The sequence below is a fragment of the Elephas maximus genome, chromosome 13 (assembly GCF_024166365.1).
Source record: "Elephas maximus indicus isolate mEleMax1 chromosome 13, mEleMax1 primary haplotype, whole genome shotgun sequence".
In the NCBI taxonomy this organism is placed as follows: Eukaryota; Metazoa; Chordata; class Mammalia; order Proboscidea; family Elephantidae; genus Elephas; species Elephas maximus.
This window is the reverse complement of record NC_064831.1, coordinates 64,519,335-64,586,637: the sequence shown is the minus strand read 5'-3', so window position 1 is coordinate 64,586,637 and position 67,303 is coordinate 64,519,335. Positions and strand designations below refer to the sequence as shown.

The 67,303-nt window shown below is 50.8% G+C and overlaps 2 protein-coding genes across 4 annotated transcripts; both read left to right on the top strand.

The window, feature by feature from the left end:
• Positions 1-13,950: 13,950 nt before the first annotated feature.
• On the top strand, positions 13,951-27,175 carry UBL7 (ubiquitin like 7). Of its 2 annotated transcripts, none has more exons than XM_049906164.1 (11): positions 13,951-14,038; positions 15,397-15,609; positions 16,737-16,856; positions 20,678-20,760; positions 21,528-21,612; positions 22,188-22,245; positions 23,008-23,141; positions 23,398-23,447; positions 23,707-23,874; positions 24,461-24,583; positions 26,921-27,175. In XM_049906164.1, the coding sequence occupies exons 1-11, from the start codon at positions 13,999-14,001 to the stop codon at positions 27,056-27,058; spliced, it is 1,212 nt and encodes a 403-aa protein (XP_049762121.1). In that variant the 5' UTR covers positions 13,951-13,998; the 3' UTR covers positions 27,059-27,175. The 2 variants fall into 2 exon arrangements, with proteins under 2 accessions (XP_049762121.1, XP_049762123.1); XM_049906166.1 differs by having other exon boundaries at positions 14,025-14,087.
• Positions 27,176-39,790: 12,615 nt separating this feature from the next.
• SEMA7A (semaphorin 7A (John Milton Hagen blood group)) lies at positions 39,791-63,835 on the top strand. Of its 2 annotated transcripts, XM_049906092.1 has the most exons (14): positions 39,791-40,008; positions 54,166-54,317; positions 54,806-54,847; positions 55,473-55,565; positions 55,758-55,842; positions 55,998-56,108; positions 56,746-56,885; positions 57,540-57,724; positions 58,703-58,811; positions 58,904-59,102; positions 61,802-61,929; positions 62,137-62,291; positions 62,501-62,568; positions 62,816-63,835. In XM_049906092.1, exons 1-14 carry the CDS (start codon positions 39,837-39,839, stop codon positions 63,181-63,183), a joined length of 2,007 nt encoding a protein of 668 aa, XP_049762049.1. In that variant the 5' UTR covers positions 39,791-39,836; the 3' UTR covers positions 63,184-63,835. The 2 variants fall into 2 exon arrangements, with proteins under 2 accessions (XP_049762049.1, XP_049762050.1); XM_049906093.1 differs by lacking the exon at positions 54,806-54,847.
• Positions 63,836-67,303: the final 3,468 nt, after the last annotated feature.

Below are 67,303 nucleotides of genomic sequence, written 5' to 3'. Positions count from 1 at the left end.
AATTGACTGGACAGCAACGGGTTTGGTTTGGGGTTTTTAAGCTAAATATACATGCTAAACTTCTAAGAGAAGAGAAATAGAATTGCAACTTCAATGTCAATGGGAAGAAAAGAGCATAAAGAAAATTTGATGAAGCCAATAGAAGAAAAAGAAGCAAAGCAAAGACATGATGAAAAGAAAGCACAAAACTTCCCCATTCCTGAAGAATAATGGCAGATCCTAAAACCTGATACAAGCCTCTAAGAACCATACAGATCAACAATGAAAGCAAATTAAATCACCCCAGCCCTCACCCTCCCATAGCTCCTGATATAATGCCTTGCACATAACAGTCACTTAAACATTCATGACATAAATTTTCAGACATAAAGGCTGTGATTTCTTCTTTGTGCATTTTTATTTCAGACTCCAGGAGAAGAAAGAGGCCCATATAAATAGCAAGACACATCTTTATATTTTACAGTCATTTCAGTGAGCTCACCTTCTCCATTCTTAGAATAGTCTCCAGCCAAGTGAAGAGTTGGCGAAGTTCCAGCACAGTGCTCCATGGGTGAAATCATTCCAAAAAAAAATTTTTTTTCTTTAATAGTACTTTAAGTGAAAGTTTACAGAGCAAAATTGTTTCTCATTAAATAATTAATACACATATTGTTTTGTGACATTGGTTGCCAACCCCGCTATGTGTAACACTTTCCACTTATAGACCTCGGGTTCCCCATTTCCATTTGTCCAGCTTTCCTGTTCCCTCCTGGCTTCTTGTCCCTGCCCCTGGGCTGGTGGGCCCATTTAGTTTCGTATACATGGTTGAACTATATGTGTTATTGTTTGTTTTATAGGCCTGTCTAATCTTTGGCTAAAGGGTGAACCTCAGGAGTGACTTTAGTACTGAGATAAAAGGGTGTGGGGGGCCATACTCTTGAGGTTTCTCCAGTCTCCGTCAGACCAGTAAATCTGGTCTTTTTTTGTGTGTGTGAGTTTGAATATTGTTCTACATTTTTCTCCAGTTCTGTCTGGGACCCTCTGTTGTGATCCCTGTCAGCTGTCGATGACCATCTAGTTGTGCTAGACTCAGTCTTGTGGAGACTATGGGATTTGTGGCCCATTAGTCCTTTGGACTAATCTTTCCCTTGTGTCTTTGATTTCATTCAAATTTTTGATGTGCTCCTTTTGATGTGAAAGGCAAATCCCACCCAGGCATGGAATTGTGGGATGGAAAGTGCCTCAACATTCAGTAGGAAAGTGAGGTGAACTATAGCTACATCAGAACAAAGCAGTTAAGACCTGTGGCCTAATTACCTTTGACCAGCAGTCATTTTTTATAGGAATTCTGATGATACCAGGAAAAAAGTAAGAGTTACTTTTCTGGGATATATCTGGCTGGGAACTTAGGAACAGGATGAAACATTAAGCCAAATTTTATCATTAACCCCAGGAACAACATCCATAGTGAGGCAAATACCATGATTTTAAAATTAGACTTGTGGGCAGAAGGTTATAGGTGAACTGACAGTCGGCCATTTCTAAGGCTGGTTCTGGGCCATTCCTTGCCTCCCTTGGTCCTTATTCAAGCCTGGTCTCATTGATTCTGTCCCCTTCATGGTACCAGTCCAATATATTCCTTTTCTGCTTGAGTTAACCAGAGTTAGTTTCTGTTGTTTGTAACTAAGAACACTGAATAGTAGAATGGTTTTCTCTTTGCTTGTCATTATTTTAAGACAAATTAAAATTTTTAAATAATTCATTTTTTCAAACCTATTATATAGGCATGTATTAAAGAAAGATAATAGCCTTGTTGAAAATGGTATGGAGAATAGATACTCTCATACATTGCTGATGAGTGTTTTTCTTGGAATACTATTTAAAGATCGAAAGTTTGGAGAGAAGGATTCTGGGAAGACGGTGGCAGTGGAATAGTTTTTTACTCTCTCTGAATCCCACTTAAAAACAGATCAAACAACTAGTTAGCAAAACCAAACACCCATGGGCAATGTTTATAACAAAACTAGATGACAAGGTTTCCCCATGACCTCTAAAGTACAAGGGGGTGAGGACAAACTACTGGCAACCATAAGACTTACATGATATCAGCATCTGAGCAGGAAGAAGCAGAGGGAAGTAATGAGCATGTCCAACAGACCTGAGAATAGGAATGCCTCTAAATAATCAGGTATTCACTGGAAAGCTTGGTGACTAATCTATCAAAGTTCTATCAATTCTAGACACCGGAGTTGAAACTTACCTCTGGTTTAAATTTGATGGGTCAATTTTAAGTCCCTTTTAACTCATTGTTTCCCCTCCATTCCTTTTTTTCACTTACAGTTTATCTGTTGAAGAGCCTTGGTCAAAAATTCTGTAAAACTTTTCTCAATAATTATGTTTGTGATACTATTAGTATTGTTATTCTAAGGCTGTTGTTTGAGTAATGTGGATGAAAGGATAAAGTAAATGAGTAATTATGGGATATTCAGATTGTATTGTCTCCTATGTTCTTGAGAATTAGGATTCTTCATGTAGAAGAAAGGAAATAAAGATGTAATTTGGAAAAGGTTACATTAAAAACCCTTCAGTCCTGAATCGAAGTATAAATTCATAAGATGTAACCTCTATTTCTATATCTACTAATATAGATATGCCTGTATCTATAGCTCTGTTCACTCAAAAGGCTTACAAACAATGACCAACCTGGTAGCAATAAGCGTCCCTTGTACCTAGATTGGAAACCCTGGTGGTATAGTGCTTCAGGTTTTAGTGCCTAATTTATGGTCTTAAAATACAATTCCCCACTAAAACACATATGAGCTTTCTGAAGAAATGGCTAATTCTTGTGTCTGGAGCAGGAAATATACAAGATAAGACTAGACTCTAGTCATACTAGATAGCAAGGCAATTATCAACAACTTTTAGGGTCATTATCGAAAAGATTCAGTTGAGCTTCATAGAAGATAATAATTAGAATTGATCAAGCCAAATTAAATATCATTAAATCCATGAGTTCATAATGATATTGAAAAAAAAGAGCTATAAACAGAAACCTGTACATCAGTGTTCATTGCAGCACTTTTCCTAACAGCCAAAAGGTGGAAAGAACTGAAATGTCCATCAACAGATGAATGAATAAGCAAACTGTGTGATATATACACATGAACTAATAATTTCTTTTATAAGGATCAGCACAAAGCTGGTTGCTATGAGGTGGAGGTTAAAGACTCCCAAATGTTTAACTCTTCCAAGCTGCTGTACCACTCCATAATTTCTAACATCAATTACTCCCTCTCGCCTCAGCACTCTCCCTCCTGTCTTTGGGTTCTCTAATTCCCTGCAACATCTCACAGAATTCATGAACCCATATAAAGGAAACGGCTCACGTGGTTGTGGAGGCTGGCAAGTAGACTTCTCCCTGGCCCTCAGTCTCTGCTCAAAGGCACTCATCTTTCTCACTCCGTGGGCTGGGAAGCCCACTGCGCTGTCTTCTGTGGGTTACTCCATCTTTGGTGGTGGTGGGCTTTTCCTCTTGCTCTGGAATTGGCTCTCTTTTAAGGCAAAACTGACCAATCCCCTTGGTAGGCCACAATTATCCTATCACACAGTCATCTGGGTCGGAGTTACAAGACCATGGCTAGAAAGGCCACACACAAAAGTAATTAATGCACCGCAACACACAGCAGAATACTACTTAGCCATAAAGAGAAATGAAGTCCTAATGCATGCCACAACACGGATGAACACTGAAAACATCATGCTGAGCGAAATAAGTTAGTTGCAAAGGAACAAATATTGTATGATCTCACTTATATGAAATAAAGAAATATATAGAAACCAAAAATTATTAGTGGTTACCAGGGGTGGGAGGGAGAGGGAAAGGGGGAGTTTTTGCTCAGGAGACGTTGAAGTTAATTGTGGTGGAATGATTTGGAAAAGGGTAGTGAGAATGGTTGTATAATTTGAAGAATGTAATCAGTGTCACTGAGTTATACATATAGAAATTGTTGAGATGGTATATGTTTTGTTATGTATATTTCACCACAAAAAAAAATTTTTTTAAAGGGGGGACAACAACCTAATTAGTTACCTGTGGAGAATGATAGATGGGGAGCTAATTTAGCATCTTGAGAATTGATAAATAAAAGGAAGGAATAATGCATTTAACCTGTCTTTATAAGCTGCATTTAAAAAAACAACCAGATATTAATTGCCTTCTGATGAAAGAAGATACCACCACTTAGAGTTTAGCTAATGAGATTGAACATGAGTCTGATCAAGCATCTGCATTCAGCTGCCAATTAGCAGTAAATACAAGGGACAGAGGAATACATTGAACTGCACCAAGCAGTCAGCAAAATCCAGGTTGTGGGAAACCACAGGTCAAATGACCCAGGTTCTTCAACAGATAAATTATAAGGAAAAGAAAGGGATGGAGGGGAAACAGTGAGTTAAAAGAGACTTAAAATTTAATGCATCAAATTGAGATGATAGTAAGTTTAAACTCTGGTGTCTAGAGATGCACTCAGGAAATAAAGATATAAAGAAATTCCAGAAGTAATTACTTGGTAATACCTATCAAAAGTCTTTAAATGTTTAAACATGTTAACTTCTTGGAATATAGCCTAAGAAAATAATCAGAGATGCAAACAAAGATTTATATACAGGCATGTCAATTATAGCATTTTGCATAATAGCGAACTGAAAACAACATAGCTATCTAATCCATAGAGGATTGGTTATATTATAGCATACCCATAAGATGAGATATTATTCAGTCATTAAAAATCAAGTTCTCCGAGTCGATGGTACTGGGGTGGGAGAGGGGGTGGTTCTCACAACCGTTGGGGACCCATATTAATCAGTGGCACTGGGATAGGAGGAAGTTCTTGACTAGGGCTAGCTGGTGTGGGTTAAGGGCACTGAGGTCAAGGACACAGCTGTTGTGGTTGAGAGATTGGCTACATCCCAGAAGATTGATTAAATAAAAATAAACTTATTAAGGAAAATGGAAGCCAGATTTCTTGCTGTTGAGAAGGAAGGTAAGATTATAGAGAAGGGGAAGTCTAGAAAAAAAAAGTGGCATTGGATTAGATTGTAGGTATTGGTGTGAATGCGTTTATTAATAGAAATATATGAGTGTGTGTGTGTGTAAACATTCATGTTTTCTACCTTTAACTCTATCCACCGAGAGGGACTGGAAATAATGACATCCGAGTAGTAACAAGCACACCTAGCATCCAGATTTTGATTCTAAATACTATTTTCCACTAAAAGGAACCAAGGACCTTTGGAGAAATGACTGATATAACCGACATTGTGGAAATCTCCCACTTATGAGAACAGCAGAGGGGTGATTCTGTCTCCACCTAACTGGATCAGTTGATGAAATTTGAGTGGGATCTGTAGACTAGACGGTAGTAATGTTTTAATAAGGAGCCTTGGTGGTGCAATGAGTAAGCACCTGGCTGCTAACCGAAAGGTCGGCTGTTTGAACCCACTACCTGCTCCATGGGAGAAAAGACCTGATGATCTGCTCCCATAAAGAATGTTGTTGTTAGGTACTGTCAAGTCAGTTCCGACTCGTAGTGACCCTATGTACCACAGGACGAAACACTGCCCAGTCCTGTGCCATCCTCACAATCGTTATGCTTGAGCCCATTGTTGCAGCCACTGTGTCAATCCATCGCATTGAGGGTTTTCCTTTTTTTCACTGACCCTCTACTTTGCCAAGCATGATGTCCTTCTCCCGGGACTGATCTCCTGATAATATGTCCAAAGTAGGTGAGATGAAGTCTTGCTATCCTTGCTTCTAAGGAGCATTCTGGTTGTACTTCTTCTAAGACAGATTTGTTCATTCTTTTGGCAGTCCATGGTATAGTCAATATTCTTCGCCAATACCACAATTCAAAGGTGTCAATTCTTCTTCAGTCTTCCTTAGTCATCGTCCAGCTTTCCCATGCATATGAGGTGATTGAAAACACCATGGCTTGGGTCAGGCGCACCTTAGTCTCCAAGGTGACATTTTTTATTTTCAACACTTTAAAGAGGTCTTTTGCAGATGATTTGCTCAATGCAGTGCTCTTTTGATTTCTTGACTGCTGCTTCCATGGGTGTTGATTGTGGATCCAAGTAAAATCCTTAACAACCTCAATCATTTCTCCGTTTATTGTGACGTTGCTTACTGGTCCAGCTGTGAGGATTTTTGTTTTCTTTATGTTGAGGTGTAATCCATACTGAAGGCTGTGGTCCTTGATCTTCATCAGTAAATGCTTCGAGGTCTCTTCACTTTCAGCAAGCAAGATTGTGTTAACAGCATAACACAGCAGGTTGTTAATGAGTCTTCTGCCCATCTTGTTGCCCCGTTCTTCATAGAGTGTAGCTTCTCAGCATACAGTTTGAATAGGTATGGTGAAAAGATACAAAGGATACAACACTGGTGCACATCTTTTCTAACTTTAAACCATGCAGTATGCCCTTGTTCTGCTCAAATGACTGTTTCTTGATCTACGTACAGGTTCTTCATGAGCACAATTAAGTGTTCTGGAATTCCCATTCTTCACAATATTATCCATAATTTGTTATGATCCATAAAGAATACAGCCTAGGAAACCCTGTGGGACAGTTCTCTGTCATATAGGGTTGCTATGAGCTGGAATTGGCTTGAAGGCACATATCAACAAACACTGGTTTAATAACAATGTCTTGATTCTGATGGGTTGTACTGTAGCTATGTAGGAGAGCATGTCCTTATTTTTAGGAAATACCCACTGAAATACTTAAGAGTAATGGGGCGTCGTGTCTGCAATTTACTCTTAAATAGCTCAGAAAAAAAAGAAAAGACAGTATGTGAATACAAAGAGTGAGAAGGAAAGAATGATAAGAAAAATATTGTAAAATGTTAACAATTGGGGACTCTGGGTAAGATAGGCGGGAGTTATTTTGTACTTCTGTGCAACTTTACTGTAAACTTGAAATTATTTCAAAATAAAAAGTAAAAATACCATGTTTGCAAAGAGTTTAAGCACATGGGAAAATATTCCAGCTAAGTGAAAAATGAGATGACTAAACAAATTGTGCAGTGTAATCTAAATTTTGTTGAATATGTTTGTTTTATTCAATAAAATTGTATTTTTAGAAGCATATGAGTAAAAATATCAACACCTACTGTAAAGCTACAGTAATTGAGAAGTGGGGTATTGGCATAAGGATAAAAAAATAAATAAATCATCAAATTGACAGCAGCAACTTCAAAGAGTGGATAGGAAACTTAGGGCGCAGTGAGTTTGTGTCCATGGAAGAGGAATGTCTTAGTTATCTAGTGCTGGTATAACAGAAGTAGCACAAGTGGATGGCTTTAACAAACAGAAATTTATTTTCTCACAGTCTAGGGAGCTAGAAGTCTGAATTCAGACTGCCAGCTCCAGGGGCAGTTTCTCTCTCTGCTGGTTTCTATTTTTTATATCTCAAAAGAGATTACGACACAACCTAACCTTGTAGATTTGAGTCCTGCATCATTAACAAAACTGCCTCTAATCCTGCCTTATTAACATCATAGAGGTTAAGATTGACAACATATAGGAAAATCACATCAGAGGAAAAAATGGTAGACAGATAACACGGTACTGGGAATCATGGCCTAGCCAAGTTGACACACATTTTGGGGGGACACAATTCAATCCATAACAAGGAACAGTTCAGAAAAGGAGGGTGAGAATGGTTGTACAATTTGAAGAATGTAGTCAGTGTCACTGAATTGTACATGTACAAATTGTTGAATTGGTGTATGTTCTGCTGTGTATAGTCTCAACAACAACAACAAAATTGTTATTAAAAAAAAAAAGTAGATCAGTAGGACAGAATAGAGAGTCCAGAAAATGACTCATACATACATAATACCTGATTTTATGACAAAGCTGTTGCTGAAATTCAGTGGGTATAAGGTTTTTGTTTTTTTTTTTTAATAAGTACTGCTGGATCAATTGGATATCCATATAGAAAAACGAACCTTGATCCCAACCTCGTATTATCATACACAAAAATTATTTTGAAATTAATCATAGATCTAAAAGAGAAAGACAAAAGCGGTAAACCTTGCAGAAGAAAACATAGGAAAATATCTTCATTATTAGGGTTGGCAGAGATTTCTCAAATATGACACAAAAAGCACTAAACATCAAAACAAAATTTCATAATTGGATTTCATTAAAATTAAAAAATTCTGTCTTCAAAAGATGCCATTAACAGGGTGACAAAGCAAGCCACAAACTCGGAGAAGATATTCACGAAGTATGCCTTTTACAAGGCCCTTCATCTGTTGAATTTTTAATTTTGGTGACAATACTCCTGAAAGTTCTTTTCAAATATACCTGTTCTTGTTTCATCATGTCTTATTTGTTCTTAAAAGCTTGATATCTTTAGTGTCTTTAATAAATTTTATCATGCTTTTATCTCCATTTTTTTATGCCCTGGTTGCACAGTGGTTAAGTGATACAGCTGCTAACCAAAAGGTCAACAGTTGAAATCCACCAGCTGCTCCTTGGAAACCCCATAGGGCAGTTCTACTCTGTCCTCTAGGGTCACTATGGGTTAGAATCAACGACGGCAACAGGTTTTTATTATCTGACATTCTTGGCGTTGTGGCTATCTTGTTTGTTCCTCCAATGACTGTCTCTTATAACGGATTATTTCTGTTGTTACTGGGTGGAAACTCCGGGTTCGTGCTTGGCGTGACTCATATTGGCCAGTAAATGAGAGACTGAGGTGGGAGAACAGGAAAGGCACCTTTATTTCGTTGTACAAGGGAAGGAGTCATTCAGAGCTGCTGCCACCAAGACTGCTTGGCAAGGGCAACCAGGCAAGTTACTTTTAAAGGGGTTTACAAGTAGGGAATTCATAGAAATTATGTCAGGAACATTTTTTTGTGTGTGTTTAAGTGACAGTTTACAAATCAAGTCAGTCTCTCATAGAAAAATTGATACACATCTTGCTATATACTCCTAGTTGCTCTCCCCCTAATGAGACAGCACACTCCTTCTTTCCACTCTCTGTTTTCGTGTCCATTCGGCCAGCTTCTGACCCCCTCTGCCCTCTCACTTCCCATCCAGACAGGAGCTGCCCACATAGTCTCATGTGTCTACTCGATCCAAGAAGCTCACTCCTCACCAGTATCATTTTCTATCCCACAGTCCAGTCCAATCCCTATCTGAAGAGCTGGCTTTAGGAATGATTCCTGTCTTGGGCTAACAGAACGTCTGGGGATCATGACCTCCAGGGTCCTTCTAGTCCGAGTCAGACCATTAAGTCTGGTCTTTTTTTTGAGAATTTGGGGTCTGCATCCCACAGCTCTCCTGCTTCATCAGGGATTCTCTGTTGTGTTCCCTGTCAGGTCAGTCATCAATCATAGCCGGGCACCATCTAGTTCTTCTGGTCTCAGACTGATGCAGTCTCTGATTAATGTGGCCCTTTCTGTCTCTTGGGCTCATAATTACCTTGTGTCTTTGGTGTTCTTCATTCTCCTTTGCCTTTGCTCCAGGTGGGCTGAGACCAATTGATGCATCTTAGATGGTTGCTTGCTAGCATTTAAGGTCCCAGACACCACTCACCAAAGTGGGATGCAGAATGTTTTCTTAATAGATTTTATTATGCCAATTGACCTAGATGTACCCTGAAACCATGGTCTCCAGACCCCCACCCCTGCTACTCTGGCCTTCGAAGCGTTCGGTTTATTCAGGAAACTTCTTTACTTTTGGTTTAGTCCAGTTGTCAGCAACATTCTTAATCATACTACGCAAGCACAATGGGGTTTACATAAAAGCAGAATTCAAATGCTGGGGGGAGGAAGCCAACCAATGAAAACGGGGTGTTTAATACAGCACCATGGGGGCTGTCTCACCGTGAGAATTTGCTAATTCTTTGTGTGAAGTCATCTTCAGTTTGACTTTCTTTTTTCCTGTTCAATGGCATGGGGTTTTGTAGAGTTGCTCCGAAGAGGATTTATATTTGCTTTGCCAAGAGCCCCAGGACCAATCTTGGGGGTTTCTGGACATCAGGAATTTTGACCCCAAACTTGTACAAAGCACAAGCCTGGGGTTCAGGTTCTCAGGAAAGACTATTCTTATATACACGAATTTACCTTTTCTCAGGGCCAACTGTTTTCTCTTAGTTCTGATGCATCTTTTTTTTTTTTCAGTCTGCCCTTTCACTTAAAGTACAGTTCTTTTAAGAGATCCAATTTTGTGCAGAGTTGTCAGTTTCAAACTCTGAGGGATCCAGTGTTTTGGGGTTAAAACAAAAATCCCCAAGCAAGGTTTCAGAGGACCACTAATCTCTCTGGGGAGGTGTATATCAGCTCTCAAGCTCATGTTTTCAGTTTCTCCTTCATTTCTAGCACCTAAGGATTTCCCATTTCTCCTGTGACCACAACTATGTGACTTTTTTATAAGTGTATTATTTTATATGGAGTCTCTGGGTGGTGTACATGGTTAGCATCAAAAGGCTGGAGAGTTGAGTCCACCCAGAGGCACCTCGGGAGAAAGGCCTGGTGGTCTGCCTCCAAAAACTCAGCCATTTGGAAACCCTGTGGAGCACAGTTCTACTTTTGGCGCATGTATGGTTGCTCTGAGTCGGAATTGACTCAACAGCAGCTGGCGGCAGTGTTATTTTTACCTAATGTTTGTAGGTGTTTGTAGCAAGGGTCTTTACAGATCATCTTTATTTGCTATCTTGCCAGACCTAGAAATCCCCATATTTTCATAAACAGAAAAAAAAGTTATTAAAAAAAAATACAAGTGCACATTCCTATAATTTGTTTTCCAATAGAGTTACAGGTTAGGTCAAATAATCTCTTGAAGGTTTAATGAATAAAATTATACACCATCTTTTCAGAAAGAGCTGATGAGGGTCAGTGCTTCTAAATGTAGGTTGACTGAAAGGACTGGGCCCTAACACTTCCCTTCGTCTCACTGTATATGTCTGGCCATCCATCTTTGTCTTGTGTCCAGGCTTCTAATTTTCTCCAAGATCTGACTGACCTTCGCTTCAGAGCACAGCTCCTACTTAGTGACTTGGTTCCCTAAGAATCTGTTTGGTCCTAGGTTATCTGTTCATTTGTTTGCTCATCTAATAATTATCATTGCAGTGTTTCTGAACAGGCTTACCTCCACTCCCAGCAAGACAGCCACCTTTGGTAGAAAGTTTTGGCTGGAATTACTCATTCAACACATATTGCTCACCTACTTTGTTCCAGACCCTGGTCAACTGCTGATGATAAAGTGGAGGACAAGGTGGTCTTAGTCCCTTCCCTCATGGAGCTTATAATGAAATCAATCAAAGCCAAGAATTCATAAGCACCTAGTATATTCAGCTCCTTTTTGAGGAATCAAAATGAGGATGGGGTCCCTGCCTTCTCCTGCAGACAGTTATGGCACAGTATTAAGCAAAGTTTAATAAAGCATGAAATTAGACTATATCGTGCAGTTCAGATGTCAGTACCTTAGTTGATAGAAAGGGAAGAAGCCTAGGAAGGCTGGGTAGTTAGAAAGTCTTCCTGAAAGAGGAAATATCTCTAAAGATGGTATCTTAGTTATCTCGTGCTGCTATAACAGAAGTACCACAACTGGATGGCTTTAACAAACAGAAATTTATTCTCTCACAGTCTAGGAGGCTAGGAGTCCAATTTCAGGGTGCCAGCTCCCGGGGAAGGCTTACTCTGTTGGTTCTGGGGGAAGGTCCTTGTCATCAGTCTTCCCCTGGTTTAGGAGCTTCTCAGCCCAGGAACCCTGAGTTCAAAGGACACACTCCACCCCTGGCTCAGCTTTCGTGGTGATAGGAGATCCCTCTCCTCTCTGCTAGCTTCTCTCTTCTATATCTCAAAAGAGATTGACTCAACATGCAACCTAATCCTGTAGATTGAGTACTGTGTCATTAACATAACTGCCTCTAATCCTGCCTCATCAACATCATAGAGGTTAGGATTTCTAACACATAGGAAAATCACATCAGATGATAATGTGGTGGACTGTCACACAATACTGGGAATCATGGTCCAGCCAAGTTGATGCACATTTTAGGGGGACACAATTCAGTCCATAACAGATGGGTAAATTTGAAATACACTAAAAAACCCCAACAAAAACTAGGATGGAAGAAAGCATCCCAGGAGAGGAGACCCCTTGAGGAAGGTCTGTACAGGCAAGGGCTGGGGTAGGAATGGGAGGAGAGGGAGCTTGGGAACAGTCATAAGGAACCTGGACTTCAGCCACCTGAAGATAGCTGGAGTGACAGACTTTGTAAAAACCACTCACATTGCTTATGAAAACAGCAGAGGGTGGTCAACCTCCAATTTAGGCACTCCCAGACCCTGCAGCCTGTTCTCCTCAATCAAGCTAGCCTGCTCAGTTGTTGCCCTGGTCCCAGTCTGAATATTTGGGATGTTCAAGAGTTAAGCATTTCCAGCTACAACTGATGACTGCTCTGACAGGGAACACAACAAAGAACTTCTGAGGGAGCAGGAGAGCAGTGGGATGCAGACCCCAAATTCTCATAAGACCAGACTTAATGGTCTGAGACTAGAAGGACCCCGGTGGTCATGGTCCCCAGACCTTCTGTTGGTCCAGGACAGGAACCATTCCCGAAGCCAACTCTTCAGACATGGATTGGACTGGACAAGGGGTTGGAGAGGGATGCTGGTGAGGAGTGAGCTTCTTGGATCAGGTGGACACTTGAGACTATGTTGGCATCTCCTGCCTGGAGGGGAGATGAGAGGGTAGAGGAGGTTAGAAGCTGGCAAAAATGGCCACGAAAAGAGAGTGGAGGGAGAGAGTGGAGTGTCTCATTAGGGGGAAGAGTAATTGGGAGTGTGTAGCAAGGTGTATATGGGTTTTTGGGTGAGAGACTGACTTGATTTGTAAACTTTCACTTAAAGCACAATAAAAATTAAAAAAAAAAAGTTAAGCGTTTAGCTGTTTGTGCCTTTAGCTGCTGTGATCAACCTCATTACTTTCTTATATTCACCTGCTGTATTATTATTGGAGCCCCGGTGGCACAGTGGTTAAGTGCTCAGCTGCTAACTGTAAGGTTGGGTGTTGATCCCACCAGTTGCTCGCAGTAGAAAGATGTGGTGGTCGGCTTCTGTAAAGGTTACAGCCTTGGAAACCCTATGAGGCATTCCACTCTTGTCTTATAGGGTCGTTATGAGTCGGAATCAACTGACTCAGTGGGTTTTTTATTTTATTATTTTTATTTTCCTTAGCCCTTGATTAATTACCTAAATATAACTAATCAGATGTAGCCCCTCTTCAGTATTTTAGCTAATGCTAACGTCTATGTAAATATTATCTAATTTTAACTGGGCAGAACTTTTTCAGTCATCTAAAATATGCAGTCTATGAAAGAGTTCAGGGGAAATCCCCCTCCACAAACTGATTCTATGAATGACTGTTACATAAACCCTACCATTGCTTGTCAGGTGCATGCCAGGAACCCAATTTGGGTTTCCCCTCGAAGACCGAATTTTAGTTATTTGGGGGAGAGGGGAGAGCTCATCGTTCCACGCCCCATAGGTAAGTTCGCCATCAGAAGTCAGCTGCGAGGAGCACAAAAGAGGCTGATTTCACCCCGAGGGCAGCCGTTCTCACCGTGAGAGCTACGGGGAACCGAGGCGGCGGGCGTTCGGGCGTGTGTCTATAGAGGCCGCTTGGGAAGAGACCCTCCCCGTCTGCGATCAGACCGCGGGCGTTCCCACCAGACAGCGTTGTGACAACCCGGCATAACCGATGGACTTTATATGCTTCTAAAAAGAGCGTGGGAATCACGAAGCCTCCCTCTGGCGACTAGCGCAGCGGGAGAGTAGCAGAAGACAGGTGCCCTCCCAAAAAAGCAAGAACATACCTCGCGCCAGGGATTTCAAATGGACCCCAGACCACTCCCTTCCCGGAAGCGGAAGCTCCAGAACTGGCACCCCTCGCAGTCCGGATAGTTAAAGGGGCGGGGGCCGCAGCGGGAACTGCAACTCCCAGCATGCCGTGCGGAGCTTCCGATTTCCGGCGAGGGAACCAGAGTGAGTGTTTACACCGGCGGCACTGCGGCCGGTTCCTTCCGCGGGACGGGTGAGGGCGCTGGGCCCCGGGCTGTGGGGCCTCGATTTGTATCCTGCAGTTAGAGGGGCCTACGGGAGCGGTGGGGTTGCCAGAGAGCGTGTCCATGCCTCACACCTAGCTAGCTGTGTGTCCTTGGGCCAGTGACTTCATCTTTCTGGGTCTCGGTTTCTTCTCTAAAATGTGAATGATCATTTTTGCCTCAGGGAACAGTTGTGAGGGTTAAATGACATACTGTATCTAAAAAGACCTGTTCCTTCTGTGAGTCTCTTTGAGGTGGACGCTACCCTGAGAATGCCTTGGCGTCTGCTCGGCAGCCTCACAGCCCCTTCCCCACCAGAGGTTTCTTTGGAAGCAGTAATGATGACTTAAACAAGGGCTTGTCCTGCCTTACAAGATTCTTCAACCTTCAGAGTTTCTAATGCATTTTTTGAGCATCCATTATGTGTCAGGCATTGGGACAATAAAGCGAGAAGTTGTAGTGTTTGCCCTCAGAGGTCTCCAAGAATAGTAGGGGAGGCTGAGAAGTAACAGATGTTTGTAGCCCTTTGCCCTGAGGAGGATTGTGGGAACAACAGAGGAAGTAGAGGTAGGAAAGGGAGAGGTGAAGAGGTTGTGTCTGGGTTGGTCTTGGTAGAAGTTTGCTAAGAGGCCAAGAGAGAAAAGGTGTAAAATGATCCGAGAGCATTGTTATGAATGGAAGCTTAATGGAGTGTATTTATGTTTTGGGGGTGGGGACAGGACAGGGCTCTGTCTGGGAGGAAGGTTGGCAGAGGGAGCAGAATGTGAGTGGTTTTGTAAGCCAGGCTATGGAGTTTAGAATTATTCATAGAGGTAGTTTGGAGCCATTGGAGGAGTTCTAAGCAGAAGAGTGACTCAATCAGACTGTGTTTTAAAATGAGGACTAGGACAGCAGCATGGATATTTGATAGAGGAGAAGCAAAAAGTAGGGAACTTGTTACAAACTGTTGTAAAAGTTCAAGCAACACTTGATAGAAAAAAGTCTGAAATAAGGAGGTGTACGAAGGGAGGGGGTTGGATGATCTTGTTTGAACTTGACAACATTCCTGTTAGGTTGCTTAGTGTTTTTAATATCTGCATTAAAGATGAAGAAACTGAGGCCTAGATAGCTGAAATGCCTTGCCCTCTATCACAGGATGCATAAAGAGGACCCCAGATTCAAGTTCTGGCTTTCTGGTGCTGCATCCAGTGCTTTTCTAAGAGTGTTACACTGATTATCTCTCATTCATTTCCTTGATGGGGTGTGGTGGAGTAGGGGTGCGATCTGGCCTTCAACCACTAAAGTTTTGTTCTTTTACAGGGAAAAAGAGAGAGCGTGAAAGAGAGAGAATGTCTCTCTCAGATTGGCACCTGGCGGTGAAGCTGGCTGATCAGCCACTTGCACCAAAGTCCATTCTTCGGTTGCCAGAGACAGAGCTCGGAGAATACTCACTGGGGGGCTATAGTATTTCATTTCTGAAGCAACTCATTGCTGGCAAACTCCAGGAATCTGTTCCAGACCCTGAGCTGATTGGTGAGTCTCTGTGGACGAGGGATGAGCTGCTGCTCTGATCTCTTTTTGGGCAGGAGACATCTGAAATTACAAGAATAAATAAAGATTGTAGAATTTGTTGCCTTTTTTAATGTTAAGACTTCAGGATTATGCATCATATTGAACTACTTTATATAAATTTCTTAAACTATGACAGTATTAAATTCTTTCTCTGAAGGTGCAAAAATTTGGGGTGGTAAGGAAGGAGGGGTTGGTCAGAGAAGGCTCCCTAGTATATGGCATTGAGTGTATGGTCTTAAGGAATGATTAGAAGGCTTTTTGTTTGGTTAGTTGGTTAGAGCGAAGGCAGTAAAAAAGGAAAAGAAGATGGCAAGGGCAGTCCAGGTAGAGGAGCTTGTGGTAATTTTTTTTTTTAATTTGTTGTTGAGAATATGCACAGCAAAACATATTCCAATTCAACCGTTTTTACATGTACAGCTCAGCGACACTGATTACATTCTTCAAGTTGTGCAGTCATTCTCACCCTCTTTTTCTGAGTTGTTCCCTCCCCATTAATACAAACCCACTGTCCTCTAAGGTTCCTATCTAATCTTTCGATTGCTCTTGTTAGTTTGATCCCATGTCGCTAGTTCTTAAAAGAGCATAATGCTCAAGGCAGACATTTTTTACTAGTTAAGCTAAAGTATTGTTTGATTTTAAGAGGACTTCAGGGGATATTTTGGTTTAAGTTTTAAAGATTATTTCAGGGCAGTTATTATTATTTTTTTTTATTTCAGGAGTTAATCCAGCCCTCAATTGTTGTAATTTTTAATAACTAAGCTATCCGACTGGCCAAAAGGGTTTTTTCAGGCATACTGGTACTGGGTTCATCCTTTTTTTGTTGTTGAATTTTTTTCCATTCTTTTAAATTGAGCTGTCTTCACAATTTTAAGCTCTAGGACTTTCCTGTGGACAGATTTTGTATAACTGCATTTTGTGAGTTTGTACTTGTTAACAATTGTTAAAATATATTTATTAAATAAGAGTTCTTTTGAAGCTTATATCATTCTCCACTATCTATCCAATCAAGATAAGCTTCTTTGAGGATAGAAACCAGCTATCTAAATTACTTTGAGGAACAACACATAAACAGGCTGCTTCTTTTTTAGATCTGATCTACTGTGGCCGGAAGCTAAAAGATGACCAAACCCTTGACTTCTATGGCATTCAGCCTGGGTCCACAGTCCATGTTCTGCGTAAGTCCTGGCCCGAGCCTGATCAGAAACCAGGTGAGTGAGAGGCTGGCCCTTTGATGGGCAGAACTTCTCTAATATCTATAAGGGAAGGGCCTGGTGTTCTCAAGTCACGAGCTTGGGTGGCGCAAAGGGGTGACTTACTGAGATGGCTGTAGGAGATATTGTTATTTCTTATTGGATTAGGCTTCATTGGTAAACAGAGGCCAGTTTTGACCTTCCTGCCAGCACCACTTCTCTAATTCCTAAGTTCATCACCCACTATTTTCTGTTGAGATGGGGGAGTGTGCGTGTTTATTTAAAACTCCTTTAGGTTCAGAGCTTATTTCTCAGTGAACTTTGTATCCTGTTGTTGTTACCGTTCTCATTAGAAGGAAGCTGGAAACTTCTTGCACTTCTCTAGTGCTGTAGCTTGTTCTCTTCCTACAATTGCCTCAGGTAGTGATTTGCCCAGTCAGCTCACTCCTAGTGTACTAGTCATTTATTTTCCTGAAGCTTGAGAATATTCAAACAGTGTTAAAGTAGCTCTTAGAGAAAATATACAAAGCCTCTAATGCCTTTTTGATTTGTTAATAAAAGGTGCTACTTGAAATTCATAATTTAAAATTTGCATTTTGTGTTTTAAATTACGTTGCCAAGGATAAAGCTAAGCTATGTAAAAGAGACTAGCTTTATTAAACTGGCACTTTGACATACTTTTTTATGACTGGCTATCAGCTTGAAAATTTACTGTGTTTTTCATTTTAAACAAAAAGGACAAAAACATCTTTTGTATTCTGATGGGATGTGAGAAGGAGAAAAGCAACCCCTGATGCCTGGGGGCTGGCCCCGGTACTATCAGCTAGGTCTTGGTGTACTCCTGTTGGTGATAAACAGTTTTGTAGACCATCAGCATCAGACCGGGTCACATACTCGAGACCATGGTGGATCAGAACAAAAATGAGATTCCTATCATGTCTGAACACAGACAAAAACCTGAACATTGTCCAAACTGCAAGAATGACCAAATACCACTACATCCTAGCTAGTATGAGTGACTGCTGCTGCTTTACTGGTTACAGCTTTAGCCTTGCTCTAGTTTTCCATTCTTCTAGATAGCCGATCATAAAATAACCACTTCCTGATAACACCCAATCCAGAGCAAAATCCTGCTTCCTTAAACTTCCCCCAAAATCACACAGTCAAATCCTATAATAAATCATTTCACCACCCTCATATTGAGACAATATGGTTCCCCATGGTGTGCATTCTCTCTGTCTATTAAAAAAAAAAAAAAAAACCCAAACCCATTGCTGTCAAGTCAATTCTGACTCATAACAACCCTATAGGATAGAGTAGAACTGCCCCATAGGGTTTCTAAGGAGCAGATGGATTTGAATTGCTGATCTTTTGGTTAGCAGCTGTAGCTCTTAACCACGGTGCCGCTGGGGCGGTAAGCTCAACTTGTTCAGCTACAGGTGTGCCCCTGATGGTCTTTGGCTCAAGGGTGTTGACAGAAGGAAAAAAACATTTGTTGCTTCTGCAAGCTAGGTTTTCTTTGGTGTTTCACTTAATCCATATAGTGGCTCTGCAAGGTAGATAAAAGCATTAGTAATTATTTTATAGGCGAAGAGAAAGGGTTAGAGTGGCATTTCTTTAAGGTCACCTACTTAGAAAAAGAATGCCAAAGCTGAGACACGAACCCAAGTCTTCCTGGTCCAAGAGTGTCAGTCCTTCCACTGGGCTGGCTATCTCCCACTCCCCAAGGGTGAAATTACTTCAGAAACATGATTGAGACATCCATTACACTTAGCTGATTATTGGCTTAAGACATTAAGCGTCCCTTTCCCCGCCTTCTGCCTTAGAGATTTATTTTTTTTTTTTTTTTTTTTTTTTTTATAATAACTTTTATTAAGCTTCAAGTGAACGTTTACAAATCCAATCAGTCTGTCACATATAAGTTTGAGATTTATTTTTGATGCAGGTGGACTTTTTATTGGGAGGTGAAAGTGAACATTTAGATCTGAAAAGAAACTGTTTTTGTGAAGATATTTTAGCTCTTTTATCTCTGAGCACTCCGCTTCTAAGAGCAAGTACATTCCCTGCTCTCCCACTGGGTTAGAGCCTCTAGGAGGAGATACTTGTCAGTCCCGCCCTTACCACCTGGACTCCTTTGGTGGTTCTCCACGGCCAGTCGCAATCCCATCAGGATCTTGGCCTGCCGTTGAGCAGGAGTATATACCCTGAGCTCCAGCCACATAAAACAACTCACGGCTCCTTCAAAGCACCATGTTTTTTTTATTCGTACCTGCCTTTGCACTGTTCTCACTTAGCTTGGAATGCCTTCTCCTCCCAGGAAACAGCTGCTGTACCTTAAAGACCCGCTCAAAGTGGCTCCTCTGGGAGGCAGTGCGGTGTCCTATCTCCTCTCCTCAGTGATGGTTCGCTGCCTCTGTATTCTAGTGCCTGTGATCCACACCTCTGCTGAGGCTCTCGCATGGCATTGTGTAGAGTGTGTTTGTTCTGATCTCTTTTTCTTGTATTGTTCTAAGAGTTACTTGATGGCAGACTCTTTCATTCTTTGCATTCCTGTCCCTTGCCTAAAACTAGACAAGGAGTGAACGTCTAGTACATGCTTGTTGAATGAATCCATTAGATAATTTACTTAAGATGAATATTTTTCAAGAGACAACCCTCGTGATTAGGACTATATGTAAGAACACTGCTGAGAAACCCCGGGGCTGCCATTCACCTTGTTTTGGGAGTGGTGTCCCCCAGCTTGGGCAGTACACAATCTATATAGGCACAAGTGGTGGTCCTCGGTGAAAATAACCACACTTTTAAAAGTGTGACCCAGGGAGAACTGTCCATCTCCCACCCTCCCCCGTTACCTACATTTCCTCACCTTTGAAATGGGCTGATGTCAGGTAATCAAGTATAACTACCAGAAAAACCAAACCAACTTGTAGCGACCCTATAGGACAGCGTAGAACTACCCCATAGTGTTTCCCCAGAACGGCCGGTGGATTTGAACTGCTGACCTTTTGGTTAGCAGCCGTAGCTGTTAACCACTGCCCCATCAGAGATCCAAGTATAACTATAACTATAGCAACTGCAAAACTTTCCACATATCTGAATAATAGTCGTCCAGAGACAGAAAAGGAGTTTTGGGCCCCAGGGAAACATTTGCTATCAAGCATGTCATGAAAGTTTGTTAAGAGCCTTGAAAGAACAGCGTGTTTTCTTGGTCCTTCTTGTGTTTTCTTTTGCATTCAAGGTAGTATTCTAGAAGGTTGAAAGAAAATATCAAAGAGAAACAATAACCCATGATGCTGTCGCCCCACCTAAGTGCTCTTCTTCTCCTTGTCCCCTTCCAGCCTTGGACCGTATGCATACTGCCACATTTTACATAGTTATACCAGAGAATGCACGTGCAACTTTGTTCTCTTTCTTTCTCTTAACATATCATGTCAGCGTAGCTCCAGAGGGTTAAGATGGTTTGGAACACTCCTTTAAAATGGCTACATATGAGTCTACTGAGTTGAATAGATCTTCCGCCTGTTCAAATGTAAGAAGCCTAGAATTCCTGCAGTGGGGTATCGATCAGAACATTCTCTTCCATGTGGTGACGTTCTCCTCTGCTGGAACTTGAATTTGGTTGCTTGTTTTATCTATTGAAATTTTTAAAAGGGAGTGTGGTATTCACATCTGTGGCATAATTGAGCTTTTCGGAATGGGCACTCACAAGTACAGTGGGGTGATGAGGAAGGGGAACTCATAGGCCAGGCTGCACCCAGGCACATACTGAAGTGATGTTGCAGGTTGGTGGCAGGGCCAGGGCCTGGGCTGTAGGTCGAACGTAAGTGTCTTGTCCTCAGAACCTGTGGACAAAGTGGCTGCCATGAGGGAGTTCCGGGTGCTGCACACTACCCTGCACAGCAGCTCATCCTACAGAGAGGCGGTGAGTACACCGCGGCCCCCGGCCCTAGACTCCTGCCAGGACTGCAGGAGAGGGTGTGAACACTGGCGAGTGGTGTAGAGTGGGAGCTGGAAGCCCATTGCCATGGCAACCAAGAGTTCCTTGGGGAATCTGTGGGCCTCAGTAGAGCCCTGTCTTCTCCACAGAGGCTCCCTCAGCCAGGTGTTGTTGATTCCCTCTAATGATAATGTTACAACCTGTCCTGTTAGTGGCCTCATGGAAGGAATGTGGTTGCAGCCAAAGGATCCAGCTACTGTTTCTGTGGGCTTTGTTGCTTGCCTCTGGCCAAACTGCCCGCCCGTCGCCCCTTACCTGGATTTATTCTTTAGGGGAAATGGGCTGATGCCTTTGTACAGGAGAGTTGGCAAGTAAAATTAATACAGCTGAGAAACTTCCAGTCTGTATGAGTGTGAAATGGTAGTGGCATGGAGATTGAAAGGGACTTCTGGGGCCTAGGAAAACCTTTGTTAATGGCTTGTAATGAAAGCTTTTATTTTGGAAGTATTAGAACTGTAATTGGGGGAGGAAATCAGAGACTGAAGGTTTACTGTGGTCTTGCTTTTTTTTTTTTTTTATTGTTTCTTTGCCCCCCAGTAAGCCACGCTCTCAGAACAAAAAGAGGTTCACCTGTTTCCTGCAGCAGTTGTTCCATTTTGGTGGCTTGTGTGCATACACTTGAGGAGAGAGTGGGTATTCGCAGAGTGGATCACCCTGGTTGGAATGCTTAGCCCTCCCAATTTCTCCTGCAGGTCTTTAAAATGCTCAGTAATAAGGAATCTCTGGATCAGATCATCGTGGCCACCCCAGGCCTCAGCAGTGACCCCATTGCTCTCGGTAAGTACAAGAGTGAACTTGAGAAAGTAGGAATTGTTGGCAAAAGAGAAACCAGGAGAAGGCAATTACTCTAAAGAAACTCTGACCATTGTTTTTTTTTTTTTTTTTTTTGAAGAAATCGCTGGTCTTGTGAGGAGGAGGAGTGACCAAAATGTGTTAGATATACCCAGCCCTCAAAGAGCTCATTCCCATGTAGAGATCATGGCTTAAATCATAAATGAGGGCAATAGCCCACACCACAGCCGTTAGGGAAGTGTTGCTGCCAGCCTTCATAGGTCAGGCAAGCACCCAGATGTAGGAGCAAGAAGCAGCTGGAGTGTAATTGGTACTCAGTGTGTGTCTTAAATGCAGGGGGGCGGTACTAAGTGGGAAACATCTCCACTGGAACCAGATGGAGCAATAGGATGGAGAGTGCTTGCATTGTGCTGCTTGGTGCTTTGTTTCCTTCTGCCTCTCATGTGGGCTGGCATGTCCTATGTCTTTGTCTAGCCTGTTGCTTTGAGGCCCAAAGCCTCTTCTTCCTTCTGGTTCTGGCCATAAATGCATTCTCTGAGGTGAGCCATGTTCTCTTTTAGGGGTTCTTCAAGACAAGGACCTCTTCTCTGTCTTCGCTGATCCCAACATGCTTGATACGTAAGCATAACCATCTTATTAAGGGGCACCTTATATTTCCTCCCGGAAACCCTGGTGCATAGCGGTTAAGAGCTATGGGTGCTAACCCAAAAGGTCAGCAGTTCGAATCCACCAGGCACTCCCTGGAAACTGTATGGGGCAGTTCTACTCTGTCCTATAGGGTTGCTATGAGCCGGGGTTATATTTCCTCACGTGGTTGGGCCAGAAACCTAATTGCTCTGGCCTAGGAAACCTAAACCCTAAGAGTAATGGGTTCTGCTCTTGGAGCCCATTCCCAGTCTGTCACCAAGCCTGTCTTCAAAATATGTCAGGTTGGTGTGGAGGAGAGAAAGAGCAAGGGCTCCTTGGGGGACGACAAAGCCCAAGGACAGGGAGTGTGTGGAGAGTGTGGAGCTAAAGCAGGAGTCTGAAGGAGAGGGCTTTGCGTACCTGGCTCAGTTTAGATTTCATGCAGTAGCTGTTGGGGAGCCTTTAAAGGATTTTAAGCTGGGGGGAAGGAGAAACATGCATAGGTTGATGAAATTTTAGTGCTAAAAGGGACAGTAGAGGTTATGTCCTCTTTTTTGCAAATGAAGAAGCTGAGCCCCTCCCCGGGAAGGGAGGGGGCCTGTCACAGATCGCCAGTGAAGAGTCAGACCAGAGACTGAACCTGGGCAGCCCAGAGGACTTGATTGTTGTGAGGGCCACCCAGAAGTCCTGTTCCCCTGCCGTGGCTGAGGGTGTTCTGTTCTTCCCAGTCACCCTTGGATTTCTTCCTGCCAGGTTGGTGCCTGCCCACCCGGCCCTGGTCAATGCCATCGTGCTGGTTCTGCACTCGGTGGCGGGCAGCACCCCACTGCCGGGGGCTGACTCCTCTTCCCGGAGCATGGCCTCCAGCTCCTACCGGGACATGCCAGGTGAGCCCCAGGAAAGTGTCAGGTGGGCCCTCGGCAGCCGGCAGTGCCGGGATGTGCTTTCCTCGGCAGCTATGTATAGCTCTGGCAGAGGGCGTTCCTTGGGAACTCTCGGTTTAAGTCAGGAAGTGCATCTGTCCTGTAATTTTCCAAAGGGAGAGATGAAAATAGGAATTTGTAGAGTAATTTGAGCTGAGATTTTGGAGCTGTGCCTGTGCTTTTCTGTTCTTCCTCCTGAAATCTGTTTTCCCTCCCTCAGGTGGCTTCCTGTTTGAAGGGCTCTCAGATGACGAGGACGACTTTCACCCAGTAAGTGGTCTGGCTGCCTGCCATTTGGGGGAGGTGGTGCCTGAGATGTGTGCCTGGCTGAGACCTGGCACTCCCAAGCCTGGGGTGGACATTGTCCTTGGGTTGTCAAGCCCATGTCATACTGTTCCTTTTTCTGGATTCCTTTGTGAACCTGGAAGCTTAGAGAGTCTCCCTAAGAGCTATTCCTGGAATGGGGGTGGTGGTCATCGGGGAATTCCACAGTGCCGCTTCCCTGATTCTGGGTGCCTCCCTTCTCCAGAGCGCCAGGTCCACGCCCTCTAGCAGCACACCCAGCTCTCGCCCAGCCTCCCTGGGGTACAGTGGAGCTGCTGGGCCCCGACCCATCACCCAGAGCGAGCTGGCCACCGCCCTGGCCCTGGCCAGCACTCCGGAGAGCAGCTCTCACACGCCGACTCCTGGCACCCAGGTATGGAGAGAGGGCTGGCAAGATCTCAGCCAGCCCCAGGAGAGAAGCTCCTAGTGGTTGGATGGGTTTGCCTCTGCCGACTCTGGAGTTCAGTCTGTACTGAGCTCTGCCTGGAGCCCGAGTGGGGACTTCTCACTGCACCTCCAGGGGAGTTTCCTCTCACACTTTTTTTTAGGATTGAGAAGTCTGGGGTTCAGCACAGTCCTGATTGGTTCCTTCTGGTAGTTGAAGACTCCTCACATAATATGTCCTTCCACATCTTTGCCAGGGCTCGGAAATCACCTGCTTAAGCATTCCTGGTGCCAGGTCTATCCCAGCTTCTGAGTTATCTCTCCCAGTGCTGGGGGTCCAGGCTGGATCAGAGGCTTGGATTCCAATTCCCCAGAGCAGAAGAGAGTGGAACCTGTCTTGCCTATCTGTAGAGCTTTTGGGGTCTTTTATGCGATTGTCTCATGGGCAAGCCCGTGTTGTGAGGAAGTAGTGAGGTACCTCAGGGGCACCGCAGGGTGATATCTCAGCAGTGGGTATCTGCTGTTAGACTGAGGTAGCTTGGAGGGTGGTACTGACTGCACCAATATGTCTCTAGGGCCATTCCTCAGGGACTTCACCAATGTCCTCCGGTGTCCAGTCAGGGACGCCCATCACCAACGATCTCTTCAGCCAAGCCCTACAACACGCTCTGCAGGCCTCTGGGCAGCCCAGCCTCCAGGTCAGTCTTCCCCACTTCCTGTTTCCCATGGGGCTTCATAGTTACATTGGATTCCAGGCATTTTTCCGCTCCCTGGAGGTCCTTCCCATTTGGCATGCTCCTCTCTAGGTACAGCAGGGGCATGGCAGTGTGACAGGTGAGGAGTGCACCCAGCAAGGGCTATTGTCCTCTGGCCTGCATTCTCACACCCGATGACCATGGCCTGACACCACTGACTGCCTGGCTTAGAAAACCATGGGAGTTTAGTCAAGGAGTCATTCATTGATTTATTCCGTGAGTGTTGACTGAGCATTGAACATGTACATACTAGGCCTGGGTACAGACGCTGGGGCTAGAGGTGAGACAGTCGTCTTCCCTGCCATGGAGAGCACAGGCAGTTACTGAACTGGGGGAGCAGCAAGGCAGAATCCCAGCCAGGCTGGAGGTGAGGTCTGAAGAAGGGATGTCTGAGCTGATTACCGCAGAATTAGAGGCTAGCCAGGCAGGATAGGGGATATTGGGAGTTGGAAGGATGACTTCTAGGCAGAGGCAGCTACCTCTTTGAGCAAATGCGTGGAGGTATGTGTGACATACTCAAAACCACAAGGCCTGGTGTAAAAGATCCTGAGGTGAAGCCAGAGAAACAGAGCAGGAGCCTGAGGATGAGGGGCCTTGAATGCCAAGCTGAGGAGATTAGACTTAGTCTAGCAGTCCTGTGAGACACCATTCACTCTGCTTCATAGAAACGCCCTCTGTAGCTAAGTGGAAGACCCGAGGGACAGGTATTACTGCATGTTGCCCTGCACCAGCTGGTTACTTCATGTTGGTTTCCCTTACCCCTCACAATAAGCCTGTGGCATAAGTGACATGTCTGTAACTTGCCCAGGGTCACAAAGCTATTGAGTAGTAGAGATGGTTCAAGTTTTCTTGTTGTTTCTACTACCTGCGTGGTCCTCGTGGACAGCCAGGGTAAGAGGAGCAGGCAGCTAGTCTTTTCTTGTTTCTGTACCTTCCTGAGCTGGGCACCTGCTCAATTTGCTGTCCCACTCAGGAGCTTTCCGTGGCTCTGCCTAGCCACTGAGTGGATTTGTGTGTTTTTCTAAGCAGTCTCACCCCTGCCAACCTTTCCAAATTTACATTTCATCCCCACTGCCTTCTCCTTCCCACGTGTGAACACATTTTTTTCCTGACTAAGCTGGGCACTTCCCTCCTGCTGTGAAATGTCAATGGAGCCATGAAAGTACTAGAAGAAAGTGTGGGGGAAGTTCCTTACATCTTTGTAGTAGAGAAGGCCCTTCGTAGCTGAAATGCAAAAATCCAGAAGCCATGAAACAAAAGAGTAAAAAATTTTTTTTTTGTGACTTAACACAAATTTATTCTCTTAACGTTTTGGAAGTCCAAGAGTAATAAATTTTTAGTTCACAAAAGTGAAAATTTCTGCATGGTAAGCCAAACAAAACAAGCAAAGCCTAAAGGCTAACAGCAATCTGGGAAAAAGCCTGTAGCATGTATTTGAAAAGGACAAATCTCACTGCTATGTAGAGGCTCTAGAAATTTAGGGCCAATAGCCCCATAGAAAAATGGGCACAGGTTGTGAACAGACAGTTCACTGAAATGGAAACAGAGGGCCTTAAACCTGTGAAATTCTTAGCAGCCCCATTTCCAGGAATTTACCCTAGAGATGTACGTGCCATGTAGAAATGCCATTTGTACGGTTAGTCACTGCAGCATTGTTGGTAACAGCACAAGATGGGGCATAGTGCAGTGGATACCCATAGGATGAAATACCATATATTAAAGAAAAGTTTCTTTATGTCTTGGCATGAAAAGATCTTTTAGATTGCTTATATATATATATATTTTTTTATATTAAAAAAGGAGGTGGGGAAAGGTATAGAACAGAGGTATATGAAAAGGATAAATGTATTTCCCCATAGAAACAAATCAAATTCGTTATCTAGGGTGAGGATGGGAGTGGCTGAGAGTAAGATTTTTCACTGTATTTGTGTTCAAAAATGAAATAATTTAAAGATTTATTCACCCCCGTTTATTTATAGGTATATGTGTGTGTATGTATGCCTGTCTATATTTGTGGATATATATATCAGGGGAGAAACAAGTAACTTAGTCTCTTAGAATTTAGACATTAAGTAATTTGTGCTTTCTCTCTTGATCCTTATGCTAAAATTTCCCTTTTTTCTTATAAAACTTTGGATTTGTTCTCCAAACCCTCAAGCCCATCTTCTAGCCTTCCTACAGAAACATTGCTGTAGGAATCCCATCTTCCTTTCTGGGCCCGAAATGAGTTATCCTCAGGATCCCTGCTAACAGCTTCTGCTTGTTTCTGTCTTTCCACAGAGCCAATGGCAGCCCCAGCTGCAGCAGCTGCGTGACATGGGCATCCAGGATGACGAGTTGAGCCTACGGGCCCTGCAGGCCACTGGGGGGGACATCCAAGCCGCCCTGGAGCTCATCTTTGCTGGAGGAGCCCCCTAAACTCCCAGCTCCTCCCCAGCCCTCATCAGGCTGCAAAGGCTCCTGCCCATGGGAGGCACTTGTGAAGGTGCCACCATCTGTCCTCTCCCCAATACACCTGCCTGATGGTCCACTCTCTCTGCTTTGTCCAGTGTGTGCCCTTTCTGGCTGATCTTTGCTGGCGGAGGCAGTGGGTAGCAAGGGATATAGGTCTTGGTGCTGTGGTATAAGGGGGCTTGCAGGCCCCTGGTTCTGGGCCCTGGATGGAGAATTTTAGACACAGGTCATGGGGATTACTTCACCTGTGTGATGTCCACATTCACTTTCATGAGAAGTTTCTAGCAATAGCCCTGGGATCTTTTGGTGCTTTGAGATGTGGCATTCTCAGAGTGTGCCCAAGGCTAGAACAGGGCTGCTGCCCAATCTTCAGGGTGGCTGCTGTCATGACCAGCACAGGCACATGTTTCTGAGATGGCCACAGTCTGGGGAGAGGCTGGGTAGACCTTCAGAGGAGCAGGTGAGGGCAGCGTGCCCTCCACATCACTCCCTCTCCCAAAGGCTTCCAGAAGATTCCTTGCCCTCCCTGGGCCTAGCCTCACCAAGCACTCCTTGATGTCTCTTGTAATGATGCCAGAATCCAGGCCTAAGAGCTGCGTCAGGAGGCTGGGCCCTCTTCTCTGTCCCGAAGGCATAAATACAAGAGCAGTTAAATAACAATACTAAACAACAGCACCAACACGAGCAGGGCTCAGCTTTAATATTGAAGGGAGGGCACCAACCCCCAAGCTGCTGCTCCATCTGCCTGCATTCTTATTCCCCTGGCACAGCGTTCCCTGCGCGTCACAGACACGTCCAGCTCAAGCAAGTGGGTCCCACGTGCTTTGAATACTTGTTCGGAAAAAACCCCTTCGCCTCAGGTGGCGTTCCAGTTCATTTGGGAACTAATGTAGGGATGGAAAGGAGCTCGGAGGTCTGCTCCAACCCCATGCCTTTAGCAAACATTCTACTCACAGTGTCCACAGTTGTGGCCATTCAGCTTCTGCTTGTCACTGCCTAGGACAAAAGCTTACCACTTACAAGGACAGCCTATTCTGTCCTTTAACTCTTCCCCAGAGCGTTTACCTCTCAGTCCCCTTTCTGCTCTGAGGGGCCACATAGAACAAGCCTGCTTCCTCTTCTGTATTAGCAGAACTTTAGTTACTTAAGGAGGGGCGTGGTGATTTGCCTGTCCCTTTGGCCTGTCTTCCTCCTTTTGGTCCCCAGCAGATCCAGTTCTTTTGTCTAGATGACTTCCAGTTGATCAGTGATCCTGGTAGTGAGGTACTTAGAAGGACCGACTATTCCAGGTCTGGCCCAAACAGCACATTGTTCTTTCCCTGCAGAAAATTTGATAAGCCTCTCTGCATTCCCCTCTCAACCTGGATTAATGTTGAGAGGCATTTGCATTGGCGGAAAAGGTTTGGAACTCACCAGGCTTCTTGGTGTCAGGCCTCTTTGTGCCTCAGTGGTCTGCCTGGGGCCCCACTGCCTCCTTGTGGTTGGGAACAAAGAGCAGGAAGCTCTGTCTTTGAACCCAGTGTCTCTTGCTTGCTTGTAGTGGGAATAAAGGCCAGTTGCATTCTCATGGGCCTGTCTTGGTCAAATGGGGCTGACACAGCCTTTCCTGTCCCCATGATACAGCCTGTCGAGAGCTGGTTTTCATTCTGTGGCTGCCCTCACCCTGCCCCCACAGATTGCCTTCAAAGGCACTGGGGCTTCTTAATTCCCCCTGTCCCTTATGCTGCGGAACTTTGAGTAACCCTGCCCTATCCCTGAAACTGAACCCCCAAGTACCAGTTATCCTGCTTCCCAGAATTGAGTGTCCCCACAATTTCCCTTTCCCTTCTTTTTTTTTTTTTCTTTGTCAGCCCTTTCCTCCAGGGCCTTGGCAAGTTGGATTTGTGCTTCCTGTGGCCATGTTTTAAATAGTATATGTTGGGTTTGATAAGTACCCCCACTGAGCCTGGGGCTTTCCATGGGCTGAAGAATACTTTCCTCACCATTGTCCCTTTCAACCCAAAGCCTCACTCTTCCAATAAACATTGATTGAGCCTGTACTCTGTGCCAGGTAAACATGGCAGGGTCCTTGCTTGCAGAGAGCTGTGTTTTTGATTTATAAACAGGTGTTTACAGGAAAGCCTCGTGAGAACTGTGCCAGGCCAGTACAGTGGGCTATGGGGGCTCATGGGAAGGGCAGCTAACGTGGATTGGGGGCAGGGTGGTGAGGGAAAGCTGCTTGGAGAAAGTGGCGTCCAAACTGAAACTTGAAGGATGTGGAGTGTTTCCGCAGGAAAAAGTGTATTCCAGGCAAGAGGGAATGTTTGGAGAGGATGAGAGGTGGAGGAAAACATGGCTCTTGTGGACCTGTATGTCAGGGTGGATGATAGGTAGGCAGGGGCCAGATAATTTTAAGCCATACTAAAGAGCTGGGCATGCACTGAGGACAATGGGGAGTTAGAGAAGAGTTAATCAGGGGTGAGAGTCAGATTTGTATTTTAGAAAGATGACTCTGGCTGTTGTGTGGTGAATAGGTGGAGTGGGAGTAGGTGTAAGCTTGAGGCAGGGAGATCAGTGAGAAGCTGTGACAATGATCTACTCAGGAAGGGTGATGGGCTGACCTAGCTGTGTGGCAGTGGGGATGGAGAGACTTGAGGAATTAGAATTGATATCACGTCTTCGGGAAAGGTGAGTGTACTATTCTTACCTCCATTTTACAGATGGGGAATGCCAAGGTTCTGAGAGGTGAGTTCATTTGCCCATAATCTCATGGTTAGATACTTCTTAGTAGTAGGCCTAGAAACTCAGGTCTGTCTTACTCCAAAGTTGGTGCTGTTTCTATCGCTGTTGGTGGCCTCGAAAGTGTGGAAGAGCGAGGGGCCAGATCAGGCTGCGGAGCTTTAGGCAGGACGGTGGGGACCAGATTTGTGTGTGAGATTAATCTGACAGCTGTGTGGAGGCTGGATTTGTGGGAAGTGAGACGGGGGGTTGTGAGACCAGCTAGGAGGCTCGGTTACCTCCAGATGGGACATGGTGGGGGCCTCAACTAGAGCTGCAGCAGGGGAGCTGGGCGGGGGGGACGGGGATGTGAGATGTTGAAGAAGGATTGGATCTGGGGGTGAGGGGAGGGAGGAGGCAGCCACCATGTACATGGGTAGATTGTGGCACAGCAAGAATAAGGGATTGGGCTTGGAATTTGGAATACAAGACCAGTTTTGGGCACATTGAGCATGAGGTACCGTGGGACAGCCAGGTAGAGACATAAATGTTTCTGGGCTGGAGATAATAATCAGAAAGTCTTGAGTTGAAGACCAGGCATGTGTCATATGAGAAGGCAATTCAGTTTTCCAGGGAGAGGTAGGGAAAGAGAGATACCCGCTAAGGAGTTAGACTTTATAGGAAATGGTGACTGATGGACATGGGAAATCTGAGGCGGGCCGGGGGGGGAGGGGGCAGGCAGGATCTACGGCTTCTGGGAAGGCGAGAGCAGAAGTTAACAAAAGCTGAGAGAGTGGAAGGAACTGGACAAAGAGGGCACGGTCCATGGTGTCATCTGCTATAGAGAAATCTAGTAACAGAAAGCCTGACCTTGGACTTGCTGACTTGAGCTGTTGTAACCCTGGGGAGATGTTACAGTGAAACCAAAGCCAAATTGTAGGGTTTGAGGACTGAGTAGGTGGAGGGCAGTAGAGGCAGGGAGGGCAGAGAACTCTTGGAAGAACCTTGACGGTGATGGCAAGGGAGAGGGTGGTAATTGGGGAGGAGATGGGATTGAGAGTGAACTTTTTCAGTTCAGCAGAGGTGAAGTTGGAATTGATCACAAGAACTTTTCTAGGAAGCTAAGGGAAAAAAAAGAAAGAGCCCTGAAATAGAATATGCAAATATGCAGAGATGGGTGAGTTTTCTGAACAGATCCCTTCTCCTGATATAACTCAAATTTGGCTGGGCTGGCATGGGCTGGGCTGGCACAGCTTGCTGGGCACATGGGCCCCGGTTCTGCTCCTTGCCTCAGCCCCATCTGGCCTGGGCCCCAGACCAAGCTCTCGGAGTCTTACCTCTGCCACAGGCCTTGGCAGTGAACGGTGAGGGTATTTGTGGAGGGGTGTATTCAGGCCTCCCTCTATTTGCTTGGACCTAACAGGTTGGAACACCCTCTGGCCCTGATCATCTCAGCTGTGTTCCTGGTTTCCCTGGCCTTGGCCTTGTCTGAAGCTGAATTCAAGCGCTGCAGTCACTGGAATAGAATTCAGCTTCCTCTGTGTTTTTAATGCCTTTTACAGCAACCCAGGCACTGCCTTGCTCTACCTGGAAAAACTGGCTAACAGCAGTCCAGTGCAGTAGTGCTCGTTTATCACGGCCTTCTCCGTGCCAGCCACTGAGCTGGGCACTCACATATGCCGTCTCAGTTGGTGCTCTTAAAAGCCCTGAAAAAGTAGGTATTATTATCATCCCCATTTACAGATGAGTGCTTCCTGTTAGTTGGACGTGGCTGAAGGCTGGGAAACTGGCCTTCCCAGGGCTGGTGAGGATTTTGTATCAGTGTATTCCATCAATGCACCCACCTGGAGCCAGGCACCTGCTGGGCAGGCCCGGAAGCTGTTCATCCTTCCTGGAAGTGCCAGCCTGGATCTTGGGGGCTTCCAAATCAGACTGACTGAAGTTCCGGCCTCTTCCACAGACAACCTCACCTCTAGGAGTCCCAGTTGTATCCTGTTTGACACTTTTCCTCAACTCACCTACACATTGTGTATATCAGTGATGCCTAGGTACTCAAAGCTGGGCTGGTGAATGTTCTAGATGACTGAGTCAGGACCTGGACAGGGAGTCAACCCTAACCAGAGGGATTGGAACCAGAAAATGAACGGCTCTTATGCAGGATGGGGTCTCATTTCTTCCTCTCCTGGGCTCAGATCCAAACTCACAATCTTTCTCAACACGGTGTCCCAGAAAGCCACTACTGTTTAGCTTGTTTAGCTCTGACACAAACCTTTTTCCCCTAATGACTTCCAATCGGTGATCCTAAATCTGCCCTCCAAGGCCACACAGACCACGTCTAATCCCTCATCTTTGGAACTGAGGTCTTCAGGGATGTCAAGACAAAGGTCAAACAAACAAATCCATTGCCATCGAGTCAATTCCAACTCATAGCAACCCTATAGGACAGAGAACTGCTCCATAGGGTTTCCAAGGAGCAGCTGGTGGATTCAAACTGCTGACCTTTAGGGTAGCAGCCACTACTGATAGGTGGGAATTAGCTCAAGGGTGACCCAGGGTTAAGATCAACAGGACAGGCTGGTGTTAAAATCAGGAGCGGAGGCCAGTCTTAAGCCCTTTACTGGTCAGCCTCCACCTTAGGTGTTGTATTTTGATCTGGGACCTGATCTTTTAAAAGGATGGACCCAAACTGGACTGCCTAGCACCTAGGAGGGAGTCGGTAAAAGTTTGTTAAATGACTAACCGTGTCTGGGGAAAGGGCCAGGATTAGAAAGACCAGGAAAAGGCCCTTGAGGGACCTATTTGGAATGGAGGTTATTCACCTTGAAGAAAGAGCCGATTTAGGGGGATGTGACCTCTGTCTCGTGCAGCGGTTGAGAGCTAGGGTGAGCTATGGCTGCTACCCTAAAGGTCAGCAGTTTGAATCCATCAGCCGCTCCTCGGAAACCCTATGGAGCAGTGCTCTGTCCTATAGGGTTGCTATGAGTTGGAGTCGACGTGATGTCAATGGGTTTGTTTGACCTCTGTCTTGACATCCCTGAAGACCTCAGTTCCAAAGATGAGGGATTAGACGTGGTTTGTGTGGCCTTGGAGGGCAGATTTAGGATCACCGATTGGAAGTCATTAGGGGAAAAAGGTTTGTGTCAGAGAGAAACAAGATGGACCAGGCTGTCTTGAGGCGAACTCATTGTTACTGGAGGTATGTAAGCAAAGGCTGCATGATCACTGTAAGGGCTGTTGTCAGGGCCTCCCAGGTTGGACCCAGTGACCCCTGAGAGCTCTTCGTAATTCTGACTATTGGAATTCTTAGATCATTACATCCATGAAAGAAAGTGAACTGTTTGTGAGTGGCCACATGCCTGCATGGGTATCTCCTCACTGAAGTGGCCTCAGTGGACCCAAGGACCACATCAGAGCTGGGAGGGCCCTGGGACACCATACTTCTTTGGGAGATGCTTTAAAATGCATATTTAGTTCAACCTATTCTTGGAGTACAAACAACAAGGATATGCAGAAGACAGAAGGCCATGTTTCTTCCTGGTCTAGATAGGCAATAGGCCAGGAGAAAAGCTGCTGTTTAGCCCCTCTTTTTCATTTTTTAAACAAAGAAACGGATGTCTGGCCTAGGGCAGGGCCTTGCTTAACTGGTCAGTGGCCAAGCTGGGACTTGATCTTTGATTTCCCAGCTACATCTAGTTGGGAGACGTTAATCTTGATCGGATCCACATGACTTCTACCATCTCCTGCTCTGTCTTGGGCCTTGGGAACTGAGGATGGGGACTCAGAAATAGGCTTGGGGGAGATAGAGGGGTGAACTTGTCTCAGAAAATGCTTGGGGGTAGCCCAGTTGTCACTCAGGTACATACTGCATCTTTGTTGACTCCTCTCTGGTTGTTCCAGAAGTAGCCACGAGGTGGCGCTCCAACCATGAGCCCAGTGCCTGGTTGGCAGAGTTTGGCGCAAAGGATGCAGAGCTGCCCCAGGCAACCATGGGCAAACCTAACATGTTTTTAGGTAGGCTGAGTGGCCAATCTCCTGTCCATCATTGGACGTTTGCTCTTTTTTGTCTCACTTAACTTGGGTGGCCAGACTCAGATCTTAATATATATATATATATTTTAAATCAAGTAAAAATGGATCTAGAAGACTAGGACAGAGATTCACGAAAAGGATGCCACCGAGAAGTGTTGACCCTTGGAGCTGAGAAGGGTGGTAGCAATTCCGAGTTCTCCACTGAGGGTGGGAGTGTGCTGAGCATACATCCAGGGGGTGGTGGGCTCTGAACTAGCCTGGAAGGAAAGGCAGGCTTGGCTAGGTGGGGAGAGGGCAGGCATTCAGGAGACTATAGGAACACCCTGGCAGAGGTTGGGAGATGGATGTGCGCACGGGGGTGGGGGTGGGGTGGGGAGTTTTGCTGAGACCAGGGCCTACGAAGGCCTGCTGAGGAAGGCTTCCTCTGTGCCCTTCACCTGCTCTAGGCTGGGCCTTGATGTGATCTCTGAGGGTTGGGCCAAGTACGGTGGTAGCTAAACATTCAGAAGCTGTTGTTCCCATGCCCGTGAGAGTTTTGGGCCTGCCCACAGTGAGCACACGTAAGTCAGAAGTCCCAGGTGTGGCCTACGGACCGGTTTTTATTAGACCATATACATCCTCATACTTTTGAGTTATTTGCTAATATTTTAAAAAACTCAGTTTTCTGATTCTCTTAAAAAACCAGACTGCCTGTCACTCTGGGTGCCCTTCCCCACGCCCCCCCCCACACAACAGAACCACAATAGGGTTGTCAGAAATAGATTTGGAGGAGATGAGGGGTGAGCTTGTCTCTGAACAAGCTTGGGAGTAGGTGCTGAGAAGCACCAGGGCCAAACCAAAATACCTGGCAGTGGTGGTGGGAGACGGTAATAGTTGCTGTTGTTAGTAGCCAGAAGGCCTGGGTGGGTGCCAAGCTCCAGGCCTCACAGCAGGGGTGGGGTCTAGCATGTGGAATATGTTGTGGGCTTGGGCTCCATCCTTACACCTCTCACAGGCCTCTTGTCTTGGGGCGAGTCACCCATGCCAATGCTGTGTGCAGTCACAGGGCTCAGGGCTGAGAAGGGGGTCAGAGCAACCTTGGAGAGCAGAGGGATGAGCTGAGTTGGGTCTTCAAAGATGAGGGGCTTTGGCTGGAGGGAATGGAGAGGACGGCTCCCAGAACCTCTGCTGCTGCTTAGGGGCCACGAACCTCGGGTCTGTGTGTGCCCATTTCTTTGACTCCCCAAGGGCCCTTCTTGGATTTGCCTCAGCTGCCCACAGGGTTCAGGAAATGGTACCTTCAAGGCATATTTCTGCGCCCCCCATCCTAGACAGAAGCCCCTAGATCATTTCTTTCTCCCAGGCTCCCTCCTCCACTACCCCCTCTGTGGAGTCATGGGGAGGGGGAGCCCAGGAATGTGCCTCCCCCTCAGACCTGTCAGCATCACCTGCTGCTTGCTGCTTCCTCTGCAGCTTCTCATCATTGGTTATGAGTGGGGGCTATGCCCCCATCCCTGGTCCAGGCCCAAGAGCTAGCCGTGGCCGCAGGGAAGCAGTCAGGCAACCCCATCACCACTTAATGCCATTCTGATTTGATTTCCCTGTGCTTCCTAAGGAGCCCTGGTGGAGTAGTGGTTAAGCTCTTGGCTGCTAACCGAAAGGTCAGTGGTTCAAACCCACGACCCGCTCTGTGGGAGAAAGATGTGGCAGTTCTTTTGAACTTTATGAGGCAGTTCTACTCTGTCTATAAGATCACTGTGAGTCTGGAATGAACTAAATTGAATTGAATCGACTTTACAGTAATACGTTTTTATGCTTCTTGAGGCCAGGCTCTAAAACAGATCCCATACTCTCCCCACCCTGTGTAACTGCTCCCCTCTATGCCCTATAGTTTATCTGCCCTGTCCCTCTGTGGAACTATGGCCCCAAATCATGAGTCACATCCTCACTCCCCCTGGCTGCCTACAGCTAACCAGGAGTGGGCTGCCATCCAGCCCTGGCCCTTTGCCCCCAGTTTGGCTGTCTCGGGGGTGCCTGTTGGTGGTATCCTCATCCGTGGAAGACAGGGGGATGTCAGAGCAGGTGCTGAGCTGGAAGAGTGACACAGACCCCCCCAACATGAGGTGAGGGTGGTTCTCAGCACCCCCACCCTGGAAAAAAATTCTCTGGCATCTACCCCATTTTCCATCTGCTGCCCTGTTGCTTGGGAGGCTGAGCCTGCCCCTAGCCTGCCCTACTACCCAGCACCTGGTGACCTGGACCCTGTCTGGGTTCTTCTGAGGATTGTTGAGGCCCACACACAGGAGGCAGCAATAAAACAGGGTGAAGGGTATGGGCCCTGGAGAGACCACCTGAGTTTCAGCCCTTCTAACTGGCCATGTGACCTTGGTTTTCTCATCTGTAAAGAGGAGGCAGATACTAGCACCTGCCTCATAAGTTTGGGAAGATTAAGTGAGTTAAAATGAGGCTATGAAGTGTGCATAGCACACAGTAACTTCTGTGTTAGCTATGGTTCTTTGGAGTCAGAAAACCTGGGCCCCATCTTGGCTTCACCATTTGCCACCTTGGGTGGGTCCCTGGCCCTCCATATGCCTCAGTTTCCTCATCTAAAATGGGGTTATGCTTCTCTCGCTAGGGAGAGAATGCAGGACTGACAGGGATGATGTAGGTGAAAGTGGGTTGTATGTTATGAGTTGCTGTGCATGTGGGCAATGTTATCATTAATTCCGAATCCATTTAAATTCTTAATTCTATTATTCAAATTTACGCATCAACCGCTACTGCCAAAAATGAAACTGAAGATTTTTTACCAACTTCTGCAGTCTGAAATTGATCAAACATGCAGTCAAGATGCATTGATAATTACTGGTGATTGGAACGGGAAAGTTGGAAACAAAGAAGATCAGTGGTTGGAAAATATGACCTTGGTGATAGAAACAACTCACGATAGAATTTTGCAAGACCAACAAGATGGAAGGAATACACAGAGTCACAGTACCAAAAAGAATTGGTCGAGTTCAGCCATTTCAGGAGGTACCATATGATCAAGAACTGATGATACTGAAGGAAGAAGTCCAAGCTGCACTGAAGGCATTGGTGAAAAACAAAGGTCCAGGAATTGACGGAATACCAATTGAGATGTTTCAACAAACAGATGCAGTGCTGGAAGTGCTTGCTCATCTATGCCAAGAAATTTGGAAGACAGCTTCCTGGCCAACTGACTGGAAGACAGATCCATATACGTGCCTATTCCAAAGAAAGGTGACCCAGCGGAAATTTTGAACTATATCATATGCAAGTAAAATTATGCTGAAGATAATTAAAAGATGGTTGCAGCAGTGCATCGACTGGGAATTACTAGAAATTCAAGCTGGATTCAGAAGAGGGTGTGGAAAGAGGGATATCATTGCTGATGTCAGATGGATCTTGGCTGAAAGCAGAGAATACCAGAAAGATGTTTACCTGTGTTTTATTCACTGTGCAAAATCATTCGACTGTGTGGATCATAAATTATGGATGACATTGTGAATGATGGGAAATCCAGAATACCTAATTGTGCTGATATGGAACCTGTACATGGACCAAGAGGCAGTTGTTTGAACAGAACAAGGGGGTACTGCGTGGTTTAAAATCAGGACAGATTTGTGTCAGGGTTGTATCCTTTCACCATAATTATTCAATCTGTATGTTGAGCAAGTAATCCAAGAAGCTGCATGATATGAAGAAGAACGTGGCATCAGGTGGAGGAAGACTCATTAACAACCTGCGTTATGCAGATCACAACCTTGGCTGCTGAAAGTGAAGAGGACTTGAAGCACTTACTGATGAAGATCAAAGACTACATCCTTCAATATGGGTTACACCTTAACATAAAGAAAACAAAAATCCTCACAACTGGACCATTAAGCAACATCATGATACATGGAGAAAAGATTGAAGTTGTCAAGGGTTTCATTTTACCTGGATTCACAATCAACACCCATGGAAATCAAATGACATGTTGCATTGGGCAAATCTGCTGCAAAAGACCTCTTTAAAGTGTTCAAAAGCAAAGATGTCACTTTGACCACTAAGGTGCACCTGCCCCAAGCCATGATATTTTCGGTCTCCTCATATGCATGCGAAAGCTGACCAATACATACGGAAGACCGAAGAAGAATTGTTGCCTTTGAATTATGATGTTGGTGAAGAATATTGAATATACCATGGACTATCAGAACGAACAACTCTGTCTTGGAAAAAGTACAGCCAGAATGCCCCTTAAAAGCCAGGATGGTGAGAGTTTGCCTCGTGTACTTTCGGCACGTTATCTGGAGGGACCGGTCCCTGGAGAATGACATCATGCTTGGCAAAGTAAAGGGTCAGCAAAAAACAGCAGCTGCAACAATGGGCTTAAACATAGCAAAGATTGAGAGGATGGCGCAGGACTCGCAGTGTTTTGTTCTGTTGTACATAGGGTTGGAACCAACTCAATGACACCTAACAACAACAAAGTTCTTAACTTTGCACAGAGAGGGCAGACACGGTGGGGTGGGGGGGAGGGTCACATAGCTTAGGAGGTGAGGCCTTGGGCTAGAAGCAGGGTGTCAGCCTTGGAGGCTACCCTGGGCCAGGCCTTGGTGCTGGCTTCAGGGCCACAAGCTTGGGTGCAGGTCTGGGAGAGACTCTTAGACAGTCTACACCTGCCCTCCCTCTAAGGGCACTGTACTCCTGAGCATCAGGAACTGCTGGTCTCACCCAGCTGGCTGGGAACAAAGCCCCCTCTCTGGGAGCAACTTGATTTCACCATCTTGACCTGCTAGGGTACCTTGGAGCTCTCCATGGAAGAAAGAGGGGACAGCTGGAAGCAAAGTATGGAATAGTGAGGTACAACTTCCTGGTAGCATGATTTCTCTGGCCATGGGGCAGAACAGGGACTGAGGCTGGAGCCAGGGTAGCTTTTCCACTGTCTTGGTTGTTGTCTGCAGTGTTGGAATTCGGTCTAGCTAGGTATGTGTCTGGGGCACCAGCAGAGATGGCGGGTCTGGGCCCTCTGATCTGGGGGGAGGAGGACCCCTTTACAAAGGGCAGGCAGGTGGCTCTGAGGGGATGAGCTGATGTCAGATCTCTCTGGGTTGCTCAGGTGACTGCAGAGGGACAGAGCCTGGAACCTCCCCAGAGTCACCATTGGGTCATGGGGTTGCCTGTGTCAGCTGAAGCCCAGCGCACTTCTGAGCAGAGATCCCCTAAAGCTGGGCTGACCCCTACCTCCCAGACAGTGAACTGTGGACATACTCCTCTCTCTCTCTCTCTCTCTCCCCCCTCCAGAAAGGGGCCTTCCTAATTATATCCCCCTCTGCTCACATGGAAATGAGTTTGGATTTTCTGAGCGTACACCAGCTGGCTGGGGGGGAGGCAGCCCAGAAGGCTGCTGGCTGCCGAAGGGAGGAGAAAGGAGATGAGGGAGCCAGGCCAAGATGAAACCTTCCCAGTGTTCTCACAGGCAGAGTGCATATGATAATGGGGTGCTGAGCGCCCCACAGATCGTCGTCCATACCCCCTGCGCTCTTCCAGGAAAGCATCTTGCTCTGCGGCTCAGCAGGAATCCTGTGTCCACTCACTCCAGCTCATCCTTGGAGAACCACAGCCTTCGTGCCCAAACCACTTAGCTGTCCATTAGCAAGGTGGACTGGTATTAGACTGTCTGTGCCCTCTGGCAGGTCCTTCTGCGACTTCTAGGACAATCTTTTCCTGGGGTGGGGGTAGTGGAACTGAGGCCCAGAGAGGGAACGGGACCTGCCACCGATCACTGAAGACTATAGTCCTGTCTTGCCTTCACCGGGTTTTCCCGTGGAGTTGCCGGCGACAGGATGGTGAAGGTTCCCCCGGCGCCAGCAGGGCGCCCCCCTTGGGCTGCAGAGTAGGCAGGAAAGGAGGGGGCGGGGGAGGGGCGGGGTGGGGTCAGGCTTGTGACTCCGCCCACTGAAGCCTAGGTCTGCCTGCCGCCGGGCGCTGGCTCAGTCTCGGCTGCTGGCCGCTGTCGCTCCGGGGCCACGGGATGACACCGCCCCCGCCAGGACGTGCCGCCCTCGGCGCCCCGACCGCCCGCGTCCTCGGCTCGCCGGCTCGGTCCTGGCTCCTACTGCGGCTGCTGCTGCTGCTCTGGGCGGCCACCGCCGCCGCCCAAGGCCACCCGAGGAGCGGACCTCGCATCTTCGCTGCCTGGGAAGGTAGGCTGCGCCGCGCGGCCGGCGGGGGACGGGCCGGCGAGCGGGCTGGGGCGCTGCGCCGGGCGGGTGCTGAGTGTGTGGCACCGGGAGGGAGTGCGTGCGCGCGGCTCTGCGGGTCCCAAGCTGGCCCCGCGGGAAGCGTGTGGGTCCGGGTGAGTGTGTGTGAGTGTGCGCGCCGGCACGCCGGAGTCGGCTGTAACGCTGCAGCGAGCGAGCGGCTGGGGCCAGAGGCACGGGCTAAGTCGCTCCAAGTCCTCCCGCAGCCGGAACCGCAGCGCCGGAGCGCGGAGGGAGGGGGCGGGCCCCGCTCTCGGCCCGGAGCCGCTCCGGGTCCTCCCGCACCGGGGCCTCTGCGGAGGACGCTCTCCCAGCCGGGGCCCCCAGCCGGGCCCCCTCCTCCTGAGCTGCAGGCTCCGCTGGCGCGCGGGGCGCAGATTGGGCCGGGGAGCGGGGCGCGGACCCCTTGCCGCCGCCACCACGCTCCGGCTGCGGGAACAAAGACCCCGCCGCCCGCCCCCGCCCCCGCCCTGGCCCAGAGCATGGGCCCGGGAAGGGGGTGGGCACCCTGCTTTAAGCCGGGACGGGGTGCGGTGGGGGGGGGGGTTGAGGCACCTGGGCGCTGCCTCCGCAATACCGGGACCCGCCGCTCCCCCCTTGCCCGCACGTGGCAGTTGTCACCAGGAATCGGCGCTAGCGTGGGGGGCAGTGCCCGGTGGATGGGGTGCGGCCGTTGGGACCCCCAGGTGGCGGATCTGGGGCGGGGGATGCAGCCTTTAGCCACGATTAATATATGAACTGGGTGCTCAGAGTTTACCCTAGAGGTGCCTCAGTTTAGACCCCTGTACAATGGGACAGAAAGCTGGCTAGCCGGGGGTTTGAGGCTTTCTGCCGCTAGGGACTGAACTCCCCTCCCCTGCATTGCACACAGATGCCTCCCCCACCCTCAGGCCGACTAGGCTCTGTCCCCAAATCTGGCCTTGCTGTGGCCCCCTGTGGTGCTGGGGGTGGACTCTTGACGGGGGCTGGGCTGGGCTGGCTAGTAGGTCTGGGCAGCCCCCCCCCCCCACACCCAGGAGCCCTTTGATGCCTGCAGAGGTTTGCAGGAATTGCAAGCCTTTGAGCATTATCTGGGGCAGGTATTCTTAGCAGAGGGGGGAAAAAAACCCACACACAAAATGATGGCCTGAACTGCAGCAGCAACAGAGGGAATGTGACTTGCCCAAGGTCACTGGACACCATGGGAGCTCATTGTGCAGGCGGAGACTCTGACCTGCCACAGGATCAGTCCTGGTTCTGGGTTAGGGATGGTGGTCCTCTGGCAATGAGTGAGAGGCCCAGGGATCAGCTTTGCTACCCAGATAGGGGTGTTCTTTGGGGGAGAGGATGATGGTGTGGTTGGAGCACCTACTGTCTGCTCATGGTGCACACCTGTACACCTCTCAGACCTGAGTCTATGCCAGCTCCAGACAGGCTTCCTCTGCCCCCCCACCCCCGGCCCCCCACCCCGGCTCCTTTGCCTTGTCTTCAGCACTTGGGCACTCTGGAGGGGACAAATGCTCAGGTCTGAGTGTTCTGAAATCTCCCTGTGCACCAAGCCCCTTGCATTTGGCTCTGCTCCCCTCCCCAATGTCCCTCCAAGACTTCCCCTCCCCACACATACCCACTTAATGCACACCCGCTTCTCAGCACTTACTGTGCTCATGCCCATCCTGGGCATTTAGTTCCCTAGCTTGAGGCTATTTAAAGCTGCTTTCAGCCTTCTTACCCTCTTTTTAAAGCTCCCAGCTTAGCTCCACCCCCTTTCTCCTGTATGCCACCTCTGCTGTAGCCACACTGACCTTGCCCTCAGCTTGGGGACTGCCAGCCCCTCACCAGTCTTGTCCAAGGGCAGTCTGTGGTTGCCTTCACCAGTGCCAGGCATCCACTGGCCAGGCAGGCCTTGCTGTTCACCTGTCCCCCAGGGCCACCAGCTGGTGACGGTGTGTCTGGCTGACAGCTGCCTCCTGTCTCCTGTGGGGTGACACATGGCAGTCGGGCAGGAATGGGTTTGGGCAGGGCAAACCCAGGAGTTGGGGGAGAGGGGACCCTCCTTAGGCCTTGTTTTTGGCCTAGGTCCTGGTCCTCCAGGGAGTGGAGGTAGTGGTGAGGTGGCCGCCTTCAGGTAGGACTAGTTCAAGGATGATGGTGGTTCTGGAGCTACTTCTCTATGAGACATAGATTGGGGTTGGAGGAACTTCTGAGCTAGGACAGGTAAGGGATCAGGAGTAGGCGCGAAGAGTTGTTTTCTGCTGCTAGGGAAAGATTAAAACAGAGAGCTCTGGCAGGGTCCCAGCCTGTACTTGGGGAGGTTACTGCCTTGCCAACCTCGATGAAGCTCTGGCCCCAAGCAGCTTGGGGCAGGGAGAGGGACGTGCCAGCACTGACCTGCTGGGTGCCCTTGGGATCCGAACTTGTCTCAGGAAGGGCTCTGGAGGTTGTCCCCTGAGGGCTGTCACTGATTCCTGGGCCTCTTAAGGATGTGTATGTGTGGGCATGACCCCTGCAAGCAGGAGTTGAAGGGGAGTGGGTTGCAGGTAAGGGCAGGGACTTGGCAGGAGGTTGGGATGTTTGTGTAAGCTATGCACCCTGCCCCCATTTCATTGCTGGTTAGAGATGGAGAAGCCCAGGAAGGTCCTGACCCGCAAGGCCAGAGGTGAGCCAGCTGGAATCTGAGCCCACATCTCCAGCTTCCACCTGCCCTGCCAGTTCTGTCCTCTTTCTTGTCCAGTTAAACAACAGGATGTTATTGTTGACTCGGTGGCTGCTGGGCAGCCATGATGGGCCACTCCCCAGGGCAGGGGGTTGTTGTCATCTCCTCCAGGGAATGAAGTCACAGCTGGGGCTCCCCAAGCATCAGCATTTCCAGTGGAAATCCTTGCCCCCTAGGGACTTGGTTGTGCTCGTCACCTTCAAGGTGAACTGCTGTAGAACAGAGAGGAGGGCAAGTCCCAGGAGAAGGGGGGGGGACTTTGCTAAGCTGGGAGAGATGGCTTGGTGATGTCACCAGGAACTTGCTGCCAAGCTCTGCGGCCCCTCTGCCCTGGACAGGAAAGATTTGGAGAGTAGGTAGGGGTGGAGTGGAATGGGGTGGGGAGGACGCTGGGATGGCTGCAGGATGATCACACTGTAGGAAGAAAGAGCTAGGTGCTTGGAACCCTGGGTCCTGGTCCCAGCTCCAGCCTGATTTGCTGTGTGATTTTAGGCAAGTCCTTGCCTTCCTCTGAGCCTCAGTTTCCTCAAATGCCCAAAGAGGGTGGGGGAAAGGGTTGTTCTTTTCTCAATGCATTGGAATTCCTGCCTCTCTAGGATGGGAAGGGCTGGGCAGAGGTTGTGTGGCCCGCTTGAACCTTAGCAGAGATGAGAAAATGAAAGCTGGGAGGTGAGGGGAAATCCTTGAGTTTTGTGTTTTTTCTTGTCATTTTCTCTCCTGTGCAGAAGGTCCAGAATCAGCTGGAAGAAGTGGGCTTGCAGCCTCAAGGGTGGACATATTCATTCATCAGACTTTTACTGGAGCCAGTCTTGTGCTGGTCCAGGGCTGGGCTTGGGGATGAGACATTAGATGTAGCCCAGCCCTCAGAGACTTCTCAGTGTAGACAGGAAGACCGGTAAACAGACACATACAATGGAGTGTGACGGGGTCTGTAACAGGGCAGCTGTGGGAACTGAGGAGGTATGTACTCTAGCCTATATATGTCAGAGAGGGCTTCCTGGAAGACGTGGCAAGCTGAGATGTCAGGAAGAGTGGGAGCCACTAGAGGAGAGGGACAGAGGAAGCTCCTGGCTTGACAGGATTTCAGACCCAAAACCCTGTGACTAGGACCAGAGAGAGGAGATGAGCCATGATGGGGAGGTGTTGAGTCAGCCTAGACTTGAGGACTCTGGGAAGATTTCTTTCAGAAGGGGACATCTGAGGTGGGCCACCTGTCCTTCCACAGCTCACCTCCCTGTGGGGAGAAGCTGCAGCCTCTTGAGGAAGCCTTCATGCTAGCAACACCCAGGCTCCTTACCTCCCCTTTCTGGGGGTCAATGGGTCTGTCACCAGGTCTGCTCTCAGCCCACTCAGGTTTCTGGGCCTGTGCCTAGTTGCCTATAGGAAACAGAGAAAGAGAGCCCCACCCCTGACCTGGAAGCTCCTGGGCCACCTGGGTAGCTGAACACAGCTGAAAGCTAGCCCATGTGTTAGTGGGAAGTGCAATGGCTCAGATGACCTGTTTTGAGAAATGGGGACTTGGCGAGGACCACAGCAGGCAAGAAAGGTCTCAGCAGTGCTCGCAATGCCACAGCTCTGTCACAGCTCCTTGATGGGAAGCTGGGGCTGGGGCTGGGCCTCAGCCCTCAGCTCAGTCTCCACTAGGCCTTCCTCTGTGACGGTTCCTCATGCTGGGGGCAGGGCAGAAGCCCTTCCTCTGACCGGCTTCCCCTTTCAGGAGCATTGGCCTCATTGTTGGGCTGGGCATTGTGAGTCCTGGACACTTGGGAGAAGCAGGGAGAGCTGTCCAGGGCTGAGCCAGAGTAGGCTAACTAGGTCTCCTGGAGCTCTGAGCAGCTTGGCATGGACACCCTTCCTTGAGGAAGACCATGCCAGACCCCTCCCACCACCATGTACAGGAGGGAGGCTGAGGCTCAGCCTAGGGGGCGGGTCTGGTGGCCTACAGATGCAATAGCTCAAGTTGACTGCTGTGGCCCCCAGCTGATGTCCTGTCCTCCACCCCAGCCCCATGTCCCTCATTTCAGTCACAGCTGTCTATGTCATAAGAGCCTGACCCTGCTTCCTCTTCTCTGACTGGCAGCTCTGGGCTAAGAAGTTTCCATTTTTCTTGGTTTCCTTTTTTTGGCCATGCCAGCTGCCCTAGAACCCTCCTCTCTCCTGGGAAGGGGGTAAATAACGCCCCCTTGCCCTGCTCTGCCTTCAGAAAGCCAGGGTTTCACTTGGGGCCTGTTTCCCTCCCTGGCCTGGCAAGGAGGGCTGGTCACCAGATATGGCCAGCTGTCCTTCCTCAGTGAGCCAGGCAGGCCAGAGAGTGGAAGGAAGGACCTAGAGCAGGGAGGATTGTGCCCCTTTCCCATCCAGCCTAGGCCATGGTGGACAAGGTAGAGGGAAGAGGAGATCTGTCCCCACCCTGCTCAACTGGCACAGGGTGGCTCTCTCCCCCTCCAGTCCCACCTCCATGTCTTTCCTCCATCTGGCCTTGGCCCAGGTGCTGCTGTCTCTCCATGCCTGTGGCCCTGACCTCCTCAAGACACCTCCGCCCCTCTGTGTGGCTGTGTTGCATGTTCCATCTCAAACACACGGTGGACAGAGCTGCTGCTTCCCCAGGGCCTGGCCCTACTCCCCACGTTATCTCCCACAGTTCTCTTCCCAGGGCTCATGCTTTCCTGCTCAGGGCCATTGCCTGGCTGGTCATCCCTTCCTGCACTGCGTTCTCCTTCCTCCTCCTCCTTCCTGCTGAGTAGAGCTCAGCCAGTGTTGCAGGGCCCAGACCTATCTCACTTCCCCCAAGAAACCTTCTTTGATGACTCCAACCTGCACAGCCTCCCTGGGGGCAGAGTTTCGGTCGTCACAAAAGAAATGTCACAGGTCAACTGGGCCAACCACACATTCTATGTATGGAATGGGGAAACTGATGCCCAGAGAGTGGCAAGGATTGGCCCAAGGTCACCCAGTGAGATAGCTGGTTGGTCAGCTGATTTCTGACATTTCTTTTGTGACATCTTAAACCCTGTGCCCAGCCAGGCTGTGTGGGTTGGAGTCATCCAAAAGTTTCCTTGGAGGAAGTGAGATAGGTCTGGGCCCTGCAGAGCTGGGACCAGGGCTTCGTCTTCTGTTCTGAGCCTCCTCAGGCCCTCAGGTCTCAGCCTCCTCAAGTTGTCTGCCTCCCTTCCTGGTCTGTCCCAGCGTTGGAACTCTCTGAGCCCAGCTCCTCCTGGTTCAGCTCAGTTCAGCCAGACTCTTCCTGCCCCAGTGTCACCTGCTTCCAGGAGTTGCACCAGCCAGAACCTGTCCTGTCTTTGGGACCTTAGATCTGAGCCAGCTCAGTGCACTTTGTCTGGCCCTTTCCTGGGGCAGCTGGGCCTCGGGTCTCGAGGGCAGGTTGATCTGTATCACGGCTTGGGCTAATCTGGGTTTAACCGTCACAGCAGCCTGGGATTAGGCTGATCCTGCTGAGCCTCTTGCACCCCCTGCTTCCAAGAAGGAGCCCGGGCTCTCTACCGGCACCCCCAGTGTACCCCTCATCAGGGAGGGCAGCTAGCCCCTGCCCTGTGCAGGCAGGAGGAGAAGACCTGGATTTACCCTTGGGGAGCACTCAGGTGCCAGGGAGGCAACCTACTGCCTAGAGTTTAGGGAGGGCCCCTGGGGAGAGGCTAAGGAGTGACCTGTAGGTCTAGCCTGGTCTGTGACAGGAGGTGAGAGCAGGAAAGGAGAGTGTGAAGTAGTGTCATTAGGACGGCTTCCTGGGGCAGGAGGAGAAGCAAGGCTAGAGCTGAGGGTGCGGGCTGAGAGTGGCACAGACACCGTTCATGTTTATCTTCTGGGCCCGGGGCTTGGACCAAGCCTGGTGAGGAAAGCAGGTCACCATGCTAAGCTCTGTACCCCATGGCAGCCAGGAGCCGGCACTTAGATGTCTACCCTGATGTGGGGGATCGGCTTCCCCCAGTGCTCCCACTCCTACCATCTGAACTGCCCCTGATTGTCCCACTCTGGCTTTGGCTTGGCCTGGGAACAATAGAGTGAGAGGAGGCTAGGCCACCCCTCCAGGATCCGGGTGAAATCCCACCAGACAGTCTGATCTGGGAGAAGATGATGTCTGCCAGATGGAGTATAGGCACAAGGTCAGAGGGAGGACAGAGCAGCCCAGAAGACTTCCTGGGGCAGGGGTTTAGGCTAGATCTTAATGGACAGGTGAGACCCATATGCTCAGAGAGAAGGGAGAGAGCAGTCTGGGTGAAGGGAGAATGCAGGAACAAAGATGAGGAGGTGGGAATGAGACAGGGCAGGGGCAGAATGGGTGGGCCTTGATTGCCAGGTAGAGGAGCTGGGCCGTGCTGGGATGGGCACTTCAGAGCCATGGTGGATTCTTGAATTGGGGAACCAGGGGTGGAGGCAAGTGCTTTTGGCCAGGGTTGACTGGGTGGGAACCTGGCTGGGTGACCAGTGAAGAAGGGCTCGTAAACACACCCTGCCCTTCACTACGGTCAGCCCCAGACCACACAGTATTTTTTATCCTGGGCAGAGATCTCAGAGGCTTATCTTCCAGTTAGTCATACCAGTCAGCGCTCAGGGCCAGGGTCCCTGGCTGCACCCCCAGATCCCTCCCACCCAGACTGCACACTCATGCTTCCTCACACCCACTGTCATTAGGGCGTCGTGGGTACAGGTCAGGCCTGTTACTGGCTAAGTGGCCTCTGACTGTGCCCCAGCCCTCTCTGGACCTCAGTCTCCTCATCTGCAGGAGAGGGCTGGCCTGGAAGCCTCCAAGGGCCCATCAGTGGAGCACAATATTATCAGTTCAGATTCCTGAATCAGCCTGCTTGAGTGTCAGCCTCCGGTTCGCCACTTACCAGCTGTGTGGTGCTGGGCAAGTTACTTAACATCTCTGGGCCTTGCTGCCCTCATCTGTAAAATGGAGAGAATAAGGGAGCCCACCTCCTATGAGTTTGGTGGTGATTAACTGAGTTAATGTATCTAAAAATCACATAGAATGGGGCCTGGCACATAGTAAGTGCTAATGGAATAAGGTCATTGTGAGTCAGAACCGACTCAGTGGCAGCTAACAACAACATGAAATGGTGAGGGGGTAGTGGCTTCATTCTCCTCCTCCTCCTGCTCCAGCATCTCTCTGATTGTGATGGAATGTGGCCTTGGCAGCCTGGCCCTTGCCAGTCGGGTATGCTGGCTGGCTGCCCTTGCCCTGTGTCCCCTACCATCCACCCTGCTGGTCCAGGCTAAGGCTGAGCTGGGTACCTTCTGTTTCTCAACAGTCCTCCAGACCTGCCTCCCTCCCTCTTCTTGGGGTCGTCTGGCTGTCCTCTGCCCCTCACCCTGCCCCTGCCCTGGCTCTGGGCCCAGGGCAGGCCCTGCCCCTCTGCCCATCTTCTTCTTTGACGGAGCCGCCGGCCGAAGTTGGCTCCACTCTGAGCTCCTGGAACCTGCTGGGTTGGAGAACAGGCAGAAGGCAGACAGGACATCATGTTTCATCCTGCGCTTCCTGCCTCTCCTGGGCCACCTCCCTGCTCTGGCTGCACCTCAGTGCCAGTCTTACCGCCGAGAACCCCTGAATCCAGCTTGGCTCAGGTCCTCCATGGCTTGTTCTCCACACTGCCCCTTCCCCCGGGCCTTTTGCCTCAGCAGGCCTCCCACCAGCCAAGACGTCTGGTCCTTTGGACACAGTGGTGCAGTACCCAGAGGACGCAGCTTTTGGTGGCTTGGAAGGGCCTTAGTTTTCCTTTTTGTAAATGGGGGTCCAGACCCTTGTCTTGCCTTCTTTGCAGTGTGGCTGGGGAATTGGTGGGCTAATCAGTGGCGACAAATGAGGACGTTGGCTTCTGCTGCTGCCTCCACTCCAGATCACCTCTGACATTCCCGGCACATTCAGACCCACACTTTCCCAAATCTCACCCATGAACTTAACCCTGATTTGTTCTGAGAATCACGATAGATCATAAAACTGAGACCTTAGCAAGTGCCAAGGTCCCCATCCCCAAACCACAGAGGAGGAAAATGAGCTCCAGAAGGCCTAGCCCCGTTCATGATCACAGCTAAGCAGCCGCCTGGCTGTCAGGAAAAGCATAAGGCTCCTTGAAGTCAGGGCTGAGCTCGCACGTGAGGGTTGCCTTCGCACCCACGGCTGACCTTGGTGGGCAGGAGGATGCTCTGCTCTGGCCCAGCACACAGCTCTCTGCTCCCGTGGCTGATAATAAGGGGCAGACTTCTCCTTCCTCCACTAAAATCGAGTGCTGCCCTCAGGACCCTACCACCTGCCCCAGCACATAAGCCTTGCCCGTGCCAGGCAGCTGGCTGGAACCTTGCCCTGCTGAGAATTGTCAGGACTCCAAACAGCAACCAAAACCCATATTAGCACTGGCCAGAGCCACTCTGGAAACTCTGGGTATGAGGAGTGACTTCTCACACCCTGTTCCCTGGCCACATGGGGGGAAAAAAACAATGAAATATTTCTTCCTTTGCCCCTGGAAAGGTTTTCCTCCACCACCCTGACACATTGCCTGGTGTTAGTCACTCCCAGGGGCCCCACCTGGAAGGTGGGTAGGTGAGTGATTCCCTTCGGTGATCAGATTAGTGACTTGTCACCTAGGGAGCCACTGAGCAAGGAGAAAGGAAGGGTGGAGAGCAGGGGTGACAGTGCCAAGAAGAGAAGGGTGTGTATGTAGCTCTTAGTAAATTTAGAGGATCTTTTGGAAGTCCAGAATGGAATATGGTCTTTTGAGGGATGGAGATAGGCAGTGGGTACCAGAAACCCTGAGCCCTGGCCTGTCCCTGTCCCTGCCTCCCTTGCTCTGTGCCCTTGGGCTATTGGCCCAGCCTCTCTGACCTCAGAGCCCCTCAGCTTGACCTGTGGGTGTGGAGTCCAAAGGATAGAAAGGCTGCAGGCCAATTCCTGGGCACCATCTGGGCCTTCTCTCTTCTCCCCCAACTGGGTACGAGACTGGGCAAGTGTGGGAGGTAGGTGGGGCAATGCATGGTGGGGTTCAGCTGCGGGAGGTTGCCGTGGTCCCCATTCCTTGCTCTGTGTCCCCCTGGCTGCCTGACTCAGGCATTCCCTGGTGGAGTGCCCACATTCCTCCCATTCCCAGAGCTCGTTGAGGTCAGCACTCAATGCTCCTTGGGGTCAGTGGGTCAGGTTGGAAGGCTGCTCAGGGCAGGCCTTGGGACCCACCCCTCGTGGCTGCCTTGCAGGCAATGACCCCCCCCGCCCTCATTGCGGCCCGACTCCCATCCGACGGCAGCGCTCCCCTTGGACTGTCCTCTTTTACAGCCAATGAGGGTGTGCAGCAGCAGTGACAGCACCCAAGGGGAATGAGGGCAGAGCTGTTGCCACCAGCAAGCCTGCTCTAGGAATGCCCACCCTGTGGAAGCCCAGACTTGCAGGGGCTGCTGAGACAGTGGGGTGAGTGTCGGGGGCCATGAAAGGAACCAGGCCTGACACTTCCAGCAGGATCAGAGCCCATGGACACCCTGGTTGGGGCTGTGTCTGGGGGAGACTGCCTCCTACAAGCCAACCAGCCTCTGCACCCCCATATCTGGCCGGGGCTGAGCTTGCTGGTCCTGCCCTGGGAGGAGGATGGGGAGTCAGAGGGCCATGGAGTCTTGCTGTGTCTCTCTTGGTCCAGAAAGGGTGAGATTTGCTCAGGATCACATGGAGGTGGTAGTGGGTTATCTTGTGCCTGCCCCACCGCTAGGACCATGCCCGCCCCATGCGCCCCTAGCCCCCTCCCCTGCCCAAACCCCTGGTTATTCTGGGAGCTTTTAGCTACCACTTAGTCAGCCACTAATGCGTCAGGCTGGGGAGTGAGGCGGGAGACACGGTGCCAGACGGTGCTCCTTTTAGACAGGCAGGTTGGTAAGCTGGTCAGGCAGGGAGGTGCACGGGGCAGGGGCTGTGGGGGGAGAGCAGGAAATGATGGAAGGGGGCAGAAGTCCCCAATCCTGGGCACGCTCACTGGTAGCCATGGGGGCCTGTGTGCCCTTGGGTTGGTGCCTGGCCAGTGGCTGCAGCCCGCCCCCATTACACAGAGGCCTCAGCCTACGTTTCCAATTCTTCTCTCATTAGGTCTCCCCCAGGCTGCAGCACGTGGCCTCTGTTCTCTGTCTCTCTGTCGCTTCCATCCGTCTGCCTCCCCACCTTTGCTCGGGCTGTTTCCCCGCCCAGAACTCTCTCCCCCTGTTGTTGGCCATCTAGCTTTTATCCTCCTTTCCCATCTCTTTTGACTCACAATGCAACAGAAAGAAAGCATTTAGGGATGTAACACTTGCTCTCTTGCCCCGGGCAGCCTGGGCCTTGCTCAGCGCCTGCCTGGGCAGCGCCTTGAAGGTCACCCCTGCCCTGGCCCAGCTCTCTTGGTGTAGAGACTGGGCCCTGATCCTGACCGGGATGGCTTGGTGCTGCCTTCACTTCCAGGCAGCCCTCCTTTCCCTGCGCCCCCAGCCCCCGCTCCCACCGGCTGGAACAAAGCTTCCTTTCATGTATTCATCCGCTGCTGCTGCTCCAACACTTCGGGCACAATCAGGCCTTTTGAGGGCCTCGGGCAGTGCAGGCTGGGGCTGGGGTAGAGAATGGGCCAGTCCTGGGGCCGAGCTGGTGCCATCTCCCTGCCTCCCCCCCATACATATCACCAGACCTGGGAGGGGCAGGAGCCTCGGGTCACGGGAGGCAATGCTCCTGGGCTGCTGTCTTCTGTGAAATGGAACCAGCACTCCTTGTTACCCTGCTGCCTACCCCGAGGCTACAGCTGGATTTGAGAGGACCTGCAGATCTGGGCAGGACCGTCCTGGTCCTGGAGCTGCTGCAGCCGACACCCAGCCCTCATCTGCCCTCTGTGTATCCTGTAGATACTTTGTGAGCAGCCCTGGGGGCCTTTCCAAGGAAGTTTTGCCTGAGAGCTACGCGGGCTTTCTTTGGTGGCTGCCTTACCCCTCAGACTGGTTCCCAGGGCCAGGTGTCCACCAGATCTTTGTTTCCAGGGCTAGGCCAGGTCTCCCCCATCAGACTTGGCTCTTCAGGCCAGGGCTGAGCCTCCCCTCTTTGACTGCCCTGCAGCCCCCAGACAAGGACCCTCTCCGGGGCTCCCTCCTGGTGCCTCTTTCCCCAGGGGTGGCCTCTATTCTGAGGTGCGATGTGGGGTTGAGGTGACTGCTGGAGGTTGCCAGTGTGGCCTGAGGGGTGGGCTACTCCACTCCACGCCTCTGGAGCTGTGGCTTTCAGGCCCCTGCCCAATGTCTCCAGATGCAGACTTGCAGGTTTTCCTGACGGCCAGCTGGCGTGGATTGAGTGGGAGGGAGGGGAGCTGGGGCCGCAGACTGTCTGGATCCCGGGCTGGGCTGTGGGGAGGCGGCCCTGCTCAGTCTGCGGGTGATAGGGGAGCCGTGGGAGCTGAGTCAGGAGGGCCAGGTGACTGAGGACTGCTGACCCCAGCACTCCTCTAATTTTACCCTCTCAGGAAAGGAGGGTCAGGGCAGCTGTCTGGGCTGGCATCAGAACCTGGAGCCTGGGACCTGTCCGCTCTGGGACCTGGGCTCTTAGCCCCTGCCCTGCATATCGGGGCTGGCAGGGAGCAAGCCTTGGGTCTCAGACCTCCCTTGGGCTGCCCAGAGCCCCCCAGGAGAGCCAGGTGAACCAAAGGGCAGTGAACTCAGCACTTCTGTCCAAGGCCAGAGTGCTGGCATCTCCCTGAATGTGCCTGAGAAGTGATACTCTGTCTGGAGGAGCTGATGTATCCTGCCTTGGAGTGTGACCTTGACTAGATGTACCCTCCCTGGGGACCTCTGTTTCTTCCTTTGTACCCTAAGCTAGGCTGCAGCTGAGGTGAAGAGTGAAAATATACCACCCCCTCCCCTGGCTTCTAGGGTTGTCTGTCATGCAGGGAGGTAGCACAGGAAAGGAATGGAGGTGTGGGGCCCACAGTGTGCAGTCCAGTTCACCCCCACTGAATAGGTTCAAGTGGCAGCAAGAGGGATTCAGGGCAGACTCGAGGAAATGGTACTTCTTTTCTACCTGGGCTGGAATGTGCCTTGCTTGGGTGTCACTGCCAAGCTGGCCGCCCCAGAGATTGCTGCAGCTGAAAATACAATGGGCAGGCCCAGTTCCAGGGTGAGGCCTCCAGGCTGGTCAGAGGTGGGAGGATGCTGGTTGCGGCTGATTGCTGAGGGTGTAGCCACAGGCCATCTCCTCCCTATAATTTAGTCCTGCAACCAGAACAATCTCAGCAGTGTCACTGGAGATGGAGATGAGACATCTCCCTGGAGGAGGCGGCTACAGACAGTTTCCTTTTTGGGCAAAATTGTCCCGGTCAACCCTTCTGTTTAAAGGCCCAGAATGTGCTCTGAGAAGGGCTCCCTGTCCTAGCGCTGCTGGGGAGGAAGGGTTGAGCTGATCTTTCTCCTTGGAAGGGCTGGAATCCGAGTGAACCCAGGCCAGAGCAGGCCTTGCTGCAGAGTTCAGCTGGGGGCGGTAGCATGGGCTCTGGTTCAGGCCCTACTACCGACTTGCTTCTGTGTGACCCTGGGCTGGTCCCTGCCCCTCTCTTGACCTCTGTTTTCCTTGCTGTGAAATGGGAGGGAGTGGACTTTAAGATTCCTTTCCAACTTTGACCTAGTGCTCACTGAGGGGCTCGAGGTGAGCAAGGAAGGGTCAGGGAGGGCTTCCTGAGGAGGGGATGGGGCTCTGGGCTAAGTGATTCCCGGGAACCTGGGCCTTGTGAAGTGGGATGATGAGAGGCCCCGGTGGCTGCAGGGGCTGGAGCGGGCTGCTTGCTCTGTCTTGGGGCAGCAGAGAGATTCACAGGGCCAAGATCAGGCTTTGGGCCCAGGGGCAGAGCTGAGGGGCCATGGTCCCTCCTGCCTGAGCCCAGCCCCTCAGAAACAGCAGAAGGAGGGTCTGTTCTCCCCACCAGTTGCCATTAAGTTGACTCCGGTTCATGGCGACTGTGTGTGTGTGTTGGAGTAGAACTGTGTTCCGTAAGATTTTCAGTGGGTGATTTTTTCGGAAGTAGATCTCCAGATCTTTCTTCCCAGGTGCCTCTGGGTAGATTCAAACCTCCAACCTTTTCAGTTAGCAGCCGAGCGTGTTAACCATCTGCACAAACCAGAGACTCCCTGTTCTCCCTGGGGCCCCTAAATCCTGCCCCATCCTGAAGTTACACATGTTATTGGGAAGGACGAGGCTGCCACCTAGGGGCTTGGCTCTGGGGTGGGAAAAACACCAGGGGTCCCTTCACTTCTGCTGTGAGTCCTGATGCCACAACAGCATGGCCCTTGTCTCTGAGGCCTAGCCAGTGCCCTGAGCACCCAGCATTAGTTGCCAGGGGAGCTGGTGTGCAAGGGGGATCCAGGATCTTCCCCTCAAGGCCTGGCCTCACTGGTTCTACCAATTGCTGCCTCTGCAGACCGTGAAGGACAGAAGCAGGTGGACTTCGGCCAGATTGAGCCGCACACAGTGCTTTTCCACGAGCCCGGCAGCTCCTCTGTGTGGGTGGGTGGACGTGGCAAGGTGTATCGCTTTGACTTCCCCGAGGGCAAGAACGTCTCCCTGCAAACGGTGAGCATCTCCTCTGCTGGCCTTAGGGATACAGCTGAGCCCCCTGCACCCTTACCTCCCTCTCTCTCCTTTGCTCCCCTCTGGCCTTGGGGCCCCAGGGAATCCGAGGGAGTTGGCATAACTTCCCAAACCTGTTCACCCCCGACTATATCCCATAAGTGGTCCTTGGGAGAGGTTCTCTAAAAGTTGCCCAGGTTGGCAGGGGGGTGGTGGCTGAAGAAAAGCTAGTGCTCCCGGCCAGGTGGGCAGCGCTGATGGGGGAAGCTGGGCCCACTAAGCCTGGGGCTTTGCCTCTGGGGCGTGACTGGCAGACTGAGGGGCGGTGTGATCTGGGTAAGCTACTCACCCTGTCAGAGCCCCCGTTGCTCATCTGTACCATGAGAACACTGGTGACTCCGTCGTGGGCTCGTCCTGGGGGTACATGGGAAGCACTTGGGTGGGCATCTCTCACCCCTGGCAGAGGGGACTAATGCTTCTCCCTCCCCCAGGTGAACATTAGCTCCACAAAGGGGTCCTGTCAGGACAAGCGGGTGAGTTGGGGAGAGGGAGTATGGTGGGGAGGCTGAGCCCTTAGAAAAGGAAGGAGAAACCCTGACTATCTGAGAGAAGAGGCATGACCCTGTCCTGGGAGCCCAGCCTGAAGGGGGAGGCATGGCCCTGTCCTGAGAGCCCAGACTGAAGGGGAGGTATGGCCCTGTCCTGAGAGCCCAGACTGAAGGGGAGGTATGGCCCTGTCCTGAGAGCCCAGACTGAAGGGGGAGGCATGGCCCTGTCCTGGGAGTCCAGACTGAAGGGGAGGCATGGCCCTGTCTGGGAGTCCAGGCTGCAGGGGGAGTCATGGCCCTTTCTGGGAGTCCAGACTGAAGGGGGAGGCATGGCCCTGTCCTGGGAACCCCAGTCTCAGAGCAGAGAGGCAGTCCTGCCTGAGGTTACCAGTCTGAGAGAAGAGACACCGTTTTTCTCTGGAGGCTTCTGTGTCCTTCCTTTGTTCTTGGGGGTGATGGACTCAGCTGCACCCCTCTGGCCTCCCCTTGGAAGCTGCTTACTGTACTTCAGTCCCTCTGAAGCTTTCTTTCCAAGGCTGTGTCCTGGTGCTAGGCCTGCTGTAGCCAACCACTGACTTACTTCTCTCCTTCCTCTTCTCCTCCCCGGCAGGACTGTGAGAACTACATCACCCTCCTGGAGAAGCAGGGTGAGGGACTGTTGGTCTGTGGGACCAATGCCCGGCGCCCCAGCTGCTGGAGCCTGGTGAGATGGCCTCTCCCATGTGCCTGATCAACTCTCTCTGGCCAGGGTGGTCTCTGCCCGAGAGGTGGGAAGGAGGTGGGGGGACTCCGAGGCTGGCCTCACCCTGGGCATCATCTGGGAGAATGGGGCTCCTGGTTGGAGGGGTAGTGGTCGTGGGATCACATGGCCATCTGATCCCTTCACCTCTCCCAGGTGAATGGCACTGTGAAATCCCTCGGTGAGAAGAGGGGCTATGCACCCTTCAGCCCTGATGAGAACTCCTTGGTTCTGTTTGATGGTAGGGCTGCAGCTGGGGCAGGGGGGCCTAGGGGGTCTGCCTCTCTGGGCTGGGAGAGGGGGTGGTCAGTTGGCTCCTTGTACTGTGGCACAGCCCTGGGGATGGACTTCCAGGGGCTGTCTGCCCTTAGCCATAACCTGTCTCACCGTCCCCAGGGAAGGAGGTGTACTCCACCATCCGGAAGCAGGAATACAATGGGAAGATCCCCCGGTTCCGCCGCATCGAAGGCGAGAGCGAGCTGTACACCAGTGACACTGTCATGCAGAGTGAGTCAGACCTGCCAGCTGGGCTGCAGTAGGCAAGGGGCGTGATTCTCAGGGCAGATGGGACCCTGGTGTCCTCCGGGAGGCCTTCCTGAGGGCCGCTGAGGCCAGAGATCATTCAGGAAAGCAGGAGGTTGTGGAGGCCTGAGCAGCCAGAGCTGGGAGTTGAGGTTGTCAGGGAGCAAGCGAAGAGCAGAGACAGAGGTGAGGAGTCAGGATGGGCCCAACCCATTCCGGGAGCAAAAACAGAGGAAGCCCCAGACCCAGCGCGGGGTCCCTGGGAGCCAAAGTTTATCCCTCTGCTGAGCTTCTGTGGGGGCGGCCCAGCACACCTCCTCATTAGGGCACCACTAATTAGGCAGAAGTCACATAGCGGCCCTAGGAGCCTACCCCCAGTCCCCAGGCATGAGGTCATTGCTCCCTGGTCGATGACATCTTTGTGGGAAGAGGAGGAGGGCAGAATAGGCAGGGGGTGGGAGTGCAGCCTCTGGGGCCCCTTGGGGTGTTGGACCTCACGTTCTGAGTTTTATTCCAGGTCTGATTTGCCCTGGGTTTGTGCAGACCCGGTTGTGTGCGGGGTGGGGTGGGTCTCCCGAGCAGGCTCCCCAGCCTCACATCCACTCGCCTGTGTCCCTGGCAGACCCGCAGTTCATCAAGGCCACCATTGTGCACCAAGACCAGGCCTACAACGACAAGATCTACTACTTCTTCCGGGAGGACAATCCTGACAAGAACCCCGAGGCCCCGCTTAATGTGTCCCGTGTGGCCCAGCTGTGCAAGGTGAGTGGGTCTGTGAGGAGCGGGCAAAACTGTGGGTCTTAGCGTGACTGGGAGCGAGTGCAGGTGTGCATGTGTGCGTGTGTGTGTGCAAAGGAGCATGTGCAAAAGTGTGTGTGCAAAGGAGCATGTGCAAAAGTGTGTGTCTATGAGATTGTGGGAGTACACATGTGTGCGTAAGAGTGTGTGGACCTGTGAGTATATGTAGTTGACTTCATGTGCATGTGTGATAGTGTGCACGTGTGTGTCACTCAGGTGTGAGGGTGTTACAGGACAGTGCATGCATGTGAAAGTGTTTTTACATGTGTAAGCTTCACTTGTGGAATGTACTAGAATGTGTGAGTCTGTGACATGTGTGTGAGAGTGGGTAGATGAGTGTCTAAGCCTATCTACATGGTGGGGACCCAGTACCCTCACCTGCAGACTCACCACCACTGGCCCTGAGCCCTGGGTCAGGCGGGCCTACCCGTTGGATCCTGGCCTTGGAGCCAGGCCTGGGTTGGGTGGCAGCTCTGCCTCATCTCCTAGCTGGTCCCTACCTCTCCCCAAGCCTGCCTTGTCTTATCTTGGTGCTGCCATTCCTGGCAGCAGATACCTCGGGCCATGGGGCAGCCCGGGCAGGTGCTGAGGAGCCTCTTCTCTCCTCCACCCTCCCAGGGGGACCAGGGTGGTGAGAGTTCCCTGTCAGTTTCCAAATGGAACACCTTCCTGAAAGCCATGCTGGTGTGCAGTGACACCGCCACCAACAAGAACTTCAACAGGCTGCAGGATGTCTTCCTGCTCCCTGACCCCAGCGGCCAGTGGAGGGACACCAGGGTCTATGGCGTTTTCTCCAACCCCTGGTGAGTGACCCTCATCCAGGGCCCAGGGGCTGGCATTGGTTCAGTGTCCAGTAGGGATCTGCAGGCTTGGGCCCTGCTGAGAGGAGGCTGGGGTGGCATGACCAGGGACTATTGGCTCAGGGACAGGGCTGTTCCTGGGTCTGGGGATTAAATGCAGCCTGGGGAGTGGGGGCTGTGCTCAGTGAAGTGCCTGCTGTTGTGTTTGTGAGTCTGTACAACGGGTGTGTGTGCCTGTGACGATACGCACACTAGTGGCTGTGCCGGTGTCTGTGTGTCCCACCACCTATGTATGTTCAGAGCTGCGGACACCTCTCTCGGGGTGCTGGGTGTTACCACACCTGCTCGGGCACTGCCTGCGCCTGATAATTCACACTTCTTAATCACTCTCATTGATTGAAAACAAGGCGGGCAAAAGTGTTGGGTATGTGTGGGGAGCGGCGGGTGGCAGCATGGGGGCAGCTGGCCTGCTCTGTGGCTCCTGTGTGAGCAGACCCATCGGAGTTGGAAGGAGATGGGGTCTGACCCCCTTGGGCATCAGTGTCCTCCAGCTTGTGCCCAGAGAGTTTGGAGAATCAACCAACAGAGATGTCCATGTTGGGATTCCAGCAGGGATACCCACGTTGAGATTCCTGTTTGGGATGGGCAGAGCAGATAGCCTCCGAACTCAGTGATTCCAGAACTGAATGTGAGGCTGTGGGTTCAGTTCTCAGCAGGAAGAAATTAAGTCGAATTTGCCTAGCAGTCTTCCTCCCTCCCTCCCTCCCTTCCTTCCTTTTCCCTTCCATGGCGTTTAATGAACATCTGCTGTATGCCGGGCGCTGGGCCTGGCCCTGAGGAAGTTCCTGCCTTCATGGAGCTTGTGAGCTGGGGAGGTTGGCTGGGGCTGAGATTGTGTTTTGTCTGCTGCTGAGCTGGCCTGGATGAATGGAGACGGGTGGACGTGCGCTGTGCAATGAGGTGGTCTCTGTGTCCCCCCAGGAACTACTCGGCTGTCTGTGTGTATTCTCTCGGTGACATCGACAGAGTCTTCCGCACCTCCTCGCTCAAGGGCTACCACCCGGCCCTTCCCAACCCTCGGCCTGGCAAGGTGAGCGGGAATACCGCCATGGCCCAGGTCCCAGGCCTGCCTCCACCCCACCCCCAGCCACCCCACTGACCCAGCCCACTCTCTTTGCTCAGTGCCTCCCAGACCACCAGCCGATACCCACAGAGACCTTCCAGGTGGCAGACAGTCACCCCGAGGTGGCGCAGCGAGTGGAGCCCATGGGACCTCTGAAGACACCACTGTTCCACTCCAAATACCACTACCAGAAAGTCGTTGTTCACCGCATGCAGGCCAGCCACGGGGATACTGTCCATGTGTTGTACCTAACCACAGGTGAGGGACTGCCCCATGACTCCCCACTTTGCTTTGTAAAAGGGGACATGGAAGGTAAATTGTGATTGCCATCAGGTTGGAACTTTCACAGGAAGGAAGGCTTGAGTGACTAAGAGCTGTCAGGAGTTAGTGTCTGTGACTGGAAGAGTCAGGCAGGGAGGGCTCCTGGAGGAGGTGGGGGCAGAAGGGAAAACGGAAAGGGAAGGGCATCCTAGGATGGTAGAGGAGCTCGCACCAGGATTTGGAGGGAGAAAGGTGGTGAGTTTAAGCGAAGCCTGGTGCAGCTTTGGTCCAGAAGTTTGCCTCGGGGAAGGAGGTGGTAGGAAGAGGTGTGGAGAGGCAGGAGCGGGGAGCTGCTCACTGGGAACCCTGCAGGTCTCTGCCCGGCAGAGTGAGGGAATTGGACCCGCTCCCTGTCTTGGGATTATGACAGGAAACATTTGATGAGTTGGTGGACCCAAAGAATTTAGTGATGTGAGGAAGGACTTCCAGATGGCAGAGTCTTTGCAGAGGGCTGGAGTGGCACCTGCTTTTCCCTGGATGGTGCTTTCCTGGGGGAACCAGGGCCTTGCTGACCCTGGGGCCTGGGTGGAATGCCTGGGAGTTGCTCCTGCATCCCAGAAAGCCACAGGACATGGAGGAGCCAGCCTTGAGCTGGCACGTGGCAGCCTCTGGATCCCAGGCTGTGGCCAAAGGGGCCAAAGGGGAGTCTGGGAGTGGGTGTTGGAAACCAGTGTTGGCAGGGGCTGCATGCCTTCCTTAAGACTGGACTATCAGAAAGGACAGTGTCTCCTCTGGGACCTCCATGACTCTGAGGCCACACAGTCCAGGCCCCAGGTGCCTATCCCCTATTGTTCAGGCTTTCCTATGGAACTTCCCGCTGCTTGGCCTTGGTGGCCTCATTGGAAGCCTGAGCCCCAGGGCAATTATTTGGCTCCTGGAAGCCTTGGGGAGAGAAACTTCCCACAGGGCAGAGCCTGGACTCTTGGTCCTGAGATCCCACCTCTTTCCTCCTTCAACCATCCTGGTTGCACCCATATGCTCTGTTCTTGCTCTGCCGCAGGGATGACAGGCCTAGCTGTTTTGGTCAGCTAGGGGGATATAGGGTGTTGGTAAGCACAGGACTGGGAGACAGGAGCCAGAACAAGGGCAGCTGAGCTTGGACAGAGCAAACCTCAGACCCCCTTCCCTGCAGACTTGGGAGGCAAGTGCATTTTTGTGGTGAGGACAATTGTCTTGGTGCGCCCCGAGGGCCATTTGAGAAAAGCCATTTTGGAGCCTGCAGCAGGGAGGATTGGGGTCAGATGAAAAATAGAACTTTCTGAGTCCTCTGCAGAGAATGGGAGGCTCCCATAATTGGGAAAAGTTGTTGGCTCAGTTCCTGAGAGTTCTTCCAAGGTTAGGCAGTTAGCAGGGCTGTGTAAGGAGGTGGAGGGCAGTGTGTGTGTGTGTGAAGGCAGTGACCGGGCTGGGAGGCTTGTCAGCCGAAGGGGCATCTGGTCACATCTCAGGGTCTGCAGATGGGGATCAGAGACACATAGAGGAGACTTCCTAGGCAGGTGATCATCTGACTGTGTTTTTTTGGGGCAAGTGATGCCCTGGGAAATTGGGAGGGAGGGAGAGAGGGAGGTAGGCTATTCTAGAAACTGGGACAGAGGGTGTGTTGGGGGATTAGAAGGACCCAGGGGTCAAGATGCCCATTAGTCCCTGATGGGTTCTCACAAAGAGCTCATTGGCCTGGGAGGCAGGCAGCTTTGGGCAAGTCACTTCCCCCTCTGGAAATTAACCAGATGGAATCTAAGGTCCTTTTTAGATTTAAGATATTATCGAAATTAAAATATCCCCTAAGACTCAGTGTAATGTGGGATCTTAAGCTGGCTTCTAGAACAGAACGAGGACATTAGTGGAAAAATTGGTGAAATCTGAATAGTCTGTCGTTTAGTTAAGAGTGATGTACCAGTGTCAATGTCTTAGTTGTGACAAATGTACCGTGGTTATGTAAGGTGTTAGCATTAGGGGAGACTGCCTGAAGGCTATTCGAAGACTCTCTGTGCTATCTTTGCAACCTTTCTGTAAATCTAAAATTATTCCAAAATTAAAAGTTTATTTAAAGAGAATATATCCCCTAAGAATCCGGGAGGCAGGGGAGTAATAAAAGCCTAAGGATTGGTTCTGACAGATCTCGGTTCCAACCTGGTATCTGCCGTTCACCGGCTGTATGACCTTGAGCAAGTTTCTTAGCATTTCTGAGCCTCATTTTCTTACTTGCAAAATGGGGAAGATAGCACCCATCCCACAGGGTTGTGGAGGATCCACCATGGTAGAGGGCTTGACCCAATATTCAGGTTCATGGGGCTCCTGGTTCTCTTCTTCACAATCCAGCTTCCCGTGTGGACTTCAGGCCCTCTCAGGGAAGCCCTGCGCCTCCTGGGATGGCTTCTCTGGCCCAGCCTTGGAAACTTCCTGGACTGCCTCTGGGCTCCTATGTTCCTCCCCAGCCACACTTTCCTCCCCCAGCCACCACCCCCCCTCCGCCGCAGTCTTGTGACCCTCGCCTGAGCGAAGAGTTCCCAGCCAGAGGCATGCCACCCGCATCTGGGTCCATCCCCGTGTCTTTCCTGGACTGGCTCAGCCTCCAGGAAGGCTGTCTGAGTTCTCTGGTGGGCTCCCACCACTGACCATCTGCCCATCACCCACAGACAAGGGCACCATCCACAAGGTTGTGGAGTCGGGGGAGCAGGAACACAGCTTTGTCTCCAACATCATGGAAATCCAGCCCTTCCGCCACACAGTCGCCATCAAGGGCATGACGCTGGACGCTGACCGGGTGAGCCTCCCCACTCCCACCCCCACCCCCACCCCCACCCCAAAGGGCTGCCCAACAGTGGCCAGCTGAGAACAATGCTCCTTTGCATGAGATTTGCATGTTCTTTGAGGAACCTCTGGGCCTGAGGGCCTCCCAAGTATCCTGGGCTTAAAACTTTGTGTAGGGTGTGGGGGCCCCAGCCTGACCCCAAGTCCTGCTTTCTTCCAGCGGAAGCTGTATGTGAGCTCCGAGTCAGGGGTCAGCCAGGTGCCTCTGGACCTGTGTGAAGTCTACAGAGGGGGCTGCCATGGCTGCCTCATGGCCCGAGACCCCTACTGCGTCTGGGACCATGGTCACTGTGTCTCCATCTACAGAGCCCCAGGGTACGTCGGCTGGATCCCTTGTCCCTGAGAGAAGGCAGACACGGGAAAGGGGATGAGAGTGTATCCATGGGCTGAAGGAGGCATCGGTGGTGGACCATTCTGGCCAGCCCCCCTCTGGGTGGACAACAGTGCTACTCCTGGGGTGAAGGGTAAGAAAGAAGAGGGGGCCAGGGCTGCAGCCTCCTGTCTGCTCAACCTGCCTCCTTCAGTTCTAGGTCCGTGCTGCAGTCCATTAATCCAGATGAGCCACATAAAGAGTGTCCCAACCCAAAGCCAGGTACTGGCTCTGGCCCTGCCTGGGGGCCTTATTGCCCAGTTAGAGGGAGGTGTGGCCTTACCCTGGGAGTCCAGTCCCAGTCCTGCCCAGGGAGCCCTGTTGGGGTAGGGGCTGATTCTGGGAGGGGACAGGGTGAGGGCGAACGCGTTCATTTAGAAGCCTTGCCCCTGGAGACCCAGTCACATGGAAGGGAACACAGCCTTCCCTGGGAACCCTCCTCATGCTGTCTTCCCCCATCCCCCCCCAGATGGGGCTCCACTGCAGAAGGTTTCCCTGGCCCGGAACTCGCGCTACTACCTGAGCTGCCCCATGGAGTCCCACCACGCCACCTACTCATGGCGTCACAAGGAGAACGTGGCACAGAGGTGTGAGCCTGGCCACCAGAGCCCCAACTGCATCCTCTTCATCGAGAACCTCACCGACGAGCAGTATGGCCACTACCGCTGCGAGGCCCAGGAGGGCTCCTACCTCCACGAGGCCCAGCACTGGGAGCTGCTGCCTGAGGACGGGTCCACAGCCGAGCACCTGCTAGGCCATGCCCGAGCCCTGGCTGCCTCCCTTTGGCTGCAGGTCCTGCCTGTCCTTGCCCTCCCGCTCGGTCTGCTGGTCCACTAGGGCCTCCTGGGCCAGGCTTGCCTCAGGCTTCCGAAGCCCCCGGGGCACTAGGAATGTCTCATTCACAGGGCTGGTTGCCTGGGGCTCCTCGCCCTTCCTTCTTCCAAGGGGACTGAATACCCTGATGGGGTCCCCAGGCCTGGAAACGTCCAGCCGCAGGCGGCTGCTGGGCCCCAGGTGGGGCGGGTGGTGGGTGCGCTGACTGTGAAGCCGGGGGCGTCTATGACCTGAGACTTTGTCCCCTGGAGAATACTTTTCAAAGACTTGACCAAATGCAGCAATGCTCTGGGTCTGAGACCCCATGGACCAGGAGTTGAGGGTTGGAAAGGGGGTCTGGGACCCTATCTCTGGACCTTGAGGCTGAAGCCTGAGTCCTTCTGGATTCTGTGTATCCAAATTGCCTCCCTAATTCTCCCTCCTCCCCCATGGCTGGGGCTGGCTGGTGTTCCTGAAGGCCTAGGGCTGCCCCCTCCAGCCCTGGGGACGGGCACCGGTAGGAGCCAGTCCTGGGTCTCCTGGACAGCCGCCTTGCATGTTAATTGGAGGATGTTTGCTTTCCGGACAGGACGGAAAAAGCTCTATTTTTATGTTAGGCTTATTTCTTGTATAGCTACTTCCGACTGCATCTGTATGAAAATACCAAAACCACGAGCCGGGGATAGGGTGGGAGAGGGAGGGGCTGGGGGAAGGGTTGGGAGGGGCCCAGTCTGAGGCTCCCTGGGATGGGATAGAGGCCAGAGATGGGCATGGGTTCACGGACAGTGGTATGAGCTGGCTCTGCCCAGGGAACCCAGGCTGAGGGGAACAGTCCAAGCCCCCCAGGTCCCACAGACACTGACTGCTGGTGTGGGGGGTGGTTATGGGAGGGGTTGGGTGAGGGAGACAGGGGAGAATGAAGGAGAAAACTGAGCCCTAGTTCACCATGTTCATTTAGAAGGAGGAGCCGGGTCCTCAGGGGGAGGTTCCAGGACTCTGCCCTTGGCATTGGGGGTTGGGGGGCGGGGGTGCCCTCCCCTCCCCTCAGCCCCCTTCCCCAGGGGCTGTGCTTCCATGTTCCTAGCCTCCCACCTTCAGCTCAGGACATGTTATAACTTAGGCTAAACTGTGAATTCCGATAGGGACAGCCTGGGGCTATCTCTCCAGGCCCTCAGCCCTGTCCATGGATTTCAGCAGAGAGCTGGGCCCCTCTCTGGCTGGGTCTGGCCGGCCAGGGCAGGGCCTGGGGCCGGTGGCCTTCCAGCTTCGGCCCCTGCATCTCTTCTCAATGCACTTTAATAATGTAACATATTACTAATAAACAAGCTATTTATTTACCTGTGCCTGCTCCTTGCCTGCAAAGCCATCCAACTCAGGGGGTGAGGGTGGGGGCCCCGTTTATTACTCAGCACCTCCGCTTGCTGCAAACTTCAAACATTTTCTCACAGGTCCTTTCAACAGCCATGCCCAGCAGGGGTTGTCATTCCCTTTTTATAGCCCCGCCCTGGGTGACACAAATGTTGGTGGTTGGAACCAAACCCAGAGGTGCCTGGAAAGACAGGCCTGGTGATCGGCTTCTGAAAGGTCACCTATAACCACCAAACCCATTCCCGTTGAGTTGATTCCGACTCATAGCGACCCTACAGGACAGAGTAGAACTGTCCCGTAGGGTTTCCAAAGAGCACCGAGTTGATTTGAACTCCTGACTGTTTGGTTAGCAGCCGAACTCTTAACCACTACACCACCAGGGTTTCCCTGAAAGGTCATAGCCGCTGCAAACTCAGTGAAGTGCAGTTCTGCTCTGCACATACCGGGTCGCCATGGGTCGGAATTGACTCGATGGCAACTGGTTTGGTTTGGCTTTTTGGTGCTACAGCTAGGAAAGAAGCTGAGCAAGTGCCCAGCTGGTAAGAGGCAGGAACCAAGGTCTGAAGCCCCAGCTCCTGATCCATCCCCAAGCTATGGTTGCCTGGAGCCCTGGCAGCGCTTCCCCTCACCTTCTGTTCTCACAGCTCAGGACAGGCCTTTCCCTCCACCACCCAGCACTTCCCCTGGGAGGTCTGGCCAAGACTTGTGAGAAGCAGTTTCAGACCCAGCCTTCCAGATCAAAGACGCGCCCCCCTCCCCCACCATGGGACATGTGTGGTGATAAGCCTGTGTGCACTGGAGGCAGAGGACATAGGAGGCAGCCTAGAGTAGTGACAAGGAAATGAGTATTTACTCCCTACCAGGCCCAGGGGTAGGGCAATTGTCTGTGGGAGGCTGCTTGCAGAGGGGGTGTGCCTGGAGGTAAGGAGGGTGAGAGGGCAGGAGAGTTTGTGTCCTAACCCTAGAGCTTGGCTTTTCAACCTCCAGGGCAGTGAGGAGAGACTGGTTGGGATTTGTGGTTTAGAAACTGAGCTTCCTTCAAAATAAGGCAAATAGATTTTAGCATCCAGAAGGACTTGCAAGAAGGGGCAGGACTTGAGGCTGGGCAGGAGGCTGGGAGGGGAGTTTGGCGTTAGGAGGCTGCTCGGGGATGGTGGGCAAGACTAGGGCAGTAGCTTTGGAATGAATGGTGGGGAGAGTGGAGGGGTTCAGAGAGGAACCCAGATGTCTGCTCCCTTCCTTTCCCCTTTCTTCCTCTTCTACCCTGCTTCTGCCTGCTGTTTCGACAGGAACCCAGGCCTTTTGGGGTTTGCTGGGAGATTTTCCTGAGCAGAGTTGCTGGAGGGGTTGTGTGATAGACGTGGGACAGCTCCCCTCTCTGAGTCAGATTTTAGCTTTTGGTTGAGTCTGGTGGACCCCCATAGGGCATGTTAAGGCTGGAGTGGCACCCCCTCCATCACCCAAGGCACTCCCTTGCCCCTGCAGTCTGCAGTGCACATCTGGGACAGCCTTGGGCTGAGGGTTCTCCCTGGTTCTTTCTCCTTCTCACACCCAGCTTCCCAGGGTGACCAGAGTAGCAGCAGGCGCTCTGGGCCAGGTGTCTTTGAGAGTTTTGAGGACCCAGAAGATCCCGGGGCTGTGGACGGAGACTTGGTGCCACATCGCCCTTTGTGATCCTGGGCCCCTCACCGACCCTGGCTTTCTGTGAGCCTCACTCTCCTCATGTGTAAGAGGAAGGGCTGGCCAGGAATCCTGTGGGTCCCCTCTTGCACATTGTTCTGGGTTCTGAGATGGATCTGCTTTGCCTTGGAGGACATGCAGTCTATGTCTGGACTCAGTCTGTCCATTTTCCCCCCACTCCCAACCAAGCAACATCAGCACAGGTGTCTCTGGCCAGAAAGGAGTGGAGCGGCTGGTAGAGAGACTGTGGCTCAAGCCCTGGCCCCGCCTTGATCACTAGATGATCTCTAGTGAGGCCCTTGTCCCTCCGGACCTTGGTGGCTGCTCTCTTTCCTGTGGGGATGTTCTTGGTGCCCTGCTGGGCCCAAGTGAGGCGGCTTGAGGGACTGAAGACATGCCTGGGTGGAGGGAAGCCGTGGGCATTGAGGCATGAGATGAGCCCATGTAAATCCCATGTAAATGAGGCAGCTGGGAGGGGTAGCCGGGCTCAGGGCTCCTGCCCTGTTTCCCCCCATGGGCAGAACCGTTAGGCTGGGCCAGGAGGGGGAGGGTCTGATGTACAGATATCCACCTGATCACCATGGCATCAACCTTGAGGCCAGGCTGGGAGCAGTAGCCAGGCTCCTGCGCTGCCCTCTGTCTTGTGCATCCTCAATGGGAGGAGGAGGAGGAGCACAGGGGGAAGGAGAGGCAAAGATCAGCTTTCCTGGAAGCCCAGCAGGGAACTGGAGCTCTCCTTTATGCTCCCCTCTTCATAAATCTAAAGGTCACTAAGCCTTGACCCTGTGCTTGATCTCCTGTCCATCTCCTGCCATCTGCTCACCTGGATGAAGACTGATGCCTTCTTGTGTCTTTGAACATAAAACCCTTTAACAGCTCCCCACCTCCTGCAACCCAGGCCCGTCCTGATCCAGCATTCATGGGCCGCATGCCCTGTCTTCTCTACCCCCAGCTCTCTGTTCTCCTCCACCTGCCTTTGCTGGAGCCACTTTACACCTTGGCCCCTGTGGTTCCCTCTTGTGGTATGTGCACCCAGGCAGAGGCTTCAGAATGCCCTTGAATTCTCCAAAGAGGCCCTGGACCCCTCATGCCTGAT

Bases quoted from the DNA above. Each gene is read 5' to 3' on its own strand.
- UBL7 (XM_049906164.1), top strand. From the start codon at position 13,999: ATGCCGTGCGGAGCTTCCGATTTCCGGCGAGGGAACCAGA. The intron at 16,857-20,677 runs GTGAGTGAGAGG...TCTTGTCCTCAG, and splicing joins CGAGCCTGATCAGAAACCAG to AACCTGTGGACAAAGTGGCT. The intron at 21,613-22,187 runs GTAAGTACAAGA...GTTCTCTTTTAG, and splicing joins CAGTGACCCCATTGCTCTCG to GGGTTCTTCAAGACAAGGAC.
- SEMA7A (XM_049906092.1), top strand. From the start codon at position 39,837: ATGACACCGCCCCCGCCAGGACGTGCCGCCCTCGGCGCCCCGACCGCC. The intron at 56,886-57,539 runs GTGAGTGGGTCT...CCACCCTCCCAG, and splicing joins GTGTGGCCCAGCTGTGCAAG to GGGGACCAGGGTGGTGAGAG. The intron at 57,725-58,702 runs GTGAGTGACCCT...GTGTCCCCCCAG, and splicing joins GGCGTTTTCTCCAACCCCTG to GAACTACTCGGCTGTCTGTG.